Raw genomic sequence first — 62,754 nt, forward strand, 5'->3', positions numbered from 1 at the left:
AGGGCTCCCAGATGGGTGGTGGTCTGTGGGTCCCCACATCTGGGACTCCTCTAGGTGAAGGATCTGGCTGGTTGAGCATTGGAACCACCCAGGCTGTCCACAAGCTGGGGCGAGGCCCAGGCATCTGCATTTTCCAGGAGCAACTCCAGTGACTTCCAGCCTCCCCCAGATGCTGAGAGCAGGGACAGATGTCCAGTGCCCACATCTGACCAAGATGGCCCTACCCCCAGTGTGGGAGGTCTCAGCCTCAGAGGCAGAGGCTCACTGCCTTCTGCAAAGGTGGCCATGCACAAGTGGCCTCTTACACAGGACTCAAGCTCGAACACCATTACCTCCTTTACTGTCTTTTAGGACAGTGGCTGGGGAGGCACTGATCTGCCTGGGCCCCTCGGGGTTGACCATGCGCACTGGGGCAGCCTCTAGTGCCTGTGATCCAAGTAGCCCACCATCCAGCCTGGGCTTTTCCCCACACGAGCCTCCTGGGGTCTACGTGTGGAGACGCTCCCAAGTCAGAATCAGTCCTGGCTGTGGGCTTCCCCGGACCCATTTCAGAAGTCAATAAAAGCCCAATATCAATTTGAATCCCTGGAAGGGGTGGGGGCCATCTTGGTCCCCCCATCTCAATCCAGCTGGGTGACCTAGCACAGGTCAGGCCCTCTCTCTGAGCCTCAGTTTCCCCTTCTGTGACAACCACAGAGCCCCTTCTGTGTCCCCTGCAGGTGACAGTCAAACTGCTTTTCAGCAAGCCTGGAGGGAACCAGATTCACAATTGTGTTTGTGCACATGCTGCATGGTGTTGGCCGTGGACAAGGTCCCCAGTGGTCCAGAGGCTGCAGCCCAGGATGGGGAGTGACTCAGAATGCCGAATGGAGCCACCAGCTACGGGGCTCAGACACACACATACATCCTCCCAGCCTCTCTGACAAGGGCCTTTTCTCTGTCTACTCGACATTCCTGAGAGAAGCCAGAGAAAAACAGTATGTTTCTTTGTTTTATTATAACACTGATGACTTCATCTTCCCTTGCCTTCCCAGAAAAGACAATGACGAATTTGTTAAAGTTCAGCTGTGAGAGCCTCCTCTTATAGCAAGAATGAGAAGTATTTAAAAGCAGCTTCTTGCTTCTCGGAGTTATTTTCAGATAAGTGGCCCTGCTGGGTGTCACTCAGGCCCTACTTCTCCAGTTCCTGCCGTCCGTGGGGGGAGGGGAGAAGTCCGCAGCGCCCTCCTAGGCATTCAGCTGCCCAGCTCTCTGGGACCATCCCACAGGTTTTAACTCCTTCCTCCAGATTTCCAAATTCAGGGAGAAATGAAATGATTTCTCTGTTCATTAAGATTTTCCAGACCCTTAACAGACATCTCTAGCTAGAAGGAAACAGCCCCAGGGAGTGATGTCCATGTGGCTTCCACAGGTACAGTCAGTGTGAGGGTCTGGTCTCCAGTGTGCCCCAGGACAGCAGGACCCCTGCCCCAGGGTCCCCTGAGGTGCCCAAACCCCAGGCGACCACAGAGGATTTAATCAGGCCAGGCAGAGCAGGAGCAGGCAGTTGATGGGGACAGTGAGGTGGTGGCATCCCCGGGTAGAGGTGCCAGGCGGGAACACAGGCCTGATGTGGCTGGCTCTTCTGAGTTCTTGAGTGAAGGCAGAAATGCTGATTCTTATGAAAGCCCTTGTGTCAATAAGGTCAGCAAATTCACCGTTTAAAAGCGCAGGACACCTGGGCCTCTGCTTGTCAACCTCAGGTGACTTACCTGGAGTGACCATTGAGCATGCACTTGGCCGGTGCCCGCCAAGACCAGTACCGGGGACAGAGGGGTGAACTGCACCCTCCCTGGCCACGAACAAGTAGGTGAGAGAGCCAGACAGGGGACACAAGCCCTGCCCAGGGACAAGTGTGCCCAGAGGACTGTGCGAAGGGCATGGGAGCCCAGAAAGGGAGCTCTGGCCACCAGCGGAGGGGATTGAGCCAGCCTCCCTGGAGGAAAGGACAGCGGGTTGAACTTCAGCCTCTGCCATCCAAGAAGAGCGTGCCGCAGGTGCAAAGGCCTGGAGGCAGGAGGGTCCCGAGAGGTGGGAATGGAATGTTGGTGGGCAGGTGGGAGGGCTACAGGGTGAGAGGCCACACTTGTGGGGAGGAGATCCAGGGGGGCTCCAGCTCCACGGTGGGGCCTGGCAGGGATTCTAGAGAAAGGAGGAGGTGGGCCCAGTTCTTTTCAGGCTGGGGCAGGAAGGCCCTGGCTGGGCTTGACGGGAGGGTCTGAGAGGAGCCAGTGGGCAGCAGCATCTGGGAGTTGTGCACACCCCAGACCGTCCTGACTGCTGGGGATCCCTGCACCTCCATGCCCCCACTTCCTTAGCCACCTCGTGATTCCTGGGGCCTGACCAGGATGGCATAAGGTGCACTTGGCCAGGCCCTGAGGTCTGAGAGAGGCCAGGATAACACAAGTGGCAGTGGAAGGCCGGGCAGCCTGGGCCAGGGGCAGTTCCTGCCTGAAGGAGGCAAGGGAGCAGGCTGGATGGCCTCCCAGCCATCTGAGCACGATGGGATCCCGAGTGCCCCTTGTCAGAGAGCGGGCAGGACCACACCGATAGGGCACCGACTGCTCCTGACCCCAGTAGACCCACCTCAGGGTGGCTGTTATCAGCCCACTTTATAGATGTGGAAACTGAGGCTTATACAGGTGAGGGGACTGTCCCAGTGCCAGACGGTGAGGAAGACACCCCCCCCCCACCGCGTAGCCCACAGGGCACGTCCCCAAGCCTCCCAGGCTTGCTTCCCCAGACACTCTGAAACGAATCCCAGAAGCCACAGGGATAAAAAAACAAAGGCTTTATTTTTGCCAACCATTTCCTATCCTTGAAAACGCCTGAGAGGTGTTTGTCAGGAGGTGCGGGTGACTCATGCAGACACTTGGAGATGCCATTAGCTATTTTTGCCTCAAACTCCAAGGAGATATGGGCAGCGTCCCTGCAGGTGCGCAGGCAGCCGGGGCTGACCCACAGCGGGGAGTCAAGGCAGTGGGTGCCGAGCACAGTGGACTAGACATTCCAAATGTTTTCAGCGTTAACAAAGACAAATCCCTCAGCCCAGAAGGCTGGCTCTGGGTTTGCTGGGGTGTTGTCATCTCCAGGGTTATGTTGGGTTCCAGGGCCATGCAGGGTGGGGACCGTGGTCCTTGTTGATGTCCCCTTTCTTCCAGTCTTCAGTGTCTGAACATGAGGCTTCCCCTGCCCTGCCACCTCCAGGTGAGCAGGCCCCAGGGCCCATGACCTCCTTGATGGCTCACACCTTCCAGATTCACCTGAGGCCTGCCTTTGGAGCTCAGCCGTGGAAGCTGAAAGTCCCAGGCTCTTGCAACTCAGAAGCCACAAAACCTGAGCTGAGAATGGTTTTCCTTCCCTGTAGGCCACCGGGTACTCCCTCCCCAAGGGGGTTAAAGAGGTGAGGGTCCCACTCCTGGGCTGGAGGAGGGCCCCAGGATGCCTAGGATGGGGGCCATGGCCTGTGTCTCAAGGTGTGGCCCCTGTACCTGGAACCAGGACCATGGCCTTCTGACCCGGGCTGTCACCAGCTCTCTGGGACTCAAAGGCCCCAATTTGGAGCAGCTCTACAGTGCTTATGAGAGCCAGTGCTTATGCCCAGCCTCTCGCTGGACAGGGGCCACAGAGAGGTGATCCTGACCCCACCCACTGGAGGGAGACACACACATCATAGCCTGAGGTGAGGCAGGGAGCCAAGAGCAGGGGGCCTAGCCTCGGGGCAGCTCCCACAGCTACCACCATGTTCAGGACTCAGCTCCGATGGTGCGGGGAGCAAGAGAGGGGCATGACCTAGCTGCCGGTGCAGCCCCTTTGGCTGCAGCACAGAGTGGGGTTCAGCTGAGGACTGGGGCCACAGGAGCCATCAGGAGGTTTGACAAGAGAGAAACCTGGGGACAGCTGACTCTGGTCAGTCACAAGAGGATGGTGAGCCTGACTGGGGTGGTGGCCTCCAAAGGGACGAGGTTGCTGGGCCTGGGCAGGGCAGGCAGGGCTGTGCCTCTCAGCTGGTGGGTAGGGGTATCTAAAAGAATCTCAGCTGAGGAACAGTTAGCGCTTTCATTCCTGGGTCCTTGATTCACACATCTCAGTGACAAATGTGTTTTTCACACAGTCTGATATTCATTGTCTGTGGTAAATAAGACACTTGTTTTCCCCTCACAAAACAAGCCACACTCCTCCCCGGCAGCTGTCGCCTGGCTGGCCAGCCCCATGAAGCAGCATGGTCACCACTGTCAGCCTCAGCCCCTGGCCAGGCACCACTAAGCACTTTCTCTGCCCTCCTCTGTCGTTGCGTCCAGTCACCGCCTAGTGACTGTTGTTCGTTTGTTCATTCATTCATTCATTCATTCATTCAGCAAGTGCTGGCTGAGCCCTGTTCCAGATGTTGGGGGTGCAGCCATGAGTAGGACTAACAAAGCTGTGCCCCCAAGGAGCTCACGGTCCCATGGGGAGAACAGGAGACAAATAACACACACGATAGCTTCATGCCACAGGAATATGAAATGAGGTCCAGGGTGGAGAATGACTGGGCAGTGAATGCCATGTGGACCTGCAGTCATGGAAGGCTCTGATGGGAGGTGAGAGGGAGACATCTGGGAGGAAGGGTGTTCCCAGTGGGGAACAGCGAGCACAGAGCCCCGAGGCAAGAATGAGTGCGGAGTGTGCAAGGGGAGAATTTAGGACGAGGTTGGAGTGGTGGGCTTGGAGCCCAGTCGGGGGGACCCCATGGGCCATGAGAAGGACTTTAGAGGAGGGCTCAGCCATGTCATGGGATGTAGCCGGGGATGGTTCTGACCAAGTTCCAGTGCTGTCCTGGGCGCAGTTGCTCACAACCTCTCCAAGCTTATGTGGGCTTACCATGCCCATTGTTCATGGGGGGAAACTCAGGCTCAGGGAGGAGTCCACACACACCCTTGCAGCTCATGCCCACCTGCCACCCGCTCCCCCTATCCCAGCCTACCAGCCCTTTCCAAGTCTGTCTCTATAACCCCAGCTGCTCAGAGGACCCTTTCTTTACTCTGTTCCTCTAGTGGCCGCCTCCAGATGCATTTGGCCCCAGCCCCCTCTCTACTGCATTTTTTTTTTTCGGTACGCAGGCCTCTCACTGTTGTGGCCTCTCCCGTTGCGGAGCACAGGCTCCGGGCGCGCAGTCTCAGTGGCCATGGCTCACGGGCCCAGCCGCTCCGCGGCATGTGGGATCTTCCCAGACTGGGGCACGAACCTGTGTCCCCTGCATTGGCAGGCGGACTCTCAACCACTGCGCCACCAGGGGAGCCCTCTACTGCATTTTTGAAGGCCTCTTCCAGGAGGGGACACTGCAGCTGGGCCTTCAAGAGGAACAGAAGACGGGTCCTCTAAAATGGAGGAAACAGTTGAAAACCTGACTCAGCGGTGGGAGTGTGGATGCATGTTTGGGGCACAGCAGGCAGGCAGATACTGGTGTAGTCTTGCTTACTATTTTTTATAAAATCAACTCATTTATTAAAATGAAAGTATTCTGTAATGAAATTTTACATTCCTATCTAAATCACCAGTATCACTTCCCATCAATTGAAAGTGACCATAAAATTAATGCAATGAAAACAAACATTATTGATTTTTAAAAAGAATAAAACTACAAAATGTAATACAAACACCAGCTTTCGGGTTCTAGGATAGTATAAGCATACTCCATTCTATCTCTCCCACTGCAGCTTAAAATCTAACAGTACACATGGAGCAGCTAGAGGACTTTGAAAACTGAATAATAGCAGGCAGATTGGGGAAGAAAATCAGAATCTGAAGTACCACCTAACTGGCAGTGAGTGTACCATTTTTCCTCCACTGGTGTTTGCTAGCCTGAACTCAGGGCTGCCTAAAACCTAAAAGGGACATCAACACTGACACGGAGAGCTTCAGGAGACACCCACTGGTTCTGGCTCAAGGAGCAAGTGAGAGGCCTCTTATTTCTGAGAGAACAGGAAAATCCATTTAAAAAATCTTTCCTGTGCTCTTTTATACTCCAGCTCACAAGCAATCCCACAAGACCATTTCTTGGACCCCACAAGAACCTAAAACTCTGAGGAAGGGGAACCTTTCTCTCTGAGCAGAGGAGCTGTTGCCCCACTGAAGGCAGGGTGAACTTGCCACTTTCTATCTCTGTCCTCCTACCACTTAGCCATGGATGCAGGCATAGTCATAGGAAGTGCATAGCAGAACGGGGTAAGTAAAGCCCTAGATTTCTGCCTTGAAGACCAAAAAAAGGGAGCCCCAGGACACTGGAAAATACCATAGATTGTAGAAAGGGAGGAGGTCAGGAAAGCAACCTCATAAAGTTGTTTATGAACTCCTGGGCTCATACCCAAGCTGCACATGTGGGGATCTGGCCCTAAAGAGCACATCATAGGCTTTGATAACCAAAGTACAAAGTAGACTATTGCCCACATCTCAGATTAGCCACTGCATGACATACAGGTTTGAACATCAACCCAATGGCTTTGAAAATCAAACTAACATTAAAACCACAACCCCTTGTAATGAGGTGGAAAGACCTAGAGTCTGTCATACAGAGTGAAGTAAGTCAGAAAGAGAAAGACAAATACCGTATGCTAACACATATATATGGAATTTAAGGGAAAAAAATGTCATGAAGCACCTAGGGGTAAAACAGGAATAAAGACACAGACCTACTTGAGAATGGACTTGAGGATATGGGGTGGGGGGAGGGTAAGCTGTGACAAAGCGAGAGAGAGGCATGGACATACATACACTACCAAATGTAAGGTAGATAGCTAGTGGGAAGCAGCCGCATAGCACAGGGAGATCAGCTCGGTGCTTTGTGACCGCCTGGAGGGGTGGGATAGGGAGGGTGGGAGGGAGGGAGACGCAAGAGGGAAGGGACGTGGGAACAGATGTATATGTATGACTGATTCACTTTGTTATAAAGCAGAAACTAATAATAAAAAAAAAGAAAAAAAAAAACCACAACCCCATCAGAACAAGCCCAACTTTTGGAACAAGCCCAACTGGATCAATTGCCTGCTAAAACAGAAACATAAATATTCTCCATGGGATTTTTAAAAGAACCAGAATTTGTAAACATAGTATTCAAAATGTCTAGAACACCATCCAAAATTACTTGAGATGTGAAGAACTAGGAAAATTTCAACTCACATGGGAAGAGACAATGAATAGATGCCAATGCTAAGATGAAACTTAGCAAATTCAAATGATCTGACAAAGACTTTAAAGCAGCTATTATAAAAACGCTCCAATAAGTAAGGGCAAACACTCTTGAAACAAATGGAAAGATAGAAAATGTCAGCAAAGAAATAAAAGATGTAAAGAACCAAATGGAAATCTTCGAACTGAAAAATGCCATAATAACCCAAATCTAGAAACTCACTGGAAGGGCTCAGTAACAGAATGGAAATGAGAAAGAATGATCAGTGATACTGAAGGTAGTTCAATAGAAATTATCCAGTCTGAAAAAACAGAGAGAAATGGAAAGAAAAATTAACAGAGCTTCAGGCATCTATGGAATAATAGCAAAATGTCTAACAGTTATCTCACTGGAGTCCCAAAAGGGCCGGAGAAAAAGTGTAATGCAGAAAAAGTATTTGAAGAAATAATGGCTGAAAACTTCTCAATTTAATCAAAGATATAAATCCACATATTCAAGAACCCCAAAAACAAGGTGAATCCCAAACAGAATAAAACACAAAGAAATTCATGCCCAGACACATCGTAATCAAACCACTGAAAACTAAGCACAAAGAAAAAAATCTTAAAAGCAGCCAAGAGAAATGATGCTTTACTTAGAAGGGAAGAGTGAGTCAAATGACTGTGGACTTCTCATTAGAAACCATAGAGGTCAAATAATTGGAACAACATTTTTTTAACGTGCTGAAAGAAAAGAACTGTCAGGCCACAATTCTAGATCCATTGAAAAGATCCTTCAGGAATGAAGATGTTATAAGAAACACTCAGCTGAAAGGAAACTAAGAATTTATTGCCAATAGACCTGCACCTTTGCATTGCTAAAGGAAGTTGCTCTGGTAGAAGGGAAATGATACCAGAAGGACACTTATAACATCAGGAATGAAGGAATAGTAACAGAAATAGATAAATACCTATATAAATACAACAGACTATTCTCCCTTTGAATTTTTAAAATATGTTTGGTGGTTGAAAACAACGATGATAACATTGTCAGATGTTGTTTTCAGTGTATGTAGATGTAGCATATAAGATGCTTACAATATAGAGGAGAGAGGGTAAAGCACCCTAGTGGTGACTAAGTTTTCTATATTTCACTTGAAGTGGTGAAAAATATTGATTCTAAATAGACTATGAAAAGTACCTACAAGCATACCTCATTTTATCGCACTTTGTAGTTACTGCATTTTTTACAAATTGAAGGCTTGTGGCAACTCTGTGTCAAGCAAATTTTCCAACAGCATTTGCTCACTTTGTGTCTCTGCAGTATATTTTGTTAATTCTCACAATATTCCGAACTATTTCATTATTACTATAATTGTTAGGGTGGCCTGTGATCAATGATCTTTGATGTTACTACTGTAATTGTTTTGAGGCACCACGAACAGCACGCATAAAGACAACAAATTTAATCAATACGTGTGTGTTCCGACTGCTCCACCAACAGGCCATTCCCCTGTCTCTCTCCCTCTCCTCCAGCCTCCCTATTCCCTGAAACACAACAGTATTGAAATTAGGCCAATTACAACCTTACAAGGTCCTCTAAGAATTCAATAAAAGGAAGAATCACATGCCTCTCACTTTAAATCAAAAGCTAGAAATGATTACACTTAGTGAGAAAGGTATGTCAAAAGCCAAGATAGGCTGAAAGCTAGATCTCTTGTGCCAAACAGTTAGGCAAGTAGTGAATGCAAAGGGAAAGTTCCTGAAGGAAATGAAAAGTGCTACTCCAGTGAACACACAAATGATACAAAAGTGAAACAGCCTTATTGCTAATATGGAGAAAGTTTTCGTGTTCTGGAGAGAAGATCAAGCCAGCCACAACATTCCCTTAAGCCAAAGCCTACTCCAGAGAAAGGCCCTAACTCTCTTCAATTATGTGAAGGCTGAGAGAGGTGAGGAAGCTGCAGAAGAAGAGTTTGAAGCTAGCAGAGGTTGGTTTATGAGGTTTAAGGAAAGACGCCGTCTCCTTAACATAAAAGTGCAAGGTAAAGCAGCAAGTGCTGAAGAAGAAGCTCCAGCAAGCTATCCAGGAGATCTAGCTAAGAATAAAGGTGGCTACACTAAGCAACAGATTTTTAATATAGCTTTATATTGGAAGAAGGTGCCATCTAGGACTTTAATAGCTGGAGAGGACAAGTCAGTGCCTGGCTTCAAAGCTTCAAAGAGTAGGAGAAATCTCTCATTAGGGGCTAACTTTAAGATAAAGCCAGTGCTCATTTACCACTCCTCAAATCCTTGGGCCCTTAAGAATTATGCAAAATCTACTACAGAACTGCAGACGCAGAACCGCAGATACCAAGCGCTGACCGTAAAGTTAAATGTGAATTTTTGAGTGCATGGAGGGTCAGCACTACTAACCCCTGCATTGTTCCAGGGTCAACTGTATAATGACATAGATAGGTTCAAAGAAAAAGAATGGGAAAGGACATACCATGAAAATACTAATCAAAAGAAACCTAGAGTAGCAATATTAAGGACAGAATGAACTCCAGAAAATCACCAAAGATAAAGAGGGACATTACATGATGATAAGAGGGTCATTTGCAAAGTGTACATAACAGTCCTAAATGTGTATGCTTCTAAAAGCAGAGCATCAAAATATATGAAGCAAAACTGACAAAACTGAAAGGCAAAATAGACAAATCCACAAATATAGTTAGGGACTTTAACACTTCTCTCTCACTAATCATGAGAACTAGTAGACAGGAATCAGCAAGGATACAGAACCAAACAACGCTATCAACCAACTGGATCTAATTGACATTTTTACAACACTGCCCAACAACAGCAGAATACACATTCTTTTCAAATGCACATGGAGTATTCACCAAGATAGACTATGTCGGATCATAAAACACACCTTAACAAATATAAAAACATTGCATTAATACAAAGTATGTCTTCTGACCATAAAGGAATTAGATTGGAAATCAAATATAGAACAATAACAGAATAATCTCCAAACACTTAGAAATAAAACAACACATTTCTAAATAATTCGTAGGTAAGAGGGGAAGTCTCAAGGGAAATTAGAAAATATTTTTAACTGAATGAGAATGAAAGTACAGTATATCAAACTTTGTGGGATATGCCTCAAACAGTACTTTAAAAAGAAATTGATAGCGTTAAATTCTCACATTAGAAGGGAAGAAAAGTCTTAAATAATAATTAAAACTTTCACCTTAAGACACTAGAAAAAGAAGAGCAAGATAGACCCAAAGCAGACAGAAGGAAGGAAATAATAAAGATAAATGTAGAAATCAATGACATTAAAAACATACTGTGGGGCTTCCTTGGTGGTGCAGTGGTTGAGAGTCCGCCTGCTGATGCAGGGGACATGGGTTCGTGTCCCAGGCCGGGAGGATCCCACATGCCGCGGAGCAGCTGGGCCCGTGAGCCATGGCCGCTGAGCCTGCGTGTCCGGAGCCGGTGCTCCGCAACGGGAGAGGCCACAGCAGTGAGAAGTCCGCGTACCGCAAAAAAAAAAAAAAAAAAAAAAAAAAGATACTGTGCTCATGGGTTGGGACACTCAACATAGTAAAGTTACCAGTTCTCCCCAAATTAATCTACAGATTTGCTACAGTTCCAGTCAAAATCCCAGCAGGGGTTTTTGTAGATACAGACAAGGTCATTCTAAAATGTATATGGAAAGGCAAAGGAACCAGAATAGTTTAAAACAACAAAACATTAGTAAAATCATAAATCTATTTATGACAATGCATGCCTGTAAAAAGTTCCTTAATGAGATAAGGGGAGCTGATCATCAAATGTCACTAATGAAATGCTATTTGGCTTTGAGTTGCTCAGGGTGACACACAGGAGATCTAAGTCCAGAGGACAGTTCTGTTTTTGGCTCTGAGAATCTGAGACACCCACCTGGGTCTGCTCTGCATGGTGGCATGTGGATTGTGGTCCCTCCATCCACCACCCAGGACTGGGAATTCTCCAGGCTGGCAGCCAGAGCTTGGACCTGTAGTGTGAGTGTCCCCTCTCCAGTCCTCAGTTTCTCCATCTCCTGGTCCAGCTGGATTCTCGCCCAGCACTTTGAGACTCAGAGATGAATTTCCAGCCTCTGCATGGGACCTCTGTAGCCCAGAAAGATGGAGGGATCCGGTGTCTAGAGGCACATCATCCTGATTTTCAGAAAGAAGGCAGGACCTGTGGGCAGGAAGCTGTTGACTTTGGACAGTCCTCTTGCCCCTGTGCAGACCAGAGCTAGACAAGGTCAGGTACCTTCCCACCCCAGTCCCCTTAGTTCAGTGAGGAAATGAGGCCCAGAGAATGGAAGCATTCTGTCCCAGGCTATACCACAGGTCAGTGGCCAGATAGGACCAGACTCTAATAGCCATCTATCTGCTCACTCATTTCTTCATTTAAATGTGTTTTGGGGTAACTACCATGTGCCTAAGCACAGTCCACGCACTGGGGATGCTTCAGTGGACATGAGAGACCATGTTCCAGGGCTCCTGATCTTGTGGGGAAACAGAGGAGAAATAAGTAAACAAACAGACATGAGAATTTCAGTAGGTACCAAAGACTGTGAGAAAATAGCCCTGGTGATGCAATGTCTAGGGGCCTCCAAAGGAGGTCTGCATGATGTGATCTGAGATCTGGTGTGTGTTTCTCCTTTACTCTCACACTCACAACACCCCCAGCACCAGCTGGGTGTCCTACAATTCAAATTTGTTTCCTAAGCACTCTTCTCAAGAAGCTATTGGAGGATGAGCTCCATCGAAATGAAAGAATAAACCAGAAAAGAAGAAGACATGAGCTACAGAAAGCAGGAGACCCCACTCAAAAGAAATGACAAGGGAATCATCCTTTGGAGGATGCAGGATAGCAGCTCTGCACCACATGTGGAGGGCAGCTGAGCCTCACTGCATCAGGGCAACACAAGAGACAAACTGTCATCATCAAGACCCCCCTTCCATCAGGCCATCTTCTTAACCCAAGGACAGAACGCCCAGGAGAACTTGAGCCAGATTCTCATCAGTACCTGTCTCATCTTGACCATGTGCTAATGAGGGTCTCTCCCCTCAGGCTCTGCTGAAGACATGCATATCACTCACAGAAGTTTCCAGCTTTTCCCTGAGAGCGGGAGGTAGACCACGGTGGGCTCGGATATAGAAAGGACAGAGCAGCCCACTCTCACTGACCGGACTTCTGCTGCATGTCCAGCGCCTGGTCTACACCTCAGTCTTGCCAGGCACCCGACCGTGGAGAGCCCAGTGTTTCCCAAGACTCACTCATGACCTTGCTCATGAGTTCCCCAGAAAGGGCCTTGTCACCTCCCAGAGAAGCGGAAGTCAGACCAAGACTGCTCCACTCACCTCCTCCTAGAGCCTCTGCCCAGCAGGGACAGTGCTGCCCACTCCTTGCATGGCTGGTGTGTGCTTGCCCTTCAATTTCAAGACTAAGAAGTATGTTTCTTGGGATAGATACACAAGTAGACCTATAAAGAAAAGCAAGGGAACAATTAGCACAAAAGTCAAAATGGTTATTGCCTACAGGTTAGGGAGTAAGGAGTGGATTCATCAGGGAAAGTACGTAAGGGATTTTAAGGTACTGGTAATTCTCTTTTTCTTAGCCTGGGTAGCACTTCACAGATGTTCATTCATATTGTTTTAATAATAATAATAAAAATAATTCTTTTTTTTACATCTTTATTGGAGTATAATTGCTTTACAATGGTGTGTTCATTTCTGCTTTATAACAAAGTGAATCAGCTATACATATACATACCTTCCCACATCTCTTTCCTCCTGTGTCTCCCTCCCTCCCACTCTCCCCATCCCACCCCCCTAGGTGGCCACAAAGCACCGAGCCAATCTCCCTGTGCTCTTATTTAAATTATAGGTGTGTTCATAGAATCTTTTGTGTTTCGTTTTTTTCTTAAGTGAAGAGAGGAAAAAGTATCAAGGGAACGTCTCTCTGTGGTGGTCGCCAAGCAAGGCCCCATATTTACTCTGATTGGATAACCTGGGTCCCTCGCTCAGGGGTGAGAGGAGGGGATGCTTCATTTTCATTTGCCAGGACCCAGTTTACCACCCGCCCCAAGCCCACCTAAGCAGGGTTCCAGCCAGTGGGGAGAAGTGGTTCCTGGAAGTAAGGAAGCATGGCAGTTGGAAGGGTAAAACAAAATCCCTTCACTGTGGTTTGGGGGAGCAACTGGGCAGTATAGTTTGATTCGCTTGTAAGGACTGGTGTCTTTCAGCCCAGTCTTGCTCCTTCTAGAAGTGTGTCCTCAGGAAACAGTCAAGGATGTGGACCAAGAGTAAGGGACTGACTGGATGGATTATGGAGCGAGAGAGAGACCAATTTTCCCTCTTTGAAGAGCTCTATTTTACTTACTGACCTGTGGTGGGTCTTGGTGCTGTCAACCTGCACTCAACAGATTGCCTGCAAGCTGGGCCCTAGGATCTCAGAAACCCGAGCTTCCCAAGATATGGAAGCAGCAGACTCTGTCAGCAGGAGCTGAGGGCCATATGGAGCACAAAAATAACCCATGCCAGTCCTCCCCTCACAGCCAAGTCTGTTGGATGGCCTCCCAAAGGCAAGGCCAGGCTAGGCATGTGCCACCTCTGCACTCAGTTCTGAGGGAGACCCTAGCACCCCCACGGTATCCCTTCAGGCAGTAGGAAACAGGGAGGAGCCCTTCATGGGACCCAAACTGGAATGAGATGAGTGTCTCAGCTCCAGGCTTTGTTAGGGAGGGAGGGGAGGAGGACCACAGAGTTTTTTGGGCCCTGAACAAATGCTGCCACTGCTCAGAGCAGCCAAGCATGAGATGGCATGGTTCAGGCCCCTACCCTTGGACCCTTTCCTCCTCTGAGGTTCCAGTGAGGGTGGGGGGAGGGCTTGGCCATGGGCTGAAACCTCTTCTTCAGCTGAGTCCATTAGGGGCTGCTCAGGGGGCTTCCTGCCTCCTGGAGGCTGGGCCGTGTTGGGATTCCCAGTAATCAGGCTGCCCTCCTCAAGCTCTCAGCCCCTGAGCCCAGCTCCCCTGCTGAATCTCTGGTCCATGTCTGTCTTCCATTCAGCATTTACCAGTTTCCTTCCCAGGGCCAAGGATAGGAGCTGGGTCTGGAGTCTGGGATCTGGGTAATAGTCACCAGCTAGTAACCTTGTCCACTCCACTTTACCATGTAGGACCCAGATTTGCTCATCTATGAAGTGGGCAATCATTCCCATATGGTCGTTTTAAGGATTAAGTGACATGTGAGAACAAAAAACACATGAAACGTGATACAGAATCTGTTTCTTCTTGAAATGAAACCCCTGGGGGTCAGAACCTGTCTGGGTCACATGGGGCAAGTACTTCATCCAGGACCCTTGGAAACAGCCCCAAATTTAGCTCCCCTTCCCCTAAGGGCACAGAGACTGTTCCTATTCCTGCAGAAGCAGTCCCAATCAAAGATGCCCATTCAGTTCTCTCAATCATGCCTTGGGCCAGCTGAGGCTCCAGATGCCCTACCTGGGGAGCAGGTCTTGCCTGGACCCTGTGAGAAAAGCTTGGAATTTAGGCCTCTTCTCAGAGCTTCTGGTGGCCCTGCACAGATAGAAGTAAAACCGAAACGTGGTCTCTGAAGAGACCATCTAGACAGGGAGCTCTTTCTCATGGCAGGGGAAGGAGGATGCCTGGGGCTTCCAGGACACACACAGATTCAGGAACTGTGTGTGGCCCCAAACCCTCCCAAAAAGCTGCAAGGGGACTAGAAGCATCATCATAGAAGGGCTCTCATCTCTGTCCCAGAGCATACCTGTCCCTGATGGAGAGATGGAACAATGTAAGATGTTTATTCCCACTAGTATTGTTTTTGCATGAGTTTTGTCCAATACACTATGACAAGGAAAGGGAGTGAGGTTTAACCACCAGAAAGGAAAAAATGAAATTACTATTAATTGTAGACATGATTGGTTTCTGGAAAACCCAAGACTATTAGAACTAATGAGATATAAAAATCCATATACAAAACCCCATAGCAGGGACTTCTGGTGGCACAGTGGTTAAGTATCCACTTGCCAATGCAGGGCACACGAGTTTGAGCCCTGGCCCAGGAAGATTCCACATGCCACGGAGCAACTAAGCCCGTGCACCATAACTACTGAACCTGTGCTCTAGAACCTGCGAGCCACAACTACTGAGCCCGCATGCCACTACTACTGAAGCCCACACGCCTAGAGCCCGTGTTCTGCAACAAGAGAAGCCACCGCAATGAGAAGAGCAGCACCGCAACAAAGAGTAGCCCCCACTCGCCACAACTAGAGAAAGCCTGTGTGCATCAATAAAGACCCAACACAGCCAAAAATAATAAATAAATAAAATAAATAAATTTATAAAACAAAAAAACTAAACAAACAAACAAAAACCCAATAGCAATACACAGTTAAAGATATAATGGGGGAACATCAGGGAAGATAGTGGCATAGGAAGTACCAGGATTCCATCTCCACCTAGATGACAGTTGAACTGGCAGAATCTGTCTAATGTAATTATTTCAGCACTCTGGAGTCTATTTAAAGGCTTGCAGCTCCCAGAGGAAGGCTTAAGCAGTAAATCTCAGTTAATTTTGGTCAGTTTCAGGTCTGAGCATGGTAGCAGCATCCTCCACCCTTCAGCCTCAGGGCAGGCAGCCATGCACATATTCCTGGGGCAGCTTGCACGCAGTTTATGGGAGCCAAGGTGGGCAATAATGCCCTTGTTCTCCAAATATCAGGGATCTGGGTTCTTACACCTATTGCTTCTGATCATGGAGGCACAGATACAGAAGCAGGCCACCATAGTTGCAATTCCTGCTGGCTGAATAGGCTTTAGAGGATTTAAAGGGCCAGAGCCTGGTTCCCCCTCTGTTCTTTTTTCTCTTTTTCCCCGCTTGAGAGCCAAACATTTAAGGATTAGGACTTTCAAAAACAACCACATATAGGGGAGAATTTCTAAAGTTACTGAACATGCCTATGGAAAGGTGCAAGCTCGTAAAATATCTAAAAAGATCTTAATTTTACATGTTAGGCTGATCCCAGCACAAAGGCACACTGAAGAAATTTTTTTTTTAATCCTGAGGAAATCTTATTTCCAGATTTTAGTTACTACTTTATAAGGGTCAAACCTCCAATGTTCAACAACAACAAAATATCATAAGGCATACAAAGAATGAGGAAAGTATGGACCATTGAAAGGAGAAAAAATCAACATAAACCATCCCTGAGAAAGACCAGATGATGGACTTATTAGACAAAGATGAGGTAACCAGTTGAGAAAACTATGCATGAACAAAATAGAAATATCAATAAAGAGATGGACAACATAAAAAAGAACAAAAAAGGAATTTTGGAGCAGAAAAGTACAATACCTGAAATGAAAAATTCACTAGATATATTCCAAAGCAGATTTGAGCAGATAGAAGAAAGAATCAGTGAACTTAAAGCTAGGATGATTGAAGTTACTGAGTCTTAAGAACATAAAGAAAAAATACTGAAGAAAAGTGAACAGAGCCTAAGGAGCCTGTGGGACACTAATAAGAAAACAAACATACATGTTGTAAGACTCCCAGAAGGAGAGGAGAGAGAGAAAGGAGCAGAGAGATTGTTTGAAGAAATGATGGTTGAAAACTTCCCAAATTTGATGAAAAACATGAATATAAACATTCAAGAATCTCAACAAACTCCACGAAAAATAAACTCAAAGAGAACCATGATGAAACACATTGTAATCAAATATCGAAAGATAAAGACAAAAAGAATATGGAAGGCAGCAAGAGAGAAGCAAATTGTCACATACAAGAGAACCTCAGTAAGATTACTGGCATTTTTCTCATCAGAAACCTTTGAGGCCAGAAGGCAATGGGTTGATATAGTCAAAGTTCTGACAGTAAAAACATTACCAACCAAGAATTCAATATACAGCAAAACTATCCTTTAAAAATGAGGGAGAAAAAAAATGAGGGAGAAATTAAGATATTCCAAGATAAACAAAAGCTGAATGGTTTCATTATACCAGAACAAGAAATACTCAATGGAGTCCTTCAAGTTGAAACAAAAAGACACTAATCAGTAACTCAAACCCATATGAAGAAATAAAGATCTCTAGTAAAGATATATACATGGGCAAGTATAAAAGTTAGTATTATTGTAACTTTGGTTTGTAACTCCACTTTTTGTTTTCTACATGATTTAAGAGACTAATGGATTTAAAAAATAATAATTATTATTAGCCTTTGGCACTAACTGCATAAAGGCATGGTTTTGTGACCTCAATAACTGAAACAGTGTAGGGACAGAATGGTATAGGGACAGAGTTTTTGTATGCTATTAAAGTTAAGCTAGTATAAATTCAAACTAGAATGTTATAACTTTAGGATGATAAATGTAATCCCCATGGTAACCACAAAGAAAATAACTAGGGAATATACACAAAAGGAAATTGGAAAATAATTTAAATGTTTCACAATAAAATATTAACTAAGCACAAAAGAAGACAGTAATACAGGAAATGAGGGAGAAAAAGCTATAAGGCATATAGAACAAATAGCAAAACGTCAGAAGTAAATTCCCCTTAACAGTTATTATTTTAAATCTAAATGGATTAAACTCTCCAGTCAAAAAGAGATTGACAGAATGGATTTTAAAAAATGATTGAACTACGTGCTGTCTACAAGAGACTCATTTCAGATTCAAAGACATAAATATGTTAAAAGTAAAAGGATGGAAAAAGATATTCCACTAACCAAAAGAGAGTGGAGTGGCTATACCAATAGCAGAAAATAAACTTTAAATTTAAAAAGGTTACAAGAGATAAGGAAGGACATCATATATTAATAAAAGATTCATTGCAGCAAGATATAGCAATTATAAACATTTACATAACTGTAAAACAGACCATCAAAATATATGAAGAAAAAAATTACAAGACTTAAAGAGACAGATAGTTCTACAATAACAGTTGGAGACTTCAATACCCCACTCTCAATAATGGATAAAACAATCAGACAAAAGATAAGTAAAGAAATATAGGATTTGAAAAACACAACGAGCCAACTAGATCTACGAGACATATACAAAACACTCTATGCAACAACAATAGATTACACATTCTTCTCAAGTGCACAGGGGACATTTTCCAGGATAGAACATATAGTGGGCCACAAATCAAGTCTCAATATATTAAAAAAGATATCTATCATACAAAGTATCTTCTCCAACCACAACAAGGATGAGTTAAAGGTCAACAATAAAACTAAAACTAGAAAATTCACAAATTTGTGGAAACTAAACAATGCACTCTTAACCAATGATTCAAAGAAAAAATCATAAATTAGAAAATCCTTAGAAACAAATGAAAATGGAAACACGACATACTAAAACTTATGGGTTGCAGTGAAAACAATGTTAAGAGAGAAGTTTATAGCTATAAACACATTAAAAAAGAAGAAAGAGGGCTTCCCTGGTGGCACAGTGGTTAAGAATCTGCCTGCCAATGCAGGGGACACGGGTTCGAACCCTGGTCCGGGAAGATCCCACATGCCACAGAGCAACTAAGCCCATGTGCCACAACTGCTGAGCCTGCACTCTAAAGCCCGTGAGCCACAACTACTGAGCCCACGTGCCACAACTATGGAAGCCCGCATGCCTAGATCCCATGCTCTGCAATAAGAGAAGCCACTGCAAGGAGAAGCCTGTGTACTGCAATGAAGAGTAGCCCCCCCCAGCCACAACTAGAGAAAGCCTGCACTCAGCAATGAAGACCCAATGCAGGCATAAATAAATAAATAAATAAATAAATAGATTTATTTTTTTTAAAAAAAGAAGAAAGATCTCAAATCAACAAGGAACTAGAAAAAGAAGAGCAACCTAAACCCAAATCTAGCAGAATGGAGGAACTGATGAAGATTAGAGAAGAGATAAATAAGATATAGAATAGAAAAAAATATACAGAAAATCAATGAAACCTAAAGATAGTTCTTCAAAAAGATTAACAGAATTGACAAACTTTTAACTAGACTGACAATAAAAAAGAGAATTAATTACTAAAGTTAGAAATGAAAGTGGGAACATTACTTCCAATTCTACAGAAGGATTATAAGAAAATACTATGAACAATTGTATGAGAACAAATTAGATAACCTCGATGAAATGTACAATTCCTAGAAACACAAAACCTACCAAGATTGAATCACAAAGAAATAGAAAGTCTAAATAGACCTATAACTAGTAAGGAGATTGAATCAGTAATCAAAATCCTCCTGACAAAGAAAAGCCCTGGAGCTGATAGCTTCACTGGTGAATTTCTACCAAACATTTAAAGAAGAATTAACCCCAATCCTTCTCAAACTTTTCTCAAAAAGTAAAGAGAGAACACTTTCTAACTCATTCTATGAGGCCAGCATTGCCCTGATATGAAAGCCAGACAAAGACACTGCAAGAAAAGCAAACTACAGACCAATACTACTCATGAACATCGATGCAAAGATCCTCTACAAAATACTAGAAAACTGAATTCAGCAGCATATTAGAAGGACCAAGTGGGATTTATTCTTAGAATTCAAAGATGACTCAACCTATGAAAATCAATTAATGTAACACATCACATTAACAGAAGGAAGGAAAAAATCGTCTGATCATTTCAGTTGATGCAGAAAAAGAATTTGAAAAAATTCAGTACCCTTTAATGATAAAAACACTCAACAAACCAGGAATAGAAGGACACTACCTCAACATAATAAAAGCCATACATGAAAAACCCACAGCTAACATAATACTCACTGGTGAAAGACTGAAAGCTTTCCCTCTAAAATCAGGGACAAGACAAGGATGCCTGTTTTTGCCACTTCTATTCAACATAGTGTAAAAAGCTCTAGCCAGAGCAAGAAAAAGAAATAAAATGCAACCAAATTAGAAAAGAAGTAAAATTATCTGTTTGCAAACGAATTACCTAATATATAGAAAACCCTAAAGATTACATACAAAAAAAATACAAAACTGTTAGTACTAATTAACAAATTCAGCAAAGTAGCAGACTACAAAATCAACACCAAAAAATTAGCTGTGTGTCTATATACTAACAATGAACAATCCAAAATGGAAATTAAGAAAACAACTCCATTTACAATAGCATCAAAAAGAATAAACTTAGAAATTTACACTTAGGAATCAATTTAGCCCAGGAGGCAAAACACTTATACCCTGAAAACTACAAAACATTACTGAAAGAAATGAGAGAAGACACCAATAAATGGAGACAACCTGTGTCATGGATTGGAAGACTTAATATTGTTAAGATGTTAACACTTTTCAAAGCAATCTACAGATTTAATGCAATCTCTATCAAAATTACAATTGGGTTTTTGGCCAAGGTAGAAAACTCCATCTAAAGTTTATATGGAATCTCAAAGGACCCTGAATAGCCAAAACAATCTTGAAATGGAAAAACAAAGTTGTAGGATTTGCATTGCACTTCCTGATTTCAAATTCAATACAGAGCTACAGTAATCAAAACAGTGTGGTATTGCCATAAAGACAAACAGACCAATGGAATAGAATAGAAAGCCCAGAAATAAATGCCAGTGTATAGAATCAAATTATTTTTGACAAGCGTGCCAAGACCATTCAGTGGGGAAAGAAAAATCCTTTCCCAAATGGTGCTGGGAAAACTGGATATCCACATGTCAAATAATGAAGTTGGACCCTTTCCTAACACCATATACAAAAATTAATGCAAAATGTATCAAAGACCCAAACATAAGAGCTGAAACTATAAAACTCTTAGAAGAAAACATTGGAAAAAAACTTTATGCCATTCCATTTGTCAATGATTTCTTATATATGACACCAAAGGCACAGGCAACAAAAGAAAAAAATAGATGAATTGGACTTCACCCAAATGAAAAACTTTGGTGCATCAAAAGACACTATCATCAGAGTAAAAAGGCAACCCACATAATAGAAGAAAATATTTCCAAATCACAAAGCTAAGAGGGATTAATATCTGAAATACATAAAGAACTCCTAAAACTCAACAACAATAAAAACAACTCAATACAAAAATGGGCCAAGGACTTGAATAGACATTTCTCCAAAGAAGATGTATATGAATGGCCAATAAGCACATGAAAAGATGCTCAGCATCACTGATCATTAGGGAAATACAAATCAAAACCACAATGAGATACCACTTCATACCCTAATGGTGGCTACCATCAAAAATAAAGAAAATCGGTATTAACATGGGTGTGAAGAAATTGGAACCCTTTTACATTGCTGGTAGGAATGTAAAATGGACAACTGCTGTGGAAAGCAGTGTGACAAAGGTGGAAGCAACCCAAATGTCCACTGATGGATGAATGGATAAAGAAAATGTAGTATAAATATACAGTGAAATACAGTATAAATATCCAGCCTTAAAAAGAAAGGAAATTCTGACGCATCCTACAACATGAATGAACTTTGAAGACCTTATACTAAGTGAAATAAGCCAGCCCCAAAAGGACAAATACTGCTGTGCAGTGTTGGTGGTATAGTGGTGAACATAGCTGCCTTCCAAAAGGACAAATACTATATGATTCCACTTATACAGGTACCTAGAATTGTCAGATTCTTAAAGAAGAAAATAGAATGGTGATGACCAGGGGCTGAAGGGAGGGGAGAATGGGCAGTTATTGCTTACTGGGCATGAAGTTTTATTTGGAGAAGATGGAAAATCTCTAGAGATGGATAGTGGTGATGATTGAGCAACTAAATGGTTAATGCCACTGAAGTGTACACTTAAAAATGGTTAATATGATAAATTTTATGTTAAGCAGATATTACGACAATTTTTGAGAAAGATATAATTGGGGAGGGGGAAGAAATGATGGGATGCAAATATGTAAACGTATGCTACATAGGAAGGCAGAGGCAGAAGTGGCTCTGATTGGAAGTTGTGGCCAACTACATCCTTCAAGAGTCAGTTGGCAGGGATAAGCCCCAGCAGCTATGGATAGCTGGTTTCAGAAGCTCCAGCTACAAGCCCGGAGGGCCATCAGGCCACAGCCAGCTTGGAAACCCTGGTGAAGCACAGGAGTGCTGATCTGAATTTTGGCACAGAGCTCCATTAGCAGTTGGAATTGCTGCTCATGTTGTGTTCTAAGCCCTTGCAGGTGGTGAGCACCCGTGGGGAGGACTGGCCTTGGTGGTCCTTTCTTCTCCATGGCAGGTATTGTGCTGAGTGCTTTGTGCACTTAAGCTCACCAGTTCCTCTTCATAAACTGAAGAGGAGGGATTCTCTTCCCTGTTCTCGGTGCACAAAGGCACTTTTCAGGGCCGTTTTCTAGGAGTGTCCTTTCCCTCTGACCCCTCGGCCAAGGCTGGCCCAGTGCCCACCCAGGAAAGAAGGCTGGAGAGAACATCTCCTCTCCAGTCCCCAAGACATGTTGCACTGACCAGCCCCACACATTCCTTCCCTAGGGTCTTTGGATTTCCATTTTTGGCAGTTTTTTATGCCAATCACCAGCCCTGTGGGCTGGGCCAGCAGAATGAGGGTGGTAGACTGGCCACCCAGGAGCCAGAGATGTCATTTCTAAGTGTGCTTTCGTCATACAGTGTGGTCCCCACTGTGGCTTTTTTTAAAAAAACAAATTTAATTAAAATCAAAATTTAAAAATGTCAGGAATTCTGGGCTTTCTTAAACCTGGAAGGTCTGAGCACATGGTCAGCCCTCGGGGAGCCCAGTGGAGCTGTGTTTTCTCGTGCCCACAGCTCTGGCCACTCCCTACCAGCCTCACCTGCAGGGTGGCTTGCTGGGGGTCCTCTCCCTGCATCTGCCAGTCTTCCTGCAGATCAGATCCATGCAATGCAGGCTCACTGCCTACCCCCCATAGCTGTCATGGGAGTCCCAGGACCTCCACATGCGGGGCCTGGAGACTCAAACACGAGGATCCATATATATGGATCACCTGAGGGGCAGGGACTAAGCAGGGGAATAGGAGACATGGGCAGAGAAACTGAGGCAGGAGCGCAAGCCTAGGTTGGGGGGAAACTGTGACTCAGAAGCCACCCCTGCCCCTCCCAGGCCTGGCCTGCAGCAGGTCAGGCCTGCTTAGGTCAGGTCCCCACCACTACCACCAGGTGCATTTTGCAGGGCAGTGGCGTCTGACTGGCCCAGGCTGGGCTGGTTCCCGCCCCTTGGCCAAGTGAGGGTGTGCCTCCCTGGTAGTCCCACCAGGACTGTCAGTATTCATCAGAGGGTGTGGTTACTCCCCAAAACAAAACTCCTGTGTTTGTAGCCAGAAGGAAAGGAGATGGAGGCCAAAAAGCAGACCCAACCAATGGAGGTGCCAAGAGGGGTAGATTTGGTTCTGGAGCTCAGGTCTGGGCTGGGAAGGAGATGTGGCACCTGGGAGAGGAGGTCCTCTGTGTACCTGGGCCCACAGGCCAAAGTTAATACCTGGAAGGGATGGCCTGTCCCCATAGGGGCCACTGTGACCCCAGGCCAATCAGCATGGGCTTTTTCTCTCCTCGTGTTTTGGACATTGCTGGTCACACCCCAAGTGTCTGACCGAGTCCCTCTGACACTGTGGCCTGGGGATACCAGCATCAGTGCCCAGGTGGGCTGATGGTCAGGAACAGGGCCTGGGGTTCAGACACACCTGTGCTCAAGTCCCAGCTCTTCCATGTACTCAGCATGAGAACGGGGTACCTGCCTTTCCCACTCTGAGCCTCAGTTTCCTCATCTGTAAGATGGGAGGCCTAAGGGATGAGATGGGACGTCAGGCAGGGAAGATTGGCCTTCCCAGGTCAGGACCCCAGGCTTCTCCTCAGCCTCCCTCCCACAGACTCCAACACTTGAGTGCCTGGTGTGTTGGCCACACCTCACCATCCCTTTTTGCACTGTTCAATTTCAGGCTTCACTACCTCTCACCTGTACCACTGAGTCACTTGAACGCCACCTATCTTGACCGAGCACCCACTGTGCATGTGTGTCAGGGGGCCGGGCCCTAGAGTACAGCAGTGGGCGAGCCAGCCTCCTCCTGGAGAGAACACAATGCCAGGAGACCAAGGCCAGTGTGAAGTCTGCGGGATTGGGGAGGCCCAGGGGTCCCAGGCGTCAGGAGGCATGCCAGGCAAGCAGGTGCAGTGTGTTCGAAGGTGTGGTGTGTGGCTAGTCCTGGGGTAAAGGGTCCCTCACCTGGACACATCAGAAAGTGGACTTTGCATTCAAACCATGGCTGGGCCACTGTTGGTTGCGTCCCCTCAGGGGGTCATGGGGTGAGCATGCCCGCGATCCCACCACCCGCCATAGCCCTGGGATGTGTTCAGGTGTTCCGGGGGCCTTTCGTCTTCTCATCTATGTTTGATGACTGAGCTCGACCTTCATTCAGCTTGAATGGATAGCACCAAGACAATAACATACATCGGGGCAGAGGGGGCATGCACACCAATGAAGCATTTTTTCAGTGTCCCATTATAATTTTATTCATTGGAATAATATTGCTTGTATCGTGTCATATGTGCAGTTTTCTCTCCTGCCATTTTCACTTCGTTACATCATAACCATTTTTATGTTATCACTGAGTCCTCATAACTGTCATTTCAACGGCAACAGAAACTCCACTAATGAGTATGTTCTCCTTCTGTTCATCATCTGTGGCATTTCGCATTTTGTTCACTGCTTATAATTAACACCAAACCAAACTCCTTTCCAAAACTTTTCCTCTTTAGATTATTTTCTTGGGATAAATTTCCAAGGATTTGATTAAGGTGAAAGAACACTCTCAAACATAAGGCTCTTTGCACATCGAGACAAATCTTGTCCAATTCAAAGGGGCTGTGATGGTGTATAGCCCTGCCCAGCAGTGTTTAAAGGGCTGTTCCAACATACCAGACAGCCCTGGTTGTTTTGTTGTCTTGTTCATTTAGTGGGTATAAAGCAGACACCTACTGGAGTCATACCATGCACTTGTCATCCACACACACACACAGAGTCCCAGGCCCCCAGGCAAGGCAAAGAGAGATAACTTGAAACAGCTCTTTAGATGGGGCACAGAGCAGCCCGCCAGCCCGCTCGGGACCTCTATGCCGGCCCTGTACTTCCAGCTGCTGCTCATGTACACCATGCAGGCAGTGTGCTTAGAAGCACACATTGGGGAACTACTGGTGATTTCAAGGATTCTCAAGGGAAATTGTGACAATAAACAATTTTCCCAGCATCACTGGCTTCTTTTAAAATTGTGGTAAAATACATATAACATGAAATTTACAATCTTAACCATTTGTAAGTGTGCAGTTCAATTGCATTAAATACATTCACATTGTTGTGCAACCACCACCAGCATCCATCTCCAGGATTCTTTTTATCTTGCAGAACTGAAGCTCTCCGTGAATAAAAGTAACTCCCCATGCACCTCCTCCCATGGGAGCCAGCTTCTACTGTCTGTCTGTATGAACTTGACTACTCCAGGAGCTGCATGTAAGAGGAATCATACAGATTGGTCCTTTTGTGTCTGGCTTATTTCACTCAGCATTAGAGTCCTCAAGTTTCACTCACGTGGTAGCACGTGTCAGAATGTCCTTCCTTTTTAAGGTTGAATAATAGTCCATCATATGTATACATCACATTTTGTTATCCATTCATCTGTTGATGGACAGTTGAGTTGGCTTTTTAAAATTACCCTGATAACTAGTGGGAAGCAGCCGCATAGCACAGGGAGATCAGCTCTATGCTTTGTGTCCACCTAGAGGGGTGGGATAGGGAGGGTGGGAGGGAGGGAGATGCAAGAGGGAGGAGATATGGGGATATATGTATATGTATAGCTGATTCACTTTGTTATAAAGCAGAAACTAACACACCGTTGTAAAGCAATTATACTGCAATAAAAATGTTAAAAAAAAAAACTACCGCTGGACATCCAAACAATGGATTACTGTGGGACAGTTAAAAAATAAAAAGCATGAACATGCTCTGTCCTGCCATGGGAAGATTTCCAAAATGTACTGTTAGTGAAAAGAGCACAGGAGAGTGTGTGCAGTACACTACTTTTTGTGTAATTAAGAAAGAAAGGGGGGAATATATATATTTATATTTTCTTGTCCTTGTATACAGAAGGACAGAAAAATAGGTAAGAAATTAATAAAAGCAGTTACTATGGGAGACAGTGAATGCGGGCCACTTCCGCAGCCCATCTGTGTTCCCAGTAGGCTGGAGCCCCTGGTCAAGGGAGGAGGATGACGTCTGTGCCGGCGCACCTTCGGGGAGGGGCGGGAGGAATGTCGGGCACTACCGTGGCTCTGACTGCACCCACCCTATCTCAAAGGAACACCCAGATGCAGGAAGTCATCATCCGCTCTCCCCTTTCCGGACACACCCTTCAGAGCCTCAGCGGTACAGTCTCTCTGCATGCCTTGGCCTGCTTATGTCTGCCTCCCCAAGCCCTTGCCAGCTCTGAGAGGTCCTGTCCGTCTGCAGCCACTCCATGCATGCGTGAATGACCGTCAGCAACAGCAGGAGACACCAGAGACTGCAGCAGGGGGACAAGCCCATCCACCCACTGATACTCAGGCCAGGGCCCAGCTGGCAACACGATGGGTGCTTGGAGGTGGGAGGGCAACATCGGCCACCCATCTGCTCTCTGGGCATCCCTGTGAGTCATAATGGTTCTGGCCCCCAGCTCCACGCAACCCCTGACCTCCAGTGTAAACTTGCTGCTTCGGAACAGAGCTGTGTCCAAGCCCTCCCTCCTTCCTCATGTGTCCGGCCCCCCACACCTGGCCCCCAGTACCAGGCCAGACCTGAGGTGCTCTGGATGCTTCCCAGCTCACCTCTTGAAGTTGTGGCATCCCAGCTTCCCCAGAAAGGCCCCTCTGCAGCCCCTCTCACATTGTCTGACAGACCACCCTGAGCTACAGAGAGGTTTCCAGAATCGCCTCCACCTCCACTACTGGCTCATCTTTGAGAAAACTGGGATCTAGGACAGGCTACAGGGAAGAGGTGCCAGGTGTCTGGCAGGAGAGAGCAGACCTTCCTGGCCTCAAGAGCGTTCTGTCTAGTGGAACTGGGCTCCGGTTCTGGGCTCTGGGTGTCGGGCAGAGGCAGTGCCCACCCCAGAGTTAACCACCATTCCCTGCAGGGCAGCCCCCACGTGCCCTCATGTGCAGCAGCTTTCCCACTGGGATGGACAGGAGACAATTTTGTGAAATTTTACTGTTTCATCAACTGAAAATTGAACACTTACAACTTTGCTGGAAAGGTGAAATACAGCTGTGGTTGTCCCTAGGGCTGGGCCTGTCCAGGCCGCCGTCCAGACTGGTTCCCGCACCCTCCCTGCACCGTAACCCAGTCCCTGCATGCCCTAGGGACAGCCCTCTGCGGGGCTGCTTCCGATCCCCGACATCAGCTGGGACTCTCCAAGTCCCTCTGTCTTTACTTTCAGGGCCAGGTCACCAGGGAGCGGGAGAAGTCAGAAACAGGCTGGGGCCAGGTTCTGCCATGGGGGCAGCAGGGGTGAGGTGTGAGGGGCAGTGGGGAGGCTGCTCCCTGTAAGGTCCCTCTGGTGAGCCTGCAGGACTCCACAGTTAAGGCTGCAGGGGCTACTTGAATGTCGTGTGGGAGATGGTTAAACAGTCACAGGCTTGGCCAGGACTCACTGCCACGAGTGCCCCAAAGCCTTCGTTCAGGAAGACTGGCCAACAGGCATATGTGCAGAGCCCGAGGGAGGAAGCACTGTCCAGTGCACACTCGTGGACGGGTGCCTGCTGCAGGCCAGGACCTTGACTCAGTGCTGGGTCAGAAGACATGTGTGCTCTGGCCTCACCTGGAGGAGGTCTGGCTGGAGAGCTTTCTCTGTACCAGGCACCAGCAGCACCCCAAGCACTCCACAGTGCCGACAGGGAGAATCTGCTGATGCCCACCGGAAGTCAGGCCCAGCCTTGAGGGGTTGCTGCAGGGAAACAGGGAAGGTCCCACCTAGGGGGAGTCACTTCAGCCACGTGCAGAGGGATGGAGGATTGAAGATGGTGGGAGAGCCTTCCTGCAAGGGGGGAATAGCTGGACAGGTCAGTGGGTCCTAATCACAAAGAGCCTGGACAGTCATTTGATTGCACCTGAGAGAAACTCAAACAGACTCATGTAGTGGAGCAGTCCACAGAGCAGCTTCAGGCACAGCAGGATCCAGGGCCTCACCCACTGAACTCAAGAATGTGCTCACTTTCCTGGCTCCTTGAGGAACAAGATGGTCCCAACAGTGCCATTCCACTGCTCAGGGACCCAGGGGAAAGAGCTTTCAAGTGCCACAGAAGTTCTAGGATTGCATCTGAGCCCTCTAGTTTGGATCAGGCCCACCCCTGATTCATTCTTGTGGCCAGCGGCAGGGCAAGTACGTTGATTGTCTAAGCCTGGTCAAGAACAACCTTCACTGCAAGTAGGAGTAGATACTGGAAACAGTCAGTCCCTAAATGGCTAAGAATGATCATGGAAAAGAAATGATTCCTGGGGATGCAGTGGCTATGGGGTGGGGGGATCCCTCCCTGACAGCCCTCCCAGGAGGTGATCACTGGGCTCAGGTGGGCACAGAAGAGCCTATGGGAGGCAGGGCCTGCCCAGCCAGGATCCCGGGGGACCAGCAGGTCCAAATGCCCTTTGCCATTGCAGGTAGGCATGCCCCGGACACTGAGCACCTCCGACATGGTCACTCCAGGCTGCCTCGGCCCACCGCCCCCTGAGCCCACGGATGGTGAGCAGGCTGGGCAGCCCCCCCTGGACGGAGCTCCATCCTCAGCCTCCCTGGACACCCTGATCGAGCAGCTGGTGCCCAAAGCTGACTACTACCCTGAGGTGGGTGATCCACCCAGTGGGGACGAGGGGTAGCAGACTGGGCTCTCTCCCACCAGGCATGGGGGAGACAGCAGAGCTGGGGCTGGCTGGGCCTGGCGGTGGAGTAGGCTGGGAGGCGCGTCCTTCCATGCCCTCGTGAGCACATGCTGCCTTTCTCCCGTGTCCCCGCAGAAAGCCTACATCTTTACCTTCCTGCTGAGCTCCCGCCTCTTCATCGAGCCCCGGGAGCTCCTGGCCCGGGTCTGCCACTTGTGCATCGAGCAGCAGCAGCTGGACAAGCCGGTGCTGGACAAGGTGAGAGGGCAGGGCCGGGGGCCTCCGAGGGTACTGGCTCTCCCCTGACATGCACTCGTGAATCGACATCTTGGAGAGGCAGCGATTGCTCCCATTCTCCTGACACGGAGCCCACAGGGGTTTCTGACTTGTCGGAAGCCCAGAGCCAGAAGGGAGAGAGTCAGAACCTTTGACCCCAGGGCTGTTTTCCAATGCCCCAGGGGAGCCCTGAGCTCACACAGCCCAGACCTGGGCCCCCAGAGTCCCATGAGTAGATCCCCATCTGTGGCCTGGGATGGCCCTGCAGTGCCTGCTGGTCTCCCTGCCCCCAGCACCTTCTGTTCCACCCTTTCTTCTTCTGCGGGTCCCCTGTTGGCTCAGCCTTCCCTCGGTTCCCCGTATCCTTTCCTCTGTCCCTCGCCATATCCCATGGGCTGCAACTGTCTATTTATACATGTGTCAGTAGGGTTCCACTGTCCAGTGATAGAAACCCAGTTTCAACTGGCCTAAGGCAAAGGGACTTTACTGGCTCATGTAACTGCAAAGTCTCAAGCTACCACTGGCTCCAGGGACTAAAACACCATTAAAACGTGGTCTTTCTCCCTAAGGCCCCTTGCTTTGTTTTCCTCTGGCCAACCTCACTCTTGCTTAGGCAGGTTCTCTGCACGGTGACTGATGGCCTCCGCGGCTCCAGGGTCATGGTCCACCCTTCCCAATCCTGTGGAAAGAGGATCCTGATAAATAAAAGCCCCGATCTCATTGGCTTAGCTTAGGCCACATGCCCCTCTGTGAGCCAATCACGGTGCATGATGGGGGTGTGCCATGCCCTGATTGGCCAGCACTGATCTGGGCACGCTCCTGGAGCCCTGGGTCAGGATCAGCTGGGAAGGATGGAGAGGGAGACCCCACAGGAAAACTGAGATGCTGTCACCACAGAAAGGGAGCTGGGATGACTGGCAGTTACAAACAAGAGATGACCCCCATTCCAAACGTGTGTCTGTCCCCCTCTGCTCTGCTGTGGTCAGCCCCCATCCCCATGTCCCGTCTCTGCCTCCTGGCACAAAGAAGGCACTAGACCCACCACGCCTCGGCCACTGCCGCTGCTCCTCGGACAGCCCAGACGCGCACTGAGTGGCTGAGACAGTGGCTGCCATGACCCCCACCTCCCAAGCAACCCTCACCAAATGCAGACGACCCTCGGCTTGCCTTGCAGGCCCAGGTCCGGAAGTTTGGCCCCAAATTGCTCCAGTTGTTGGCCGAGTGGACAGAGACGTTCCCGCGGGACTTCCAGGAGGAGTCGACCATCAGTCACCTGAAGGACGTGGTGGGCCGCATCGCCCCCTGTGACGAGGTGGGCGGAGCCGAGCGGGAGTCCCTTCACCTTGTCTACACCCTCACACCCCAGATCTGAGCCTGTTCTGGGGCTGGCCTCAGGGTCCTCATCTCCCCACCAGCACACTGCAGCCCCTCTAAAATCAGCCCCTTTCTGGCCCATCAGAGAATCAGGCACTGCAGGGCTGGCAGGGAGAGAGCAGGCCTCTGGTTCCAGGCCTGGTCTCTTGACCTTTCTCCTGTCCTGCTCTCATCAGTGGCATCAGACGGCAAGTGAAGGGCTCTTGTGGCTGCGTGGTCGGGCCATTGGCCAATGACCATTCGGCTGGCCTGGCAGAACCCTCTTCCCCAGTAGCTTGGGAGGCAGCCAGTGTATTGGGCATCTGGTGCCTCTGCGCCCCACACCCTGCCCTGCTGTCCCAGCTGCATTCCTCTGGGGAAGGCACTTAAAGATGGAAGAGGAACAAAACTCCCTACTCCCTACCTCCCAGGATTAGGGTGAGAACACTGAGGGGGAGTGCATGTCGCTTGCCTTGGGAAGAGACTGAATGTAGCAAGCTGACAGCTAGTGACATGCCCCACAGTGGGTCTGAACACAGAGCCAGCCAGAGCCAAAGGAGAACTGCCAAGGCAGGCTGGGCACCAGGAAGCTATAAAGTCCAAGGCCTAACTGAGGCTCAGAAAGGGATGCCCTGCCCTGAGGTCATTTCACATAGCCAGCAAGTTAGTTGTTCTGAGAGCTCGGTGAGATGAGGGTCATCTCCTCCTCCTCCTTTGCATCCCCTGATCCATCTGGGGATTATAACACTTGGCTTAGGTTGCAGCAGAAAGGAGACTCAGGGAAGGCTCAATGATTGGATGGATCAGAAGGATGAAGCAGGAAGGGGAGATGCTGACTGACCGGCTTGGTACATAGTTGGCTACTTTGATGGATGAGTCGAGGGGGAAAGAAAGATGTTTGGACAGTTGGGTAGGCAGGGGGGTTTATGGGGTAAGTGGATGTGGAGAGACTGATGGAAGGAAGTGGAGGAGAAAGGTAGACATGATATAGCTAGATGAGTGGGTGGATGGATGACTAGATGGATGGGAGGGTGAGTGAATGGGTAGGTGGATAGGTGTGTGTGGGTATGGATGGGTGGGTGAGAACATGATGGGAAGGTGGGTGGGTGGGTGGATGGATGGATGGAGGGATGGACGGATGGTGGATGGATGGATGGGTGGGTGGGTGGATGGATGGTGGATGGATGTATGAATGGATGGATGTTGGATTGATGGTGATGGATGGATGGACGGATGGTGGATGGATGGATGGGTGGGTGGGTGGATGGATGGTGGATGGATGGATGGATGGATGGATGAGGGCAAATGTTAGAATGGAGGGAGGAAGGATAGATAAGGGAATTGATGGATCTGTGGGTGGGTGACTGTATAAAAGGGGAGGTGGGCAGTAACAGATGGGTGGGAAATAGATGGTTGCAGGGATGGTAGATGGATGGATGGATGGATGGATGGATGGATGGATGGACCAGAGGGTATGTAGTGAGATGAGAGCCCAGTCCTCTGCTTTATCTCCCTCCCCCACACAGTAGGCCTTCAAGCAGGTGAGGTCTAAGCCATTGACAAGATGGATTATCTGCCCTTATCAGGCCTGCCTCTGCCATTGGCAGAGCAATTTCAGAGGCAGACCCTGCCATTCTGGCCACGGTGGCGTGGGATGGGTGTAAGTCCTGGGCTTGTTTCCTTGAGAAGCAGTGCCTCCTCACTGAGCCCTCAAGAATCTGTCAAGACTGTGCCGGGAAATCTTTTCTAACTACCCAGTAGATGAAAATAAGATACAGCCAAGATCTATCAATGGGCTATAGAAAGCAGTCATCCACCAGGTGTGGATTTTCAAAGCAGAAATAACTCATTCGGGGCATTTCTCATTCCTTCCCTTGGAATCCAATTAGGTGTGCCGAGTGGTGTGAACTGGACCTGGGATTCCCTAGTCTCCATGCCACCCACCCAGGCTCAGGCCAGGGGTGCCCCACGTGTCTTTGTAACCCCCAAGTTGCCCTTCCCCAGGAAGCACCTGCTCCAAGGGGATGTCCTGTAGGTGCTGGTTTCCCTCCCCTGGATGCTGCGGGTGGACTGCAGGCTGCTCCCCTCCCATCACAGGCACAGTCTCAGCTGGGAAAGGAGCTGGTGAGGCCGGAACCAAACTGATGAGGCAGGACCCACAGGACTCAGAACATGAGGTCTGGGTCAGACCTTCTGAGCTCAGATCCCAGCTCAGAAACCACAGCTATGTGACTTTGGGCAAGGTGCTTCCCCTCTCTGAACTTCCGTTTCTTCATCAGTCAAACAGAGACGATAACTGCTCCCACCACACAGGTCTGCGGCAAAGGCCCTGAAGCCAGGTGTGGTCGTATTTCAGCACTTGGTAAATGTGAGCTATGATGAGGAACAAATTCTTTCCCAAGTTCAGGCACATGGGGATTATTTTTAACTTTTTTGAAACTTTTGTTATGGAACATTCCAAACACATACAAACATAGATAATAGTAACCATGAACTCCTGTGTGCTCATAGCCTAGCTTCAACAATTATCAACATTTTGCCAAACTTGTTTCTTCTATCCCCGCACACACTTCCCCTCCCTCCAAATTATGTTTTTAAATCCTAGGCATTATATCTTTTGCTCCAAAAACATTTGAGAATCATCTTGTAAAAGATTTCTTACACAGAGATAGGATCAAATGATATAAAGTGTTGTGCATAATACAATGAGATGAGCACAAGTGTTTTCAGAACTGCGTGTCTTTGGGCAAGTTACTTAACCTCTCTGGACCTTAAATTAACTTCTGTAAGAGGGAAGATGATAAGCCCTCCCTCAAAGGGCTGTGAGGAGAACCATGCTGCTCAGGAACGTGGAGGAGGTGGTACAGGGCCAGGAAGGAGTGCGGCTTCCCCATCAAAGTGGCTGTGAAAGGCGACACCTTTCTCTTTCTTCCTGCCCCCCTGCCATTTCCTGGAAGCCTCATGTCCTCACTGTGCTCCCCACCACCTCTCAGTAACCGGGAACAAGAGGCTGGAGCGGCTCTGGGAAGGCCATTCTCTATGACTGTGGGTTCTGTGCTGCTCCAGTCCACCCTCGGCTCCCATCCTGGTAGGTTGGGCTCAGCAGTTACAGCTCAGGAAGGCCAATGCTGAGGCTGAGGGAGACTGGGGGGTCACAGGAAGCCCTAGAGGGTCACAGCCCTGGTGAGGGAGACAGGACAGGAGGACAGCAGTGCCTTGGCCACACCCACTGGGCTGGCCAGGGGAGGCTGCCTGTACGGACAGCCCTCCTCGCTCTGGCCTTGCTCTCCCACTCACGTGGCTGTCTACTAGCTCCCGCCAAGGGCATAGATGGTGGACAGCTGAACGAGCTGGCAGTGGGTGCAGAACTCCTGCCTGTGCAGGTGGGCTAAGCCCACTGGACATCAGCCGTGGGCTGGCTCCGGTGGGAGCTTTCAGGAACTTCAGAAAAAAAGGGCCCGTACTTGTCTGGATGGAAATGGATCCTAATCACGAAACGCTCGGTCCAAGAGAACTTGGAGGCCCCTGGAGAGCCATGGCCACCACCCAGGCCACCCTTGGACGGTGACTTCTGCACTCACACCCGGCTCCGTGCATGCAACAGGCGGCTCTGTGAGAATGACAGAGAAAACAGCCCAGCCCCCATCCTCCCAGCTCACGGGCGAGCCACTGGGGGAGAGCTGAGCCATGCTGCGAATGTGGGCTCCTGACAGTGACAAGGAACACACTGGCGTTCTCAGTGGCAGGTCCCTGGGCCTGCCCAGATTCACTGAGATCTCCCAGACAGTGTCCACAAGGTGTAGAAATCAGTGAGAGAATGAGAGGAGGTCAAAGAGAAGGTCAAATACCTTCCCCACATTCAGAGAGGGAATAGAAGATTCAGGAAAAAACCAACAGATAAACTTGAGGTTAACACTATTGGAAAATTTTTAAATGAATTAGCACACAAGCAATGGCAATTGTTTGGAGTGAATATTGGTTCAATAGAAACAAGTCCTGCTAAATTGTCTGCAATTTTTTTTTTTTTGCGGTACACGGGCCTCTCACTGTTGTGGCCTCTCCCGTTGTGAAGCACAGGCTCTGGACGCGCAGGCTCAGCGGCCATGGCTCACAGGCCCAGCCACTCCGTGGCATGTGGGATCCTCCTGGACCGGGGCACGAACCCGTGTCCCCTGCATCGGCAGACGGACTCTCAACCACTGCGCCACCAGGGAAGCCCTGTCTGCATATTTTTAAAAATAGGGCCAGTGCCCGGTTCTATCAAACTGTAGCCACAGATGCACTGCATCCTTGACTTCAGTAGGGCTCTGAAGTCTGCCTTGGAGAGGCTGACTGACTAGAAGCAGGTGAAGGCCAGTTTTATCTAATCAGCAAATATGTGTGGGCCCCTCTTGTTCATGCTGGGGACCAGCAAAGAGTGACCCAGTGTTGCCTTCATGGAGCTGGTACTCCAGTGAGAGGCTTGGACAAGGGCTGTGAAGGAAGGGCATGGAACTCGGAGGGAGAAGGCTGTACAGGTCCTGCCTGGGTCATGGAACAGGAGGGACAAATGGTCAAAGGGACGGGGGAGTGATCTGTGTCTGGAGCACAGAAAAGAGGAGCAAGGGCTACATGGAGGCCATTGAGCATGCCCAGAGCTGACCTCAGGGCCTCCAAGCCATGTCAGGCTTTTTGCCTTTGCAAAAGCAGGGAGGCAATTTAGGGAAGAAGCGTGCAGTGGTCAAATGTGCATTTTGAACAGAACACTCTTGCTACAGGGTGGAATGGAGAGACGCTGGCGTGAATGCATGGGGTCCACTGAGGAGGCCACTGCAGCCACCAGAGAAATGACTATGGCCTGGACCACATACTCTGTGGTGGACGACAAGCATGGAAATGGAAGAAAGCAAAATCAAGAGGGCTGGTGATGGCCTGGAGGGCCTGAGGGAGAAGGTGGTTTGAGGATGGCTCCACGTCCAGGTGCCTGACGCCAGTGCTCCATTCAGTGGACAGGGATGCAGGCGGAAGAGGCAGCCCTGGGGAGGAGAGCATGACGTCTTGCATGCATCAGGTCCAGGTGGCCCCTTGCCTACATGGCTCTGGAGATCAGAGGAGAAGGTTGCCCGCACACGAATACTAAACGACACTCTGCACATGAACCAGAAAACCCAGGAATGAAGTAGAGAGGATGGTGGAGAGAGGAAGAGACAGTGGCAGGAGGAACCCAGCACGCAATCACAGTGCAGACAGACAAGCCTGCAAACAGCCCAAGGCAGGAGACACTGGGGAGCTGAGGCAGATGCTGCCTGAGAAACAGCCCCTGGCTTTCATGACAGGAGGTCCTTGGTGCCAGTGAAAGTTAGTCTGGTGACAGGAGGGGAGCCAGATGGGGTGGTGGAGGGTTGAGTGGGAAATGCGGGATCTCAACAGCCAGTGTAGCCACCTCTGGGCTGGGTAGCAGAGAGGGGTGGGGGGCTGGTGGAGGTGTCGGGGATCACCGGAGACTGTGTCACCGGGGCTGGCTCTGACTGGACCTAACTCACCATCTTCCTGGCACTCAGATGAAGACCTGGGAGGCAGCATGTGTGCTGACCACACTTTTGGATACAGCAAAGCTGAGACGGGTTGTTCCTTCCACTGGCGACAAAGGGAAGAGTTGGACCTCAGTTTCCCCACACACTGCCCAGCTAAGCCATGGGTGCCTTCTGGGTCTGCCCCCCACGGCTCTGGGAGTTAGGGTTAGTGTTAGGGTTTGGGTTCGGGTTTCCTGTGTCCTGAGGGCTCTACCACAGCTGCCCTGGCCACTCCACAGAGAAGCACTTTCATAAGGGGCTGGGATGCCACATCCATCACCAGAGCTCTGGGCACCAACAATGCTGGACCGCAGTGCTCCTTTGAGCCCCATCAGAGACTTGAGGAAATACTGAGGTCCCCCAGGCAAGCCCTACACCCTACGCCCCACCTGCAAAATGCCTCTGGGTTTGTGTGCATGAAGAACGTGCACTGTTTCTATCTGAAATTACCTGGCAGTACTGACTATCCACAACCTTCTTCTGAGGCCTCTGGGACCAGGCCCCGCTGGGAACCTGTCTTCCTGACACCTTGTTGTTGGCAGGAGTCCAGGCCCCGGATGCCCACTGCCACTCCCAGGCCAGCTCCTGGCTCAAGGGGGTTGAATCCACCTCTGGGGGAGCCATTTGCTGACCACGCAGAGGCCTGTTCTGTGGGCTACTGACCAAACCTTTGGGAATGTGTGGACATCTTGCTCAGTAAACCCAGCTAGTCTGATGCACCTTCCTTGGAAATAGGGGTCTCTGAGGGGCAATAATCAGTTTCCCCATGGGGTGGGAGGGTGGTCCCTGCACCAAGCCCAGAGCATCTGAGCTGCATGGTGAGGGGCTCTGTCGGTACAGTAAATGCTTATTAAGTGTCCACTGCATGCCCAGAGCTGCGACACAGAGAGGTTAACGCGGACTTCCCTGCCCCTGCCGAGCTGTCGTTCTGCAGGGGAGTAAACAACCCCAGTCATCTCCTGCAGTGGTCCCATGAGGAAGTCACACAGGGTGAGCTGGAGACAGAGTGCCAGGGGCAGAGGATGGACAACAAGGCTGGTCAGGGAAAGCCTCTCTAAGCTAGGCCTGGGAGACAGGAGGAGACCCCCATTGAAGCCAAGCAAAAGGCTAGCGCCCAGGGCAGGGCCCATTCCACATCTCCCTCTTCTCTCCCTCCACTCCCTGGCAGCCCCCACCCCACACTGCCCCTCTCCCCAGACAGCTGGGGGGGCTTGCGCCCAGCCACTCTCCCTAATGTGTGCTCTTCTTGGCTCCCACTGGTGATCCTGCAGCCTTCTCCCCATCCAGCCTTGACTGTAGGCCCCAAACCCAGCCTGCCCTGGACTGGGTCCTGTTTCAGGGTGGAGGAGGTGCAGGCACACCTAGGACAGCTGGGGAGCCTGCCTGCCTCAGAGATTAGATATGCGGGGACAGGTTTCCAGGCCTGAGCACCCTCTCTCTACCCTCCTCCAGGCATACCGAAAGAGGATGCATCAGCTCCTGCAGGCTCTGCACCAGAAGCTGGCGGCTCTGGGCCAGGGGCCGGAAAGCCTGCTGGGCACTGACAAGCCCATCTCCTACAGGAACAAGCCTCCAGCCTCTATCCACAGGGAGCTCCTCAGCATCTGCAGTGACCCCTATGCACTGGCTCAGCAGCTGACCCACGTAGAGCTGGTGAGCAGGTCCATACCGCCCTCCACTCAGACGCAGAGCCTGGAACACTGAAAATAGCCGGCCACCCCCCAACTCCCCATCTTGTCCCCCACCTGGTCTCAGCCTAACCCAGGGCCTGAGCCCATCACATCAGGGCCACCCAGGCATCTCCAGAGGACCCTGACTCTGGAACAGTCTCTCACCACACCTGGGGCGAGGAACAGGAAGGCTGGAGGTACCAGCCCTGCCCAACTTTGACCTCTGGCCTGCCTGAGAGTCCAGGCCTGGGACAGAGGAAGTAGGTTCAGATCCTGGCTCTGACACCACCGGATGTGTGATCCTCCCACATCTAGGACCTTCCCCACCCGGGCCTCAGTTTTCCCCATCCAGGACTCACACAGTCACACTGTACCCACCCCAGCTTTCCAGAGAAGCGCAGACAGGCCTTCCTGTGTGTGAAAGGGATGCCCTGGCCTAACCTCCAGTATATTGGGTTCCTTGTAGATGCAGAGGCCAAAGAGGCCTGCCCCAGAGAGGAGGGAAGCTGGGGAGTAGGATTCTTTTCTTTTAAACCTCCATCATTTATGGCACCCTTACTGGTTTCCAGGCATTATATTCAAGAGTTACATGCACTGTCTCATCTTCCCACCACCTTACCAGATAGGTGCTATTATTATTCTCTTTTCACAGATGAGGAAGCTAAAGCCAGAGTGTTTAAGTGACTTGCCAGAAGTCACACAGCAGAAGGGACGGGGCCAGGATTCAATTCTGACCCAGACCCCATGCTCTTAGCCACCAGGCCTACCCCGGAGGGAATCAATGACCTGATTTCGAACCTGGTTTCCTAGGTACCACACCCCACAAGCACTCCCTATGGAGACATTGACCCCTGCCCCCATGAAATACAGCAGCCCCTGAGCATGGGAAAGGAGGGGCTGCCCCTTTCAAGATGGTGCTAAGCTCTGTGACAACCCAAAACAGGGCTGTAGAGGCCCGGTGAGAAGGGCAGGTGGGCCCATGCCAGGCCCCCAGGGAGCATCCCTTCCCCATACATTTCCCCTTTTCCCAACCCCTTTTCTGTCTCTGGTGCAGGAACGGCTTCGACACATTGGACCTGAGGAATTTGTCCAGGCTTTTGTGAACAAGGACCCTCTGGCCAGCACAAAGGTAGAAGGCCCTTGGACGGACTGTCCCAGCAGTGACCCCTACTCACCGGTCCCTCTGGGGGATCCCCGGAGCATCAGCTGAGCCAGCTTCGGAGGGACCAAGGGCAGATGGGCTTGGAGGGGTCGTGCCCACCCCACCCATGCCTCTAGCCCAAGGCCATCACACTCCAGCAGCCCTGAGTCCTGGGGAAGCCTGGGAGGGCGGGATGAGCCTGGCCGGGTCACCCACCCAGCGAGGGCGGAGTGGTGGTCGAGGAGCAGAAGCCCTGGGTGGGTTAGAGGGTAGAGGTTCACACGGGGCCCGCTCCAAGACCCCATGTGCCCTCCCGGTGCTTTACGGTGGGCGCCGGTGCCCTCTAGCGGCCACCCGGGGGAACGCGGGCTGGTGCCAGCTGTCCAGGGAAGTTAAGGGCATGCTCTTCCCTCTGAAGGTGGAATTTCAGAGCCTTCCCCTCTCTCTCAGAGCCCAACCAGCAGTTAGCCTGGTGCTTATCAAGGAGTTAAATCCGAACCAGAACTGGAAATATCCTGTCTTCTGCCCTGGCACCTAATAAAAGAAGAGAAAACTAAATATGCAATTGCATTTCACCTCTCTGATAAGCAAAGATTAAACTTTATGGGTGTGTATGTGCAGGGAAAGGGACGGTCTCCTACACGGCTGGTAAGGGGTGAAATTGGCACAGCTACTTTGGAGAGCAGAATGGCAATAGCATCAACACTTGAAATATACACTCCAGACCCCAACTTTCCACACCTAACAATTTACCCTGCAGATATACACACACATGTACACAAAGATGTATGCACAAAGATATTTGGGATATCTTTCTGTGCTTTATGACCAAAGGCTGGAAGCAAACTACCTTACCACCCACAGGGACTCGATTAAACATTATAATACATCCATACATAGAATGCTATGCAACTATTAGAGTAAGAGCGACTGTAAGAATGGAATAATCACCAAAGGTCCATTGTTGAGAAAAGAAAGTAGAGTGAAGAACAGTGGCAAAGAGTATGTGACCATCTGTGTAACAACAACAGATAGGAAGGTGCATGATACATATCTCCTTGCACATGCATGTGGACAATCTCTAGGAATACTGGTTACTCTGGGGAGCCCAGCATGGAGCTGGGAGAAGGGTGGGAAGGAGACTTTGCTACTCTTATTGAGTTGTTTGTTGTTCTGTTTTGTTTTGTTTGGGGTTTTGGCCATTACCGAGTATTATTTTTTATTGTGAAATACGTCAAGATTGCCCGTGACATTTCTTTACCCACTCTACTGTAGACGAACATTTTTGTGTTGTTTCCAGACTCTTGGCTATTGCAGATATTGCTGCTATGAACATTCTTACACATTTCTAATGTATGTGGGTACATTTTTTCTAGGGCACCAGTTCTCAAATATTTTGGTCTCAAGATGCCTTTTTTACTCTTAAAAATTATGGAGGACCCCAAAGAACTTTTGATTATGTACTAATAATATCTACCGGTATTTATTCTATTAGCCATTAAAGCCAATAACTTTTTTAAATATTTATTTATTCAAAAATCATAACTCATTTTATGTTAATGTAAGTTTTATGAAAAATAACTCTATTTTCCAAAATAAAAAAAATTAATGAGAAGAGTGATATTGTTTTACAGTATTTTTACAAATCTCTTAAATGACTGACAATAGAAGGCAGTTGAATTCTCTTAATCTACTTCTGCATTCAATCTCTTGACTTAACATTATTTTGGTTGAAAATCCATCCTCACACAAATATGTAGTTGGAAAAAAGAGGAGTATATTACAGCCTTTTCAGATAATTGTGAATATTCTTCTTTGATAGTACACTAAGACTCAACAAGGGGTAATTTTTTAAGATCAGCTGCAATTTGGAATCTGAAAATAAACTCTATCACTTTAAAATTCATTGGTCCATCTTGCATCTCGAATGGATCTTTTTGCCCATGCAGGATTTTGTGACATATATTGTCCATTTGGAAAATATGGGTTCACTGAATCAAGCAGAACTTCTGAATGTTGGCATGTTTCATTATATGATATTTTAAAATGATATTCATTATATATATTCACTATTGATATCACCCAAAAAGTTCTTAAGTATTGGGAAGCTGTCAAGCTGCAGAGGCAGATACATGTTTTATAAGTTCCCAATTTTCTCTTGAAAACTTGAATTTTATCCTTGGCAACAAATACTATCAGTTGTCTTCCTTGAAGTTACAGGCTCATTTTGTTGATTTTCAAGGAAACATCAGCCAAATACTGAAGTCTGCTTAACCATAATGGGTCAGTCCTTCTTTCAGGTAAAAATGGTGCTCCATGAGTAAAGTTCAGCTCACAAGTCAGTCACACCAGTGCTTTTCTGCAAGACCACCATCAAAACTCTGTGTGTAGCAGAAGTGCCTATGTCTACAGTTCTCCCTTCGTATCTGTAGGTTCTGCAACTGCGGATTCCACCAGCCTCAGATCAAAAATATTAGAAAAAATTAAAACTCCAGAAAGTTCTAAATAGCAAAACTTGAATTTGCTGCTCACCCAAGCAACTATTTACATAGTATTTACATTGTATTAGATATTATAAGTAATCTAGAGATGATTTAAAGTATACGGGAGGACGTGCATAGGTTTATGCAAATACTACGCCATTTTACATATGGAACTTGAGCATCCTCTGATTTGGGTATCTGAGGGGGGAGGTGGAAACACTCCCCCAAGGATACCGAGGGACAACTGCACTCCCATTTTCATAGAACATGAAAAAGACATGTACTCAAGGGTTGAGATTTAATAACACTGAAAAGTTTTGTGTCCTCAAGGACATTCTTAGTCACACTCACTTTTTTTCTTTTACTGTGAGTGTGTGGTAGTGAAGAACACAGTGGCCACTGGTGTCATTTGGTGACTCTGTCTCGATTCAGGCTAAGGTGGCAGCAATTTTACCCATCATTCTATTATGCATTGGTACAAATGTCAACAAGGTGAAAAGGCAATAATCTATGAATATGAAATTAGGTTTGCCCTTGTGGACCCCCTGAAATGGTCTCAGGGACCCCCAGGAGTCCATGGACAACACTTTGAGATGTTGCTCTAATATATACCTACGAAGGGAATCACTGTGTCCGTCCCAGGGTGGGCATATGATCAACCTTACCAGGTGATGCCAGGTGAGGCTGTATCCATTTACACTGCCAGCAAGGAGTTATTCTTGCTCCACAGCCTCACTGATGCTTGAAATTGTCAGGCTTTTTAATTTTTGTCAAACTGTTAAGTGGAGCATATTTTCATGTGTTTTGGACATTCTTGTTTTCTCGTCTATGAAATGCCTGTCCCTGATTTTTGTTCGGTTTTCTATTGGTGATTTGTCTTTTTCTTAAGGATTTTTAAGAGTTTTGTGTGAGGTTTTTTTCGTTGTCTTTTTTTTTTTTTTCGGTCCGCGGGCTTCTCACTGTTGTGGCTTCCCCCGTTGCGGAGCACAGGCTCCGGACGCGCAGGCTCAGCGGCCATGGCTCACGGGCCCAGCCGCTCCGAGGCATGTGGGATCTTCCCGGACCGGGGCACGAACCCGTGTCCCCTGCATCAGCATGCGGACTCTCAACCACTGCGCCACCAGGGAAGCCCTGTGTGAGTTTTTAAATGTGTACTAGTTAATTATCCCTTGTCAGTTAGATGTACTGCAAATTTTCTTCCTAGTTGGTTGCTTTGCTTTTCGTTCTCATTATTTTGTCTTTTAATGAACAAGTATTCTTAATTTCCTCTTTATAAGGAATTTACCTTTCTGGATTATTTTTGCCTCCATATTTTGAAGCTATGCTATTAGGTGCAGACAAATTTAGACTCATGACATATTCTCAATAAATCAAAACTTTTATCTTTATGCAGTTACCCTTTAAACTCTCCTAATGCTTCTTGCCTTGGAGTCTTTTTTTTTTGCCTTAAAGTCTATTTTGTCTAATATTAATATAGCTATGTGATGATAAATATCACATAAATATTTATCACGTGTACTTTTCCATTTTTTTTACTTATATCCTTGGGTTTGGGGTGTATTTCTTGAAAATAGCAGAAGGCTGGATTTTTTTTAATTACACTGACTGGTCTATATCAGGGTAATTACTGCTCTAGATGGATTTGCTTTTACTGTCTTCTGTTGTACCTTGTCTTCTTTACCTCTTGTGCTTTTTTTTCCTTCTTTCTTTACTTCTTTTGGATTCTCTGAAATTATAGTACATTTATACAGTGGAATAGTCTACATCAATTTTTAAAATTATGTTTCCAAAGAATATTTTATAGCACATGAAAGGGTTCATGTAGGAAAATGTGGGAATATATATAGAATATAGAGATAGAGATAGAAACATACATACATACACACGTACGTACATAAATACATATGGTTGGTCCTCATTATTCACCATCTTTATATCCTATAGTCATTGTGAACACTGAATTAGCAAATACTGAGCCATTACTCCTGGGGAAAACACAGGTTCCTTGCAAGCCTTTCATCACAACATTTTCATCAACCAGTCAATATATAACCTTGATTTATGTGTGTTTCTGTTTAATAAGACCTTATTTAATATATATTGTTGATTCAATAACATTAAACTCATGGCCAACAGCACTGTGACTCACGTCTGAACGAAGCTTATCTAACACATAATTTTTTCCTTAGGGCACGTCACAACCTTCATGTGCTTAGGAACACAAGACAGCACGGCAGCGCTGTGCTTGGGACCACTTTAAACAGTGAAATCACCAAGAAAAAGCACAAAAATGCAAAAAAAAAAAGACACTAAATAGACTACAAAAAGGACACTTGTTTACAGTATGGGAGCTGAAACCAAAAGTCAGGGCATCAGCTCAACCTCAGCTGGGAACACACAGTTGCATTGGGTGACTCAAATGTTTTGCCACTCTGCACATGTCCACAAATGACCAAGAAGTGATGTGAGTGTTATTTGGGGGGTTACAAATGAAATTTTAGGAAGTAGACAGATTCACAAACACAAAATCTGTAATAAAAATCTGTGAATAATGAGGATTAATTGTGTGTGTGGGTATATGATATATATATATATATATATATCATATTAAGTTACGTCTTTAAGTGTATAGAAAAAAAGACTAGAAGGATACATGTCAAATCATGTACTTGTGGATGGTTTTGAGATAGTTGTGGATGGTTTTGAGGTTTTCGACATTTCCCAGATTGTCTATAATGATCATGGCTGACTTCAAAAAGTTATTCGTGTTCAAAAAGTTATTGACAAAAAGCCTGAGCATGGTCCTTGTGTCTTTCCTAGCCTTGTTTCAGTGACAAGACTAACAACCTGGAAGCTTACGTGAAATGGTTCAACAGATTGTGCTACCTCGTGGCTACTGAGATCTGCATGGTGCGTAGGAAGCCGGGGCCTGACCTGGCATGGCCAAAGGTGGCCAGGGCTTGAGAGGAGCCTTCTTGGGAGGGAACCAGAAGAGCATCATGAGCCTGTTTCCAAGCCCAGGGCCAGGCTGGGCACGCTCTGGGACACCGGGTGTCACCCAGCTTGCCTGTAGTGATATCTCCCCTCTGGGTAGAGCCTGGAAAACCCCCTTCTTAGCTGCCAGGCCAGTGATGCGGTGGATCCTGGCATGCCGGTGGATCCTGCCTGGTGTAGATCTACCTGCCAGTCACAGAGGGTGTCAGAGAGATGCTTGCTGAGGGGGTGGGGGGGCTTTGCTTCTTCCACCTGTTCCTGGGGCAGACTGGTCTGGCCTGCAGCCGAATTCCATTTGGCTCACTCAGGACTTAGAGGTAGAAATAATCTAACCTTTAAGAAGTGGGAGATTGCACTTTAGAGTCCAGGTCTCTGGCTTCTCCTGGAAAGCAGGAGGCCCAGGCAACACTGAGCTGGACATGCTCGCCACCGGGTCTCAGCCCCGCCAAGCCAGACCCTGCCCACCCTCTTCCCTTCCTTATGGCAGTGGAACCCTCTCCCAAGCCCATTCTCCCACTGTCAGGTGAAGCCCAAGGTCCCCCGTCTCAGGGGAAGATTGGAGGCAGAATATGTGCCAGGGTGGGCTCTCTGGAAGCAGACGCTGAGACAGATCTTGGGACGTAAGGTGTTTATGAGGGGTCTGCGACCGAGAAAGGAGAAACTCATCTGTGATACCTCAACCTGAGACAGTGCTTCCTGTCAGAGTGCCCACAGCCACCCTAGTAGCTGGCCCCGATCCCCCACCTTGCTCGGTCACCATCACCATCCCCGTGTGGGCTGTCCCATGAAAGACAGGGCAGGACCTCAGGCGGGCAGCTCTCCGAAGGAGTTTTGGATGCACAGCTCCTCAGACACCACAGCAAGCTTCTTGGCAGCAGTAAGGACCACTTCTGCACTTATGGGAGGAGGGCAATCTACAGAACACTGTAGGGTTCCATGGGCCTTGCCTGCTGCAGACACCGCATCGCTGGCCTGGCAGCCAAGATGAGGGTTTGCCTGAGTGAAGCCTGGACAGAGCCCACCCCAGAGTCAGGCAGTGCTTCAGCCTGGGAGAGGACACAGTTTGGTTCTGACCCATCAGAGAGGTGAAGTCTCACGCACTCGACTCGAGCTGGGGTTGAAATCACAGTCAGTCGACAGAAAGCATTGGTGGGGCTGCTAGGGGACAGGGCCTCGGGGTCACTGTGGGGCCCCCGCACCCCATGTGAAGTGAAGAAGTTTGGTACTGGGAAGAGAGGTGAGGGAGCCATGTTTTCTGCTTCTAGGTGTAGGGGTGCTGGAGCTAGGCCTGAGAGAGCAGAAGGACATGAGGGGCCCCCAGCACCTCCCACACTGCAGGTGGCTCCTGTGTGACAACAGGTGTCCCACCAGCCCCCATCCGGCCCTCCATGGCAATGGGCTCTGTGCTAGCTCCACCCGGGGTGCACTGAGAGCCTCAGCCCCTGGGCTACAAATTGCTTAGGCATCAAGCAACTCAGCTGTGAAATGGGCTTAAAGAAGGTTAATGAGGGATATGTGGTCAGGGCAGGGTGGGGACACCTCATCACTGAGGCTCATATGCCCTGTCCCCAGCCGTCCAAGAAGAAACGGAGGGCCCAGGTGATTGAGTTCTTCATCGACGTAGCCCGTGAGTGCTTCAACATCGGCAACTTCAACTCCCTAATGGCCATCATCTGTGAGTGGGCCGGCCAGGCCTGGAGCCTGCAAGTGCTCCCAGAGAGGGTGGAGTGGGCACACATGGCAGGTGGGGTGCAAGCCACCTGAGCAGGGGGTGGGTGCAGGCTGGGCCCATGTTCCCCCCACCCCACCCCAAAGGTCTTGGAGGGGTGCCCCTTTTGAGGCAAGCCCAGCCCTTTCAGGGTGCTTGATGAGAGCTTGGCAGTGTGTCCCCGGAACCAGGGAAAGCAGGGGCCCAAAGCAGGCCCCTGGTCACAGTATAGGACCAGTGTGGGACAGGGACTGGGACAGGGACCCTGCACATACAGAAGCCAGGCTTACCTGTACACGGTGTCCATTAGCACCCACCCACCCTCCATCTGGCAGGCCGAGGCTCCACAAACATCAGCCCTGGTCAGGGTGCAGCCTGAGGGGCTAGGCCAGCTGGGGGCCTCACAGTGGGACTGTGCAGCTCAGAACAGCCCTCCCTGCCTGGCCCTGCCCCCAGTTCAGCCTTCCCTCTTTCAGCTGGCATGAACATGAGCCCTGTCTCAAGGCTGAAGAAGACCTGGGCCAAAGTGAAGACAGCCAAGTTTTTCATCCTTGAGGTAAGCAAGGCTGCTGGGCTGCTGGGTGCCACCAGCCATCCCCAGGACACAGTTGCCCAAATGCGTCTCTATCTCCTTCCAGCACCAGATGGACCCAACAGGGAATTTCTGCAACTATAGAACAGCTCTGCGCGGGGCAGCCCACCGCTCCCTGACCGCCCACAGCAGCCGGGAGAAGGTAGGTCAGAGGCTTGCCCAGCCCCCAGAGCTCCTCCCTGCTCCAGACCACCTAGGCCCAGGTGGGGTGGTGACTTGAAGGTCACCTGGTCCAATCCCCTGCCCTTCTACAGCATCTATAATAGAGAGTCATGTCACCTTGCTCGCATGTCTCCAGTATAGGGAACTCACCACCTCCCCAAACAGATCAACCCTCCCCCAAGCAGCTCTAACTGGTAGCAAGTGCTGCCTTGTGGGGTTGTGTCAGCCACCTGGGGCTGTCCTCTCCAGAGGGCCACACAGAGTAAGGCCGTTCCCTCTTCCAGCCACCAGTCCTTCTGAGCCCCAGGCCCTGCCTCCCTCTCTCCTCCTGTGTCAGCAGCCCCAGGCCTGCCCTGCCATGCTGCGGTCTCCAGTTCCCTCCCCTCTTGGGTCCCTTTGTTCTCTGAGCAGCTCCATTTGTCAGGGTCCCTCTGTTTCAGATCAAATTGTGGTTCCAAGTACATAGGGTCTTATGCCTCAGATCACATTTATGTTTTTGGAAATGACTAAACCAAAATTCTGTGGCTACCTACTGTTCTGTAGGTTGTTCCCTTGACTGTCTCCCACTATACTGGGATCAGGAATGAATGTGTGTGACACACTCTCACTGTCCCCCAAGCCCCGGCACCTAGCATAGAGAAGACATGAGCAAATGTTTGTGGAAGTGACATAAATCTAGGGTCACCAGTTCATCCCAGTTTGCCTAGGACTGCCCCAAGTCCTGCATCCCAGGAAACCCCTCAGTTGTGGACAAACCCTGCTAAACCTGGCTCTGGTCCTGGCCCTGGTGATCACTAGCTGGATGACCTGTGCCAGGCCCTGCCACTCTATGGACCTTGGTTTCCCCATCTTCCCTGCCCAGCTGAGCCATCCATGCTTCTATGCTGTGCCGAGTGGTCAGTGCCCAGGTCCTCGCGTCAAAGCCCTTGTCAGCTTGGATGGGGAATGACCTAGGCAGTCCCTGTGCCAGAAGTGTCAGGGCCTGGTGCCCGGTCCTAAGGGTGATGGGCTGGAAGCCGGCCCTAGCTGGCCTGGCCACATGTGCCCAGCTCTGGAGCCTAAGGGCAGAGCAGATGTGTTAGTTTCCTGGGCTGGCATAACAAAGCACATAAACTAGGTAGCTTAGAACAGCAGAAATGTATTCTCTTACAGTTCTGGAGGCCAGAGGCCAAAATCAAGGTTGAAAGGGCCATGCTCCCTCCAAAGGCTCTAGGGGAGGATTCTTCTTTGCCTCTTCCAGCTTCTGATGGCCATAGGCACTCCTTGGCTAGTGGCCACATCACTCCCATCTCTGTCTCTGTTGTCACATGACTACCTTCCCAGTGTGTGTCCAAATTTCCCTCTTTTTATTAAAATACCAGCCCACATAATCCATGTGACCTCATCTCCATTTGATTCCATCCATAGCAAAGACCCTATCTCCAAATAAGTTCCCATTCATAGGCACTGGGGGGTTTAGGACATGAACATAACTTTTTTTTTCTTTCTATTGTTGGCTGCATTGGGTCTTCGTTGCTGCGCACGGGCTTCCTCTAGTTGTGGCGAGTGGGGGCTACTCTTCACTGTGGTGCGCGGGCTTCTCTTGTGGTGGAGCACGGGCTCTAGGCCCGTGGGCTTCAGTAGTTGTAGCAGTTGGCTTCAGTAGGCTTCAGCAGTTGTGGCTTGCAGGCTCTAGAGCACAGGCTCAGTAGTTGTGGCGCACGGGCTTAGTTGCTCCACATCATGTGGGATCTTCCCGGACCAGGGATCGAACCTGTGTCCCCTGCATTGGCAGGAGGATTCTTAACCACTGCACCACCAGGGAAGTCCTTGAACATAACTTTTTGAGGGACACGGTTCAACCCACAACACAAGGTAGACCCAGCTGGTTCCCCAAGAGTAGTCTGAGCTGTTACCAGTTGGACTCCTTTCTCTAGGGGTTAGCAGGTATGGAACAAGGAGGGAGAAACAAGACATCTGACAGTGAAACACAGAGACCCCATCCTTCTCAGGCTGAGCGCACAAGCCTGTCCCTTCAGGAACCAGAGTTAGGGATGCTTTCAGCCTTACCATAGTGTAGCAGGATCAGATCTTTAACATCAAGAAAGACATAGAACAAATTGTTAAATGTCTATTTTTAAAAGAGGCCACAGAATTTCAAAGCAGATAATTCACATTCCATTAGCATATTTTTTGATTCATAAAACCAAAACTTTAAAAAAAAATTTTTTTTCTATTTCAGTATATTTATTCTTCTCTAAAATTTTTATTTTATATTTAACAGTGTGCTCGGCACACTCCATTCCTCCTGGGGCACATGAGTCAGGAGACCTAAGTCTGTGGACCCCTGGACTGTGGGGAGAAGCTCCCACTGGCCTTTCCCAACAGACGATGGGAGAAACGTTCAAAGGTCACTGAAACTATGCATCTTTCACCCAGCCCCAATAGGAGGGGGAATGGCATTGTATACAGTAGGAGCTCAATCAGCACTGCACTGGGGTCTGGTGGGACCTGGGAAGAAACGGTCTGGCCCCAGTTTGTGCCTCCTTTCTTTGTGGTTTCCACATTGCTCCCCATGGTACGTACTAAGTAGCCTATGGCCCATGAAGCCCTGAGGCTGGCCAGCCTTGCCCAGGTGGGAAGTCTCTCCCGCCTTCTGCATCCTGGTGTTGTATCTGAGGTCCCTGGGGCAGGTGGCTGCTGGCAAGGCTGCCTCTCTCTGATGCAGCCACGGTGGGGAGGCCCACTGAGGGCTGACCTGCACCCTCTCCCTTCCAGATCGTCATCCCTTTCTTCAGCCTGCTCATCAAAGACATCTACTTCCTGAACGAAGGCTGTGCCAACCGCCTCCCCAATGGACACGTCAACTTTGAGGTAGGGTCCAGGGGCCTTGGAGGGCCTGCCACCTGGTTAAGCAGGCTGATAAAAGCTCCCAGAGCAGGAGTTCTGGCCCTGAATGGTTGCATTAAAGGAGGACTCCGAGGCAGAGTGCAGCAGTTTGCAGCCAACATCAGAGTGGGATGATTGGGGTCTCCCCACATCTTCCATAGGAAGAGACTGAGGCTCATGAAGGCATTGACCCCCACTCTGTGTAGGCCTCGTGTCCAGCACAGGTGAAGTAGCATCATTTTCAGTCCTTAAGGAGCACCAGGCTGGCGAGAAAGACAGCCCAGCAGACCCACTGTGACAACCGATGTGGTGCTGTGACGGGAGCTGCACAGGGGCACAGTTCACGGTCAGGAGAGGCCTCCCAAAGGAGGAGCCCTTAGCAACAGGAGGAAGTGTCAGGCAGAGTGGGAAGGAGAGAAAGACTTCCTCTCCCTCTGCAGACACTCATCACTCTCAGCTCAAATGTTCCCTCCTCCAGGAAGTTCCCCTTGACCTCACAGGAGGAGAGAGGCCCCTTCTACAGTGGGCTATTAGCCCTCAGTCACAGCACCCAAGTCCCCAAGCTCTTTAGAAGCAAGGCCAGGCTGATCCACTCCATGTCTCGACCCCACATACAGGCTTACCCAGCATGTACGTCTCGAAGTGGCTGGTGGGCTAGGCGTGGGGAGGGGGAGGAATGGGGCCTAGGAGCCTCAAGGGCACAGGACAGTGACAGCAGACGGTCACTGAGTCAGACAGAGCCTGCCATGAGCAGTGGTACCCCCCAATCCACAGGAAAGAAGGGGCTCTTCTCCTGCGAGAGGGCCAGCCCTCCCCTAGTGCTTGGCCCACTCAGCCTCCAACTCCAAGGGGCAGCAGTCCTGGGCCAGCCCCTCGCTCAGTCCAAGCCTCAGTCTCTCCCTCTGTGAAACAGGGCTGCCACCATGACCACACAGAGCGGCTAGGAGGAGTGGACATGCCGCATGGCCCGCCAAAGGCTCTGCACGTGTCTCCTGCTGACAGGGCCCACAGTGAATGCCTGGGCCCTTTGGCCTGGAGCTGCCTCTGCTGTGGGGCCTCACATGGACACCCCAGCAGACCGTCACATGCTGCCCACAGGCCTGGTTACCCCTAGGGGCCGGCATAGCTGGAGGAAGCCCAGTCCAGCAGGATGCCTGGGCTCTGCATCCCAGGGGGCAGTCCAGGCTGGAGGCGACATGGAAGAGGCTGGGCTTGGGAGAGACTGGAGAGGCCAAGGGGGCCTGGGAGCTCACTCTCCAGGTGATATCAATGCACACTCTGTCTCTTGCCTTTCTTGAACTGGTCCTCAGAATCAAGGCCTGGGCGGAAGGATGGGCGGGGGAGCAGTGAGAGGCAAGAAGGCAGGGTAGTCATGTGGCCCCAGGTCCCGGGGCATGGGCAGGGGGGACTGGGCGCAGACACCAAGGCTGATCAAAGAATGCCACAGAGTGGGGTTCTTACCCAGTCACAGCTTTGTACTTAAAATCCTGCTTTAAGTTAGCAGTTTTTAAAATCTTAAATAAATGTACTTAAACTTTACTCAATTAAAATTCTACTTAAATGAACTAAATTTTACTTAAATACATTTATTTAAATGTATTTGTCTCATTCTCTACGTAAACTAACTTGCTGTAAGTAGGGATGTATCGCTTGCCATTAGTTGGGATAATCACAAAGATAAACAGAACGAAACTAAAGTAATAGTCACCTCTAGCTAAATGCACTGCCTGCTGATGACATAGCCCAAAGCTGCTCTCTCGCCATGACAAGGGGGACAGGTGAATCCTAGGTGCTGGGCGTAGCAAATTCTTCAGAGAAAATGAAGAGATGTGACAAACGTCCAGATTTCCTGATGGGTAATTCCGTCATTTTTCTGCCCCATGTCCCATCTTGCCCACCCTAGAGGCAGGCCTCACTGGGGATGACGAGAAACACTGGGCCAGGGCCGGCCCCACTGTCACAGGTGACCTCCAGGCACTCAGGGTGCATCGTTTTGTGTCTCTGTGTCCCTGGCAGAAATTTCTGGAGCTGGCCAAGCAAGTAGGAGAGTTCATCACATGGAAACAAGTGGAGTGTCCCTTCGAGCAAGACCCCAGCATCACCCACTACCTGCACACTGCTTCCATCTTCAGCGAGGATGGTAAGGTGGCCCCATGGCCTCCCTGACCCCCAGCCACAGAACTCGTGGGTGGTCTCTTGGTCACATCACCATTCAGGGCCCCTGCTCTGAGCAGGGGTGCACCACGCCCATGTGTGCTAGGTCTGCGAGGAAGCAGGGAAGTCTGCATCCCCCACTGAAGAGTTGCTACCCCTAGAGCACAGGACAGGGCCCGAGGAGCTGCAGGTTGGGCCCCCAAGGCCAGGCTTCCCCCGGGCACAGTTTAGATGTCATTGGACATTGTAAATCTGAACAATGTCTGACCCTAATTTCCTCATCAGGAAAGTGGGCATGATGATAAAAACAGCCCTTCCAGGGCTCATGTGGGGGTGGCAAAGCACTAGGCTGACCGTGGGTCTTTCCACAACTGGTGTGTGCATGCGCATGTTTGCGTGTGTGAGTGTGTACCTGTGTATGTGTGTGTGTTCATGTGTAATACACACCAGCATGAAATGAGGCATCCTTTCTCCAGAGCACTGTTGATGTCTGTCCCCTTAAATAGTCAGTATTTCCATCCGATCATTTGTCAGACACAACAGATTTGCTTATGAATTTGCTAAATGAGCATACTCCTGGAGCTCCCTCCTCCTGAAGAGAAAGTGCTGGAGAAGCAAACAGTCATCTGGCTGAGTTGATGGGCCCTGTGGGAAGCAGAGTGGCCCCATGGTTAGGTGCTCGCTGGACGCAGGATGCCCTGGTACCACCCTGGGAGAACCCTGCTCAGCACACAGGAGGCCTGGCTCCTTGTCATGGCAGGCATTTTACACAGGGACCCATACCCATGCTCAGGAAACCATATTCTGCCAAAAATAAAAAATTAGGGGGAAGGACTTTTTAATGACTTGCTTCTGAATCGTTAATACTTTCAATTTTGCCATTTTATTTTTTATATTTTGGAGCCAGTAATTTTGGGGGGTCTCATCCATATCTGGAGTCTCCCCTACCCCCCATACATGAGAAGCTCAGCAGCCTGATGGATAAACCAGCCTGGCTGCTCCCACCGCAGAAGCTGTGTTACCGTGGGCAGCTTTCTCACCCTCTCTAAGCCTCACCTACTGCATCTATAAAGGGTAGGTAATGAGGTAATGAGAGAAGCTACTTCCCAGGGCCATGGTGAGAATTAACTGATGTGACACAAGCAAAGCCCACAGGACTGCACTCAATCAATACTAGTTGTAGTAGTTTCTTATTGGTGCTGTGGCAAATCACCACAAATTTAGTGCCTCAGAACAACATAAATTTATCCTCTTATGATTACAGAAGTTAGCAAGTCTGAAATCAGTTCCACTGGGCTAAAATAGAGGTGTTGGCAGAGCTGGTTATTTCTGGAGGCTCTGGTGGGAGAATCCATTTCCTGGCCTTTTATGACTTCTAATGGCTGCCTGAATTCCTTGGCTTGTGGTCCCTTCTTCCATCTTCAGGGTACATTACTCCAGCCTCTGCTTCCACCATCATATTGCCTTCTGTAGTCGTCTTCCCCTTTCTCTCTTATAAGGACACCTGTGATGGCATTTAGGGCCCACCCAGATAATCTCCTCATCTCCAGATCCTTAACTAAATCACATCTGCAAAGTCCCAAAAGGGCATATTCAGGGGATTAGGACCTAAATATCTCTGGGACCCATTATTCAACCTACTACACTAGTTATTATGATGACTGTTGTCATTACCCAGCGGAACTTGGGCAATAGGCACATTGTGTCAAAGGCACATTAGGAGAGAGGTGGGGAGAGTCTAGAGGCAGGAAGGGCAGAGGTGGGGTGGGGGCATTTCATTCACTCCTTCAGTCAACAATACTTCTAGAGAGTCTGCTGTGTGCCAGTCAGACAGACAGCTATGAACTTGCAAATAAAATCCCTGCCCTTCTGGAATACCCTTAGAGAGAAGCACCTTCCTTTTTGACCTTCTCTTCTTCCTATCCTTCCCCCTACCCCCCCCCCAAAAGAGCTGATAAATTCAAGAGAAGGGACCTAAGATGTATTGGGCCCCAACTGGGATGGTAAAAGCCTCTGACAAAAGCCTGGCCCTGCCCTCAGCTCCACCAGACCTCCCCTGACAGGGCATGCTGGCAATCCAGTCAGTCTCAGGCTCCCTGAAGCAAGTGAAAATATAGAAAATCTCAGCAGAGAAACAGGAGATATAAGGAAGAACCAAATGGAAATTTTAGAACTGAAAAGTGCAATAACTAAAATAAAAAACTGAACGGATGGGTTCAACAGCATAATGGAGAAGACAGAGGAAAGAATCAGTGAGCTGGAAGATAAAACAATAGAAATTTTACAATCTGAACAACAGAGAAAAATAGAGACTGTACCAGAGCCCCAGGGACCAGTGGGACTATAACAAAACATCTAACACCCATGTCATCAGAGTCTGGGAAGAAGAGGACAAATTGGGTATGGTTGAAAACTACTTGAAGAAGTAATGCCTGGAAATTTCCCAAATGTAGAAAAGACATAAACCTACAGATTGAAGGAGCTGAGTGAATCCCAAACAGGATAAACCCAAAGAAACCCATACCAAGACTCATCATAGTCAAACTTCTGGCAACTAAAGAAAAAGAAACAAATCTTGAAAGCACTGAGAGAGAAATGATACTTTACCTATAGGAGAAAAACAATTCAAATAACATCAGGTTCCCCATCAGAAACCATAGCCAGAGGCAGTGACACATTTTTCAAGTGCTGAAAGAAAACAACTGCCAACCCATAATTCTATATCCAGTGAAAATATCCTTTAGGAATTTACTGTAGATAAGTCAAAATGGAATTCTAAAAACTGTTCAGGTAACCCACAGAAAGAGAAGAAAAACAAAACACAGACCAAATAGAAAATAATAAATAAATAGGCAGACTTAAGCTCTAACATATCAATACTTATATTGAATGTAAGTGGTCCAAATGCACCAAGTAAAAGACAGAGACTGGCAGAGTAAATTAAAAATGTGACCTAACTATATGCTGCCTACATGAAACTCATTTCAAATATAATGATGTAGCCAGGTTAAAAAGTAAACGGATGGGGACACTTAATCAAAAGAAAGCAGAAATGGCAATAATAATATCAGATAAAGTATACTTCAGAGGAAAGAAAATTTCCAGAGTCAGAGAGGGACATTATGTAATGACAAAATTGTCAGTCTCCCAAGATGATATAGCAATACTAAATGTGTATCTACCAAACAACAGAGTTGCAATATTTATGAAGCAAAACCCAATAGAACTGAAAGGAGAAATAAATAGATCCACCATTATAGTTTGGAGATTTCAACACCCTCCCTTAACAATTAATATAACAACTAGACAGAAAATCAGCAAAGACATAGCAGAACTCACCAATACCATCAAACAATAGGATCTAATAGACATTTATAGAACACTCCATACAACTACAGCAGAATACACATTTTTTTCATTTGCCCACGAACATATACCAAGATAGACTGTATCCTAAGTGCAACAAATTAAAGTAATTGAAACCATACAGCATGTGTTCACAGCATGTGATCACAATGGAATCAAGCTAGAAATCAATAACATAAGATAACAGGAAAATCTCCAAACACTTATAATCTAAACAACACAATTCTAAATAATCCATGAGTTAAGAAGTCTCAAGGAAATTTTTTTAAAAATTGAACTAAATGGAAATGCTATCAAAGTGTGCAGGGTGTAGCTAAAGCAGGGCTGAGAGGGAATTTTACAGCATGTAATGCATACATTAGAAAAAAAGGAAACACCTCAAATCAATCATCTAAGTTCCCACCCCCAGAACCTAGAAAAAGAGGAGCAAAATAAACCAAAAGTCAGCAGAAGGAAGGAAATAAGAGCACAAGAGAGCAGAAATCGATGAAACAGAAAACAGAACAATTTTTGAAAGTTAATTGAAGAGCTGGTTCTTTGAAAAGCACAATAAAATTTCCATCCTCTAGCAAAGAACTTCTTGACAAAGAAAAAGAGAAGACAGAAACTACTAGTATCGGGAATGAAACAGGGTATCACTACAGACTCTGCCAACATCAAAAGACTTGTAAGAAAATACTATGAACAACTCTATGCATGTAAATTTAACAATTTAGATGAAATGGACCAATTCTTCAAAAAACACGAACTGCCACAACTCAACATAAAATAGATAATTTGAGTAGCCCTATAGCTATTAGGGAAATTGAATTTTTCATTTAAAAACATCCCAAAATGAAATGTCTGAGCCCAGATAGTTACACTAGAGAATTCTACCAAATATTTAATGAAGTAACACCAACTTTGCACAATCTCCTTCAGAAAAAAAGAAGAGGAGGGAACTTCCTAGTTTATTTTATGAAGCTAGTATTATCATGATATCAAAACTGGACAAAGACAGTACAGATAATACACCCTACCCAGATAATCCCTCATGAATATAGATGCAAAAAATCCTTAAGAAAATATTAGCAAGTATAATTCAGCAAAATATAAAGATAATCATATATCATGACCGAGTGGCCTTATTCCAGAAATGCAAGGCTATTCAATACTTGAAAATCAGCCAATATAATCCACCATATTAACAGGCCAAAGAACAAAAAAAAACTAGATTGTGTCAATCAGTGGAGAAAAAGCATTTGACAAATTTCAACACCCGTGCATGGTAAAAACTCTCAGGAAAATAAGAATAGAAGGGAATTTACCAACTTGATAAATTGCATCTACAAAAACCCTTCAGCTAACATCATATTTAATGGTGAAAGATGGAATGCTTTCCCACTAAGATTGGTAACAACTCAAGGATGTCTACTCTCACAACTCTTATTCAACATTGGTGGAAGACCTAGTCAGTGCAATAAGGCAAGAAAAGGAATAAAAGGCATACATATCAGAAAGGAATTAACACTGCCCCTATTTGCAGAAGATGTAAAAAATCCCAAGGGGTCCATAAAAACTCCTAGAACAAAATGAGTTCAGCAAGCATCACAGAATACAAAATAAACAAGCAAAAATCATTTTATTTCCATGTACTCACAATGAATATGAGTTCACTGAAATTAAGTATACAATACCATTTACAATCAATCAAAAAAGAAATGCTTAGGTATAAATCTAACACAAGATGTATAGAATTTGTATGCTAAAAACTACACAATGCTGATGAAAGAAATCAAAGAAGATCTAAATAAATGGAGAGACATGACATTCATAAATTGGAAGACTCTAACACAGCAAAGATATCAGTTCTCCTTTCCAAATTTCAGGACAGATTTAATGCAATTCCTATCAGAATTCCAGGAAGAGTTTTTATAGATACAGACAAGATTATTCTAAAGTTTATATAAAAATGCAAAGGAACTAAAATAGCTGAAACAATTTTGAAAAGAAGAATGAAATAGGAGGAATCACTCTACCCAATATTAAAGCCAATATAGCTTGAAGAGCTACAGTATTCAAGACAGTGTGGTGTTTGCAGACACATAGATCAATGTAACAGAATAGAGGACCCATAAAGATACCCACAGTGATTCTTTTTTTTTTTTTTTTTTGTGGTATGCGGGCCTCTCACTGTTGTGGTCTCTCCCGTTGCGGAGCACAGGCTCTGGACGCGCAGGCTCAGCGGCCGTGGCTCACGGGCCCAGCTGCTCCACGGCACGTGGTATCCTCCCAGACCGGGGCACGAACCCACGTCCCCTGCATCAGCAGATGGACTCTCAACCATTGCGCCACCAGGAAAGCCCCCCACAGTGATTCTTTTTTTTTTTTTTGAGTAATTATTATTTTTACATTTTTTTTATTAGTTTCTGCTTTATAACAAAGTGAATCAGTCATACATACACATCTGTTCCCACATCCCTTCCCTATTGCGTCTCCCTCCCTCCCACCCTCCCTATCCCACCCCTCCAGGCGGTCACAAAGCACCGAGCTGATCTCCCTGTGCTCTGCGGCTGCTTCCCACTATCTATCTACCTTACGTTTGGTAGTGTATATATGTCCATGCCTCTCTTTCGCTTTGTCACAGCTTACCCTTCACCCTCCCCATATCCTCAAGTCCGTTCTCAAGTAGGTCTGTGTCTTTATTCCCGTTTTACCCCTAGGTTCTTCATGACATTTTTTTTTTTAATTCCATATATATGTGTTAGCATACGGTATTTGTCTTTCTCTTTCTGACTTACTTCACTCTGTATGACAGACTCTAGGTCTATCCACCTCATTACAAATAGCTCAGTTTCGTTCCTTTTTATGGCTGAGTAATATTCCATTGTATATATGTGCCACATCTTCTTTATCCATTCATCTGATGATGGACACTTAGGTTGTTTCCAGCTCTGGGCTATTGTGAATAGAGCTGCAATGAACATTTTGGTACATGTCTCTTTTTGAATTATGGTTTTCTCAGGGTATATGCCTAGTAGTGGGATTGCTGGGTCATATGGTAGTTCTATTTTTAGTTTTTTAAGGAACCTCCATACTGTTCTCCATAGTGGCTGTACCAATTCACATTCCCACCAGCAGTGCAAGAGTGTTCCCTTTTCTCCACACCCTCTCCAGCATTTATTGTTTCTAGATTTCTTGATGATGGCCATTCTGACTGGTGTGAGATGATATCTCATTGTAGTTTTGATTTGCATTTCTCTAATGATTAATGATGTTGAGCATTCTTTCATGTGTTTGTTGGCAGTCTGTATATCTTCTTTGGAGAAATGCCTATTTAAGTCTTCTGCCCATTTTTGGATTGGGTTGTTTGTTTTTTTGCTATTGAGCTGCATGAGCTGTTTATAAATTTTGGAGATTAATCCTTTGTCAGTTGCTTCATTTGCAAATATTTTCTCCCATTCTGAGGGTTGTCTTTTGGTCTTGTTTATGGTTTCCTTTGCTGTGCAAAAGCTTTGAAGTTTCATTAGGTCCCATTTGTTTATCTTTGTTTTTAGTTCCATTTCTCTAGGAGGTGGGTCCAAAAGGATCTTGCTGTGATTTATGTCATAGAGTGTTCTACCTATGTTTTCCTCTAAGAGTTTGATAGTTTCTGGCCTTACATTTAGGTCTTTAATCCATTTTGAGCTTATTTTTGTGTATGGTGTTAGGGAATGATCTAATCTCATACTTTTACATGTCCCTGTCCAGTTTTCCCAGCACCACTTATTGAAGAGGCTGTCCTTTCTCCACAGTGATTCTTGACAAAGGTGCAAAAGCAATTCAGTGGAGGAGAGATAGTCATTGCAACAAATGGTGCAGGTGCATTTAGACATCCATAGGACAAGAAATGAACTTCAACCTAAGTCTCACACTTATGCAAAAATTAACTCAAAATGGATCACAGGCTTGAATGTAAAATGTAAAACTATAAAACTTTTAGAAAAAAAGAAGCAAGAGAAAATCTTCAAGATGTAGAACCAGACAAAGAGTTTCTTATAAAACTAAGTATGCAACTACTATGTGACTCAGCAATTACACTCTTGGGCATATATTTATTCCAGAGAAATGAATTTACATGTTTGCACAAAAACTCATACACCAATGTTTACAGAAGCTTAATTTGTCACAGCCAAACACTGGAAACCATACAGATGTCTTTCAGTGGGTGAATGGTTAAACAAAGTATGGTATGGAATACGATTCAGCAACAAAATGGAATGAACCACACTGATACACACTACAGCATGGATGAATCTCTAGAGAATTACAGTGTGAAAAGAGTCAATCCCAAAACGTTACATACTGTGTGATTCCATTTATATCACATTCTTGAAATGACAAAATGCAGACACAGGGAACAGATTAGTAGTGGCCAGGGGTTAAGAGAGGTGTGGGGATGGGAGGGAAGTGTGTGTGGCTATAAAAGGGTAGCATGAGGGATCCTTGTGATGAAATGTTCTATATCTTGACTGTGTCGGCGCCAAAATCCTGGTGATGATCCTGTCCTATAGTCTAGCAAGTGGTTACCATTGGGGGAAACTGGGTAAAAGATACACGGATATCCCTGTATTATTTCTTACAATTGCTTGTGAATCTACAGTTACCTCCCAACAACAATTTAATTTAAAAACAAAAAGCAGGTGAGACTCTGGGTGTAGAAGAGGTTATTGTCCTGGCTCATAAATGCATAATGTCACTTCATTTTCTGACTAGGTCTTTATTTGGCTTCTTATGAAAGTGAGAGTCCAGAGAACCAAACAGAAAAAGAGAGGTGGAAATCTCTAAGGTGAGTCTCTGTGCCAGGACAAGTGTGGGAGGCAGGTGGAGGGAGCGGGTGGGCGCTTGGGACCAAGACAGAGTAGAGGGACTTCATCTACACCCGGTTGTCAGCTTCCTGGGAGCCCCTCCATGGGGAGGGGGCAGGTCAGACCAGGGTCTTAGAGGTGGGGGAGGAACTTAAGCGCTGGGGTAGGGAGAAGAGGCTGGAACCACGATCCCCCATGACTGGAGGCTGCCCCATGGGCAGTTGAGAGGTGTACCCCAGGACCTGCAACCCCAGTCCATACTCTTATGCCAGAAAGTGAGACACACGCCACCTCCTGCTTGTTCGGCCTCTTAACACAGCCGAGCGGAGGTTGGAAATGATGCGCAGCAGCGGGCTCTAAGGACTGAGCCAAGAGGATTGCACATGCCCCTGTGGGGTGGGGGGCTGGACGGGATTATAACCACGGGCCGGGCCAGCAGGCTCTCACCACCCTCGCTTGGCATGTTTAAATCTGCAGGTCTTCTATTCTGGGGAAGACGTGAAAAGCACTGAGCTGGAGGAGGAGAAAGGGTAGGAGGAGGAGGAGAGGAAGCCAGCAGAAGCCTTCTGCCGCCCTGCCCCAGCCAGCCCAGTGGGAGGAGGAGGCATTGGTGCCTCGCTGCTTTGCAAACCGTGACGCTGTGGCCTGCTGCCCATCACAGTGACCACACAGCACAGGAGACCTTTCTCCACCTTTTGTGGAACCTCAGCCCTGGAAGGGCCCAGAGCCTCCAAACACAGGGGTGGCACGTGCCTCAGGGACCCTGCCTTCAGGACAGTGGGGCTCACATTGTTGGTCAGTCTGTCTGTCCTCGGCGATGAGCCAAGCGGTTGGGTGACTGCAGTGTCACTCTCAGTGGGTGATTCGTGCCATGGAGACAGACACCCAGTCCGTCTCCAGATGGCCTGGGAGCCTCTGTATCTCCAGCAAGCATCACCATGACGTGAGAAGGGCCAGAGCCCACCAGTGGCCCCTGCCATTCTACTGATGGACCTGCCCCTGCCCCTTGAGATAGGCTGGTTTCTGCAGCCCCGTGCACCCCCTTTCTGCATCCTGCTGGTATCGGGATAGCTTTCTGGTGACCACTATGATACTGGTCAGCAGGACAAATTTAAGTCACAGACTTGACAGTGTGTACAGTACATTGTAAATTTTAGAGTTGGTATAAACACATTGGTATACCCTGCGTATCCACATCCACTTCATGTCTCTCACTGTGGGCTTCTGCCAGGATGCAGGGCAGTTTCCCAGCTCAAGCCCAGGAATGCTGTGACCACAGCTCAGGAGGGGGACTTGGTGGCTATTTCCACTCCATAAACCCCATGTCCTGCTAAAAGGAGCTGGTGTGCAGTAGATGCTAGGTAAGCTCCGGTGAATGGATCCTGACAGCCTCGTGTGAGGCCAGATGCCTCTCTTGTTTGGGCAACGAGTGATGAATCCAGGGAGGACCCTCAGCCCACCATGAAGCTCCTCCCCTGGGGCTCTCACCCAGCCCTTCACACACTGAGCCAAGTTTCTGGGCCAGGAAGTGGAGGGGCTGTGGAGCTGCTGAGCCCCCACCTGGCAAGTGACCAGGTCACCCAGCCAAGAAGTCAGGGAGCGTGATGTACACCCCCATTCCCGGTCAGGGCCTGAGGGCAGAGTGATGTGTTGAAGGTGCACTGATGCATCCTGGCCAGCTCCTGACCATGTCAGGACTCTCAGAGTCTAGGCCCCCTTCAGCTAGGACCTGACACCGCTGTCCTGGCAGTGTGGCCTTGGGTGCCACCTGAGGGACAGGCAGAGACAGAGCAACCAGCACCCCAGGTGCCTCCCCCAACTTGAGGAATTCTGCCTGATGAACCCAGGACCTCAGCAAGGCCCCAGAAGGGCCCTGCAGCCTGACAGAGGCATGGGAATGCTGCACGTTAGGGTTGAATGGGACCTGCTCTGCACCAGACCAGCCCACCCCTTTTCATCTGAGACCCTACAGAGGGTGAGTAGTGAAGTGGGTAGCAGAGCAGGAACTGGGCTTCAGCCAAGCCCAGGCTCCCACCCTGCCTCACACCATATCTAGCTCCTCACAGGGCTGTGGGTGGAGCCCTGGTGCCAAACCCAAGGAGTCCTGAGGCATTCCAGGACCTGACTAGAAGCACCTCCTGATCCTCTCGTCCCTACCCAACACACTCCCTTGGTGTCTGGGGCAACATTAGACAAGACCCCTACAAACATCAGCAGGGACTGTCCCTGCGTCCTGGTCACACTGAGTGCTGCCTGTCAGGAGCAGGGGCAAGTGGCACAGAAGGGGTTAGTGGCCTTGGAGACATGTGATGGCCAGTCCAGGGCTGATGCCCATGGAGCTCTGGGAGGCCTGCCCAGGGAGGAGGAGGTTATATCCTTCCCCAGCCACAGGGAGACAGGACACTCTGGAGGGGGCTCCCAGTCTACCCATGGGCCCCGACCTTGTCGGTCACCTGGCTCCAGCTCCCTGCTCCTGAGCGACTCAGTGCAGGGACCTATGAGGAAACCCCAGAATGCTGAGCTTCAGGAAGC

At 48.1% G+C, this 62,754-nt stretch overlaps 1 protein-coding gene across 1 annotated transcript; it reads left to right on the forward strand.

Annotated features, from left to right (window-relative positions):
• Nucleotides 1-28,864: 28,864 nt before the first annotated feature.
• On the forward strand, nucleotides 28,865-60,724 carry RASGEF1C (RasGEF domain family member 1C; the record flags this gene model as incomplete). The annotated part of the gene is made up of 13 exons (XM_079703340.1): nucleotides 28,865-29,041; nucleotides 29,213-29,335; nucleotides 30,528-30,665; nucleotides 37,711-37,911; nucleotides 38,983-39,057; nucleotides 44,373-44,462; nucleotides 46,119-46,221; nucleotides 46,731-46,810; nucleotides 46,893-46,988; nucleotides 49,766-49,861; nucleotides 51,893-52,016; nucleotides 60,131-60,203; nucleotides 60,700-60,724. 13 exons carry the CDS (start codon nucleotides 28,865-28,867, stop codon nucleotides 60,722-60,724), a joined length of 1,401 nt encoding a protein of 466 aa, XP_079559466.1.
• Between the last annotated feature and the right edge of the window lie 2,030 nt (nucleotides 60,725-62,754).

Source organism: Hyperoodon ampullatus (assembly GCF_949752795.1).
Source record: "Hyperoodon ampullatus genome assembly, chromosome: 4".
Classification (NCBI taxonomy): domain Eukaryota; kingdom Metazoa; phylum Chordata; class Mammalia; order Artiodactyla; family Ziphiidae; genus Hyperoodon; species Hyperoodon ampullatus.